The following is a 72,089-nucleotide window of genomic DNA, read 5'->3' on the forward strand; positions in this document are numbered from 1 at the left end:
GACTGGTAGAGGGTACCTCCTTTCCTGTGGTTGGCAGAGATTAAAGACTGGTAAACTTGTAGAACAAGGAATCCAACTCCCAAAATCTTGGATTTGGCATGTCCTAACTGATGTCTACAAGAGAAGCACGAAGGGCGTAATAAAAGAACTCATCATGAGGGAAGGGAATGTGGCTGGAGACCTGGGTTCACACCAGAGTCTGGGTGATCTTGAAGAAAGGATTCATCCTGGCCCAAAGTGCAGCTCAACTCAGACAGACTTCTGACCCAGCTATCTCTATTCACAGACTACTTTGGACAGTTCATGGTTTATGAGGATGAATCCAAAGACTCTAGCCTTGAAAGACTAAAATGGAGCACAATATTTGAGAATCCAGGATTGTCCATCCCAGAGGCACTGAATTACCGGAAGCACCATCCCAGCAGCACATAAGGGCAACAAACTGGTATAAGAACAAGTGGAGCTAGTTGGTAGACAAGATTCTCCAATAGTGTCTATACCAAACAAAAATAGCACCCTCAAACTGTGTAAAAAGCCTGGGACAGGAAGATGGGTTGGGAAGGTGTTCCAGAGGAACTGGTTTCCTTGCTAATTTAATATGCATTTGACTCTGAAAAATAGCCATGATCATTATTTGCAGTTCCAAGCTGTAGGATGGATCATATTAACTTCACTTGAAAATCATATAAAGAAGAGATAGGTCTATTGTGGAAACCTATATAGTAATGTTGATGGCTGGCAAAAAAGCAAGTATGCAGTTTGCATTTTTTTTCAAAGTCATTTCTTTAGGGGCTAAAAAAAAAAGCACAATACATATTGGTTAAAGGGAATTGGACCCTGATATAGATAGAGTGTAGGAAAATACTGAATGCCCTAAAACGAATTCTAATATCCTGATCTGGACAAATCATACCTGAGGCTAATGGTAGAATCAACCCTTAGCAGCAACCTGGGAGAATAATGGAGAACAGGAAGGGGACCAAAAGGTAAGAAATGGGCAAATGCTATTTTAATTTCCAGAAAGAAGAAAAAGGCATATCTGAAACCATATGATTTCAATCTCAGGCAAGTAACATGAATAGATTATTTAAAGACCAATGTGATTGCTATGAGCTTTGATAGGCTCACTGAGAACAAGCCATTTTAGATTAACCTCATTTCCTTTTTTGGAATGGTTGTTAGACTAGTAGCTCAGAGAAATGTGGTTGATGCAGAAAATGTTGATATCGGAAAAACATTTGGCAAAATCCTGATAAAATATGGGCAATGTGGGTGAATGGAGATAGAGATGGGTGGATTGATGTATGACTGAATCAGTTAACTCATTTGGTTTATTAGTGATGTGTCTGTCACAGGGCTCAGACCTGGGAATTGCCTTGCTTTTTTAATAATATGAATTAAAACATAAATTATATATTTATTAAAATTTCAGATGATGAGCAGACTATCAGAATCCAAAATTATCTCAAGTTGAACTGCAGGACAAACTAACAAGATGGAGGTAAAAGAAATTTTCAATTTTCTCAATAATCAGGTTTTAATTCCTTTCTTTCCCCTAAAAACAGTCAGAGCTAAGGCTAACAATCTGAAACTGTTTTGTAAATTTAGTAAATCATTTCCAAATTATTCATGTAGGGATACATTGCTCAGTGTACAACAGAACATAATAGGAAATGACATTCTTTTGAAAAGGTTAATTTCATCCTAAATCTCTCCTAATTCAGTGCATTTCATTTCTTGGTAATTCATAAAAGCTAAAAGAACTGTGTATTTTCTTTTTCTTAATCCTTTCAGAAAAGATCCTTTAAGGAAAATTTTTGTGCTAAACCAAATGGATAATTTGTTTCCCAAATGGATAGTTTAGAGAATGCTATTCCATGGAGCTTAATATGTATGGCAAGAAAAAAGTGTTCCACAGCCATTAGAAATGACAAATACCCACCATTTGCTTCAACGTGGATGGAACTGGAGGGTATGATGCTGAGTGAAATAAGTCAATCGGAGAAGGACAAACATTATATGGTCTCTTTCATTTGGGGAATATAAATAATAGTGAAAGGGAATAGAAGGGAAGGGAGAAGAAATGGGTAGGAAATATCAGAAAGGGAGACAGAACATAAAGACTCCTAACTCTGGGAAACGAACTAGGGGTGGTGGAAGGGGGGGGGGTGAATGGGTGACGGGCACTGAGGGGGGGCACTTGACGGGACGGGCACTGAGGGGGGCACTTGACGGGATGAGCACTGGGTGTTATTCTGTTGGCAAATTGAACACCAATAAAAAATAAATTTATTATTAAAAAAAAAAAAGTGTTCCACAGGCCGAAAATTGGGAAACCTTGGGTCAAATTTGGCTGTCGGGGGTTTCATTTCTACAGGGTTTTTCAAAGCTTCAAATGTGGTGAACTATGCTAAATAAAAAGGAAAGTTCCACTAGAGGTCACAGCAGGAGTCCAACCTAATCCCCTGGTTTGTCTTTCTGGTGACCAGCCCCATCCTGAAGCCATCTAGGGGCCACCAGGATCGCCTCGTTAGCATAACAAAACAATCCTAGCGATGGGTGAATTCCAAGAGTTTTTGAAGCTCTGAGACAGGAAGCAGAGACAAACACTAAATATATTTGTTTATTATACTGTACTCTGTATCCTGTAAATTGATAGTTAAACCTAGACAACCAAATTTCAGGCTTAAATTTTTGGCAAAAATACCACATAGGCAGTGTTTCATGCTTATACCAGGAGGCACACATAATGTTGGGTGGTTAGAATGGGATATTTTGTGGGTTTTTCTGTTTTTTGTTTTTTTTAAATAATTTATTTATTTATTTATTTATTTATTTATTTATTTATTTATTTATCAGAGAGAGATAGCAAGAGAGCACAAGCAAGGAGGGGAGAGGGAGAAGCAGGCTCCCCACTTAGCAGGGAGCCCACTGTGGGGCTTGATCCCTGGACCCTGAGATCATGACCTGAGCCAAAGGCAGGCACTTCACTGACTAAGCCACAGGTGCCTCGAAATGGGACATTTTGAAAAGCCAAAACTAGTTAGCTGCAGAGGAAAGCTTTCTTTCAGCTGACGCACCACAAGTATGTCATCATATTCACCATCCAGGTACCTGCTATGTGTCTCTTACCACTCCAAACTCATTTCCCTTTCCTAGTTACCTCTCGTGGCTACTGTGTTCAGTTCCAAATTGTGTAGCAAGGATAATTCTCTTTTAATTCATACAGGAAAAACAGTGTATCATGAAGGAAGCGATCTGCAGCTTGTCCCCTCAGATTGTGTCCTCTTATTTCTTTGGATTTCTGTATCCAGTCCGTCAGAAAAAGAAATGGATGTCTTGATCAATACCTCTTACTCATACATTGACAATGTAGAGCTTTCCACAGCCTTCCAGACTAAGTGGAGGTGCAAGAACGAGCTGTGGGGTGTCCCTGAATGTGGGTGGGCACCAGCAGCATGAAGGCAGCCTGAAGACCCGAAGGACCTCAGGAACTCAAGTGCCCCTGAGAAACATGGCAACACTTGTTTTGCAAGGAAAAAGTCCCAAGCTCACCCTCCCATAAATGCTTAATCCATGGGCCCTGAGAATCCCTTATATTTCAGAGATTGGAGGAAATCAAGTCTGAGACTGTGCTGTTGAGGATGGAGAATGACTGCACTCCAAACGAGGATGTCATTCAGGGGCTTTGAACAACAGTAAGTGGAGTATATGAGACGAAAGTAAAATTCCTTTTCATTTTCCTCTAATGTAGGCAAGCTGTATGACCACCTGCATGATAAATCATAATCCCTTTGCCCAGACAAGGAGTGAGGATGCAGGCGAGGTCAGCAGCAAATGTCATGGGAAGTAGATGGGAGCCACTGAAGCAGGAGGAGCCCTCTGAAGGGACAAGGCATTGAAATTCATCTGGAGGACAGCCTCTACAGCCATTAAGAGGGAAGCCAGGTATAAACACAGGGCTGTGAAAAGCAGAGTTTGTCATTGTATGTCTAATTTATTTCAAGAGTTCAGGGGTTTGTTGTCTTACATCCTCTTCTTACACAGGTAGTAATTACCTGAAATTCCTTTAAAGAGGAATCATCCCATCAGAAGACTTCTGATAGTCACTGTCCTGCACATAGTCCGTGACAGAGGCTTTGCTACTATAGGCCTGGCTGGAGCTGTGGTGACCAGGCAGTAACCTTGGTGGTTGTAATCCAAGGGGGCAGAACTCTTGGGACCTGGTACCTCCAGATATCCTGGCCACACCCCACACCTTCTCCTCTCTTTTCTTTGCTCCCTTCCCTCTCCACACCAGGGGTGGCTTGGGAGGGAGCAACCCAGAGCTGAACTCATCTTCACACCTCCCTTCTCCCATGGTGGCCTCTGGGAAGCTGGGCAACCCAGTGTCACTGCCGAGCCTGGCAGTGAACTGGTACCATCCAGATCGCAGGGCTCAGATGTCTGTCCCAGACAGTGAAGCAAGCCCCTCACACTGGTGTCAGGATTATGCCATGAGGAAGAGGAGAAGATCCTTTGGTAGGTCTTCAGAGTGGCCACACAATAATAAAGTCTGGTGTTCCTGGCCATGATAGTACAATTCCTTTCTCTTTTTGTTTGTTTATTTAACAAAAATATTTTTTTTTGTCAGAGCAGTTTTAATTATTTTATTTTATTTAAACTCAATTTATTAACATGTAATGTATTATTAGTTTCAGAGGTAGAGTTCAGTGATTCATCAGTCTTGTTTAACACCCATTATGTGCCCTCCTAAGGCCTGTCACCCAGACATCCAGGTACCCCATCCCTCCACACCCCCACCAGCAACCTTCAGTTGGTTTTCTATGATTAAGAGTCTCTTATGATTTGTCTCCTTTTCTGATTTTGTCTTGTTTTACTTTTTCCTTTCTTTCCTTATGATCCTCTGTTTTGTTTCTTAAATTCCACAAACAACTGAGATCATATGATAACTGTCTTTCTCTGAATGACTTATTTCATTTAGCATAATATCCTCTAGTTCCAACCACATTGTCATAAGTGACAAGATTTCTTTCTTTCTTTTTTTTTTTTATTTTATAGCTGTGTAGTATTGCACTGTATGTATACCACATCTTCTTTATCCATTCCTCTGTCAATGGACATCTGGGTTCTTTCCAGTTTGACAATTGTGGACAAATACCTAGTAGTGCAATTGCTGGGTCATAGGGTAGCTCTATTTTCAACTTCTTGAGGAACCTCCACACAGTTTTCCAGAGTGGCTGCACCAGCTCACATTCCCACTAACAGTGCAAGAGGGTTCCCGTTTCTCCACATCCTCACCAACTTCTGTCATTTCCTGACTTGTTCATTTTCCCCATTCTCACTGGTATGAGGTGGTATCTCATTGTGGTTTTGATTTATATTTCTCTGATGGCAAGTGATGAGCATTTTTTCATATGTCCTTTGGCCATTTGTAGGTCTTCTTCAGAGAATTATCTGTTCATGTCTTCAATTACTATACTATTGCTTTCAACAGAGAATACCATCCTCTGCTGTAGGGCTAGTCCTGGAGTAGCAGTCTTTGCTCCTCTAGTCTCGTCGCTCATTCCCAGTATACCCCTACAGTCTTTGGTCAAGCCTTCCTCCTGTGCATCTGTGTGCATGTGTGAGTGTGTGCCACACACTCTACTAAAATACTCAGCCTCCTGGACTCCCTTCCCAGACTTCCAGGATGTCATGTGACCCATGAGAAGTAGACATCCCTGGGTTGGGCTTCCCTTCCTGAATACAATGTCAGGAGGAAATAGCTCTTGTTGGTCAGTCTGCCCCACCTTGTCCCTACCTAGTGGGGGCAACGATCCCATGACCTTGAGGATAAAAACTACACACTAAAGACAGTGACATGGCAAACAGAAGGAAACCAGCCCCTGGGATCACCTTTGATCATATTTGGGATCAACCAATCAGCTGCCTATCCATCACCACCATCTGACTTCTGGTGATAAAAGGAAAATGAATCCCTTGGTTGTCACAGTTGAACATATTTCTACCTCACAGTCCCCTGACATGATGGCTAACGTGTATGCTGGCATCAGGTCCTTGGCTGTCACTGAGAGATACACCTAGGAACTCTTCTGTAACTGCTGCTAGTGATTTTATTGCACAATATAACTGGTCTCTGTGTCTAGTCTTGCCCCCTCCAAACATCCTTCATTCTGTGGTCAGGAATGGCTATTTTAAAATTCAAATTCAATCATACCAAGATCCTGCTAACAATTCTCCAGGGAGTTCCTGCAGCAGAAACAGGTAACTGTCCTCCAAACCTCCAAACCCCATGTGCCCCTTCCAGAATTAAGATACTGCTGCCAAGTGGCTGCCTGGCCAGGGATTATGCTCCACCCTCGACCACCTCCCTGCCTGCCACTTCATTTAGGTGAGCCTCTGGGACTAAGTCTTACCAGTAAATTATGTTAAAATGATATGAATCATTTTCAAGACCTACATGGTTAAGACATACTGGTGTTCTCTCCACTTCTCTTCTCTGTTACCTCTGCTGTCAGCAAGAAGGCCCCAGTGGCAGAAGAGACACCCAGTAGAATCACAACCTGAGGTAAAGTTGCCCAACTACCAGAAATAGTGTCAGACTACTATGAGAGTCATAAAAAAAACCATAGTATGGCCTGAATCACTGAAACCTTGAGAGTTATTCACTACAGCAGCTGACATTACTCTATTAAACTTTATATTAACTAGAGAACAAAATCCTTAACTTGGGCACAAGCCATTTTCTCTACCTTACCTGGAAACTTCCTTATCCACTCTTTGCTTGGCTAATTACTATCATCCCATAGACACCTGGAATGTCACTTCTTTAGAAAAACTTTTCCAGTAACCCATAGATAAGCCTCCCTGTTATAAACCCCTATGCCTTGCTGTTCTTCCACTTTCATGAATCTCATTGCACTTGTCAACATTTGCGCCCAGTGCCAGGCTGTGAACACCAAAGAGGCATTTCTATCCAGCTCACAACTAGCTCCCTAATAGACAGGTACAGTACTAGATAGGTAGTAGGCAATCAATGAATTCCCAATGAACATATGAATGAACGACCTGATATTGTTAGAACAACTTTATTGGCCCTGTTTAGAGAGACTCCTGGGAAGTATCACTCATGTCGCAGGAATTTCTAGCAATTTTTAAAATTTTATTAACAGTGTTATTTTTTTTAAGACTTTATTTATTCTTGAGAGACACAGAGAGGCAGAGACACAGGCAGAGGGAGAAGCAGGCTCCCAGCAGGGAACCAAATGCGGGACTCGATCCCAGATCCTGGGATCATGCTCTGAGCCAAAGACAGATGCTGAACCGCTGAGTCACCCAGGCATCCCTAATAATGTTATTATTACACAATCATCTTTCCCTCTTTACTTTTGCCACTAGGAAACTCACAGACAGAATTACAGCCTACCTTTAAGAATTACATAAGGCCTAAGTATATGCTTTTCTATTTTTTCCCTTGATCTAGCTCCACATAATAATTCAATTCTATCTCTTCTCACCATCCTGAGTTTATTATTCTTTATCTACAGGTTCTTAAAGTACTTCTGTGGACTCTTTAGATGCTTTCTGTACAGAGTGGCACATAAAAATTTTTAAGTTTCTTCTTAATGAGAGGACTGGCCTGTAATCCGTCCATGCTTATGTTAACTTGGGAATAGTTAAAATTTATCTCTTCCTTTATTTTGCTTATAAATATTGAATCTTCCCTAATACAAATTAGCACAAATTTATATTTATATTACTTATGACAAGGTCACTGTGACATATAACAAATGTTAAAAAATATATTCTTTATCAAAATCATAAAATTTAAAGATGACAGAGCTGAAAAGATGTATAGGGGTCATATAGCCTAATTCCCTCACATTATAAATGAGAAAAGCTAAAAGCCAGAGAGGTAAAATGACCCTCCAAAGGCCATACATATGGTTCCAGAGTTGGGGCCCCAACTCAAGTGAGCTTGATCCTAAATCAATGTTCTTTTTGTGGCAGCCCGCAAACCTCCTGTTACTTTAAACCAGGGTATGGAAGAATGAATAAGGGTCCCCAAGATATCCACATCCTAATCCCTGGAACCTGTAAATGTATTTATTTATGTGGCAAAAGAGGCTTTGCAGGTATGATTAAGTTAAGCATCTTGAAATGGGAAGACTATCCTTAGTTATCCAAGGGGCCACTGAATGCAATCACAGTGTCCTTGTAAGAGGAAGGCAGAGGGAGATGTGCTTACAGAAGAGGAGAAGTCAATGTGATAACAGAAGCAGGGATTGAAGTGACAGAGGCCACAAGCCAAGCCTACTGCCTTGGAACCCACAGAAATCTTTAGCCTGGTGATAGTGATTTCGAGCATCTATCCTTGTGCTCTATGAGAAAGTAAAATTATGTTATTATGTGTCACTAATTTGCAGTAATTTGCTACAATATTAAGAGGACACTAATATACAACGGTTGGCAAATGATGGCCCAGGGACCAAATCTGGCCCATTGCCTCCTGTTTATAAATAAAGTTTTATTAGAACAGAGCCTTGCCCATTTCTTTGTGAAATATTAATGATTGCTCTTTGCTACCCTAGCAGAGTTGAGTAGTGTGATGGAGATCACGTGGCTGACAAATCTGAAGCTATTTACAATCTGGCCCTTTACAGAAAAACTTTATTGACCCTGCTTTCAGCTACAAATTATTTCCATCTTTTCTCATATTTTCATTGTCCTTTTAGACTAGAAATAATACATGTTCATTATACAAAATCAAAACATTGCAAAACTATATCACCTAGAAAGTAAATGTCCCCTGATAACTATTACCAAAAGTTTGGGACACGTTTCCTATTTGTTCTTTTTCTCTACATGTATAATAACTTGTACTGTTACAGTCATCTTATCAGTGTTTGTTAAGTCTACAGATATTCATAAATTACAGAGGACTAAAAACTTCAGATCAACAGTTATAGTCACAACATGTTTTAATATATGAGCCAAGGGCATAACTTTGACAGGTTCCAAAGGTCCATACTAGAGAATCAGCATGTGGATTCCAACTCGGAACAAGTTGGGTGTGTGGTTATGGCCAAGCCTTAGCATCTGAGAGGCCCAATCCAGATCCCTTCTTCTGCGTGGCTGCCCCTTAGCCTATCTGTGCATCATTTGCCTCATCTGTAAAATGGAGATGACATACAGAGCACGATCATTAAATATCAACAAGAAATAATAGGGGCTCCTGGGTGGCTCAGTTGGTTAAGTATCTGCCTTTGGCTCAGGTCATGATCTCGGTGTCCTGGGATCAAGCATCACTCCAGGCTCCCTACTCAGCGGGGAGTTCTCTTCTCCCTCTCCTGCTTCCGGCTTGTGCTCTCTCTCTCTCTCTCTCTCTCTCAAATAAATAAAGTCTTTTTTTAAAAAAGAGAAAGAGATAATAATGTGGAGCATTCCACACAGTGCTTGACATACAGATTAAATAAAAAATGTTGTCATAATTTAATAAATTTTGCAATGCCTTGATTTAAAATACCTAAGGAAAAGGATCTTTTAAAAACAATGACACAAGGGTGCATGACTGGCTCAGTCAGTGGGACATGTGATTTTTGATCTTGGGGTTGTAAGTTTGAGCCCCACTTTGGGTGTAGAGATTACTTAAAAATAAAATCTGAAATAAACTAGTTAATTACTTTAAAAAAATTAAAACCAGCTGCACAAAATTTTAAGATTTAGTTTTTTCCAATTATAAAATTATTATTGTAAATAATTTGAACATGAGTAAAACCATAGAAGAGTTAAAATTACCTCTTAATCTCATCACTCTAAAATTACTATGCTTCTTATTTGGTCATATTTCCTTCCAGTCTTTCTTCTGGTCTACATATTTATGCCCATTTATAATAAAAGTGAAATCCGATTAAAGGTAAAGTTTGTGCCTTGCTTTTTTTGTTAAAACCATTTTCCCTCATGTCATAAAGCATTTGGGGAAAATATTTTAATACCCACTCAAGTGTTTTGCATGGATATATTTCAAGCATTTTAATTCCATAAGTATGTCCCAGGCACCTATTACATGTCAGACATTGTTGATGTTGAAAAAGTGAAAGAGGAATTAGATGTTTTGCCTGCCTTCAAGGAGCTTATGATTTGGTATGCACAAAAAAAGTTTTTTTGAAAAGCAAGCACCTCTCATTCATAATACAAGGTAGACTCAGATAAACATGATTTTTAAAAATAACAACACAACGGGCTCCAGGATGAGTACAAAGTAAAGTTTTTCTTCCCTCTTTGAATCTTCAGCTACCTATTTCCTCAATCAGATTTGGGGGGGAAAAGTTACCATCATTTGAGGGGTTACAGAGCTAGCAAGAACATTTTTTGCCATGAAAGGAAAATGTACCCCCAGTAAACACTCCCTGGAAGTATTTTGGAAAATGCGACAAGTCCTTTTAAAGAAGAGGAAACAAGGAGATTGTCATGTCTGTCTCACCTTAAATAATAAAAGCTGGGTCGGCATCCGAAATTGGAAATAAATTCTAGGAAATGTCTCTGAAGTTTCCACAAAGTGATCCAATTAAGATATGAGTGGCAGCCATGAAAAGCTATGGTACTGCCAAGCCACAGGGAAATTGTAGATGTAGAAACACAAGAAATATCTTACTGGATAACCAAATATTTTTTAAAAGAGCCATATAGTATAGACTTAAACTTCCAAGACATCATTGACTATTTTTTTTGACCTCCAGCCAAAGATAACCTAAGACAAGGGAAAACACTGGCTATCCCATGAAAGCCAGACAAGTAAACAGAAATTTGTAATGAATCTTTCTTAGCCTCAGCAAAGGCCAGGCCTAAAATCCATCTTCAGCACATTAGAATGGAATCTCTTAAGTCAACTAACAAGACCCCCCTCCTTGCAGGGGTGCTGACATCGAAGCACTCTGGAATCCCCAGCTCCATGCACCTCCATCTGCTGTCATAAAGCACTTCGTAAACTGGGCCCCAGATATTCCGTACATCTCTGAAAACTACCAGCTCCCTCTGACTCCAGAGAAAAACCAGCTCCCAGCTCAAATAACATCTGGCCCCATATATGGTGAAACCATCAAGGAGGTATCCTTTGAATTGGATCACTCTAGATGATAGGTAATAGCACTAATGGAGGCCAGGAGAAGTATACATTAAACCCACTCCACAAGTCTCCTTTTAAGCAAGAACATCAATTTTTAAAGCGAGCACTCAGAAAGTCAAACTTCTGATTCCTTCCTATTCTTGAATGGTCACACTGAAGACCAAGATAAGCAGGATAACCTGGGAATGTAGGAAAATCCCTGCAAAAAAGGACACTCAAGTTGGTTCTATAATAAAATCTCATTCTTAAAATACAACATTTTTTATATCATTTCAGTTGTACTCTTAAGCTTGTCCCATCAGTTAGAACATTTTGACATCATGACACGTTTGAGTGCCTTTTGAGCAGAATTAAATTCTTTCTGGAATGTGATCAATCAAGCAATACTATGAAGGACTTACTGTGAGTACACCCTTATACCATTTACCATGTACATAGGGAAATGGGACAAAGAATCTCTATCCTCAAGTTTAAGTTTATGAGAAAAACACAAATGTTACTGTAGCAGACATAGCTAATTGCCAACCCAATATCCATCAAGACTGCCATTTCCAGTCTTCTAACAGATGTTGATTATGGCCAGGTATAAACCCTACAATATATTCCCATAACTTCAAGGAGAATGGTCCAAGTACCAGTCTCAGAAAAAGGACCTGATGTGTCTAACTCAATAATGGCAGTCCCATTTTCCTTTGTATGTTTGGCCAATGAGATGGCTAAACAAAGTTTGTTGAGTGACTTCTGAGAAAGATACCCTTGCTTAAAAAAAAAAAAAAAAAAAAAAAAAAGACCCAAGAAGAAATGGATCTTCATCCTCCAGGAGACTTTTCTTTCTTGATATGATACCTTCAGCAGGAGCAGCCCTCTTGCAACCATGAAGTATAGCCATGAATATGAAAATTTAGTATCTGAGGACAAAGCTGAGATGTTCTGAGAAAAGAGATGGAAAGAACCCAAGACCTTGAGGAAGTCATTAAGCTGCTAATGTAACCCATTCTGGGACTATATTCTCTCCAAACTTCTCATAACATGAGATAATACATTTTTCTTAAAGAATAAGCCATCCCATGTTGAATCTCCTACTACAGACAGCTGAAAGCCTCCTGGGTGATAGAGATACATAAGCAAAGATGCTTCTTTAAAGAACTGGCAAAGTGTACAACGGAATAAGAATTCTGGAAAGAGCATTTTGGCCATAAAGGAGAACATAGGCAGAGATGTGTGACTCAGCTCTTGATACTCCAAGTGTTTTCTAGGACATTACAAGAAAGTACTCTCCCTGTTTTTAGTTCCAGATCACCAGTGAGTTAGGTCAAGCATCCTATCTAGAAAAATACATCTTTAGGGGTGCCTGGCACTCTCAGTCCATAAAGTATGCAACTCCAGATCACAAGGGTGTGAGTTCACACCCAAAATTAGGTGTAGAGATTACTTAAAAATAAAAAATATTTTTAAAAAGAAAGATATATCTTTAGAAAAAGAAATTTTATAACAAGTAAACTGAGAAATATTTCAACTTACCCCAGTTAGAAGAATATGTAATTAAGGAAGTAGGTTAAGTAAGTTGAGTAACCTCTTGAGATTCTTCTGATAAAATGGAACCCAGTAAATGAATTTTAAGCAGTGTTTTATATTTTAATTATTTTCCTCTTTTAAAACATTAGTTATACACTATAGATGTCCCAATCTTACATGTATCATTCAATCAGTTTTGAAAAATACTTACAGAGACACAGAACATTTCCTTTGCCCCCAAAATGTTTCTTCATGCTCCTTCTAACTTACATTATTTTTACAATTTGTGCTTTCTATATCCTTTCCAATAAATTTTTGCTTAGCTTAAGGTCATGAAGATATCGTTCTAGGTTTTCTTCTGGTAGTTTTATTGTTCTAAATATTACATTTAGGTATTGCATCCATCTCAATTGATTGGCTGTTCTACATAAAGGAAGGGTTGAGATTCATTATACACACACTATATATACATACACACAATTGGATATTCATATATGTATTAATATCTCATTGTTCTAGTACCATTTATTCAAGAGATTTTCCTTTCCTCATTAAATTGCTTTGACACTTTATCAAAAAGTATTTATTCATATATTTGTGGTTTATTTCTGGATGCTTTATTCTGTCCCATTGATCTACATGTCCAGCTTGTCATCAGTACCACACTAATCTGATTAACAGTATTGAAGTCAAGTAGCATGTGTCTACCAACTTGGGGTTTTTTTTCAAGATTTTTTTAGGCTACTCTTGGTCCTTTGTTTTTCCAAATAAATCTTATAATTCTTATTAATTTCTGAATAAAAGTCTTCAAGCAATATATTAAAGGTGATAGAACAAGGCTTTGCTATGAAAAAGATGAAAAAAACCTTTGAGATGAGATGAATATCCTGATAGCAAGTATGTGGGTGGGAATGAGGGAAGCAAATAACATTTGTGTAGAGGACAATTAGAAGCTTTTTTTAAATTAGAGATTCATCCATTGCATATAACACCCAGTGCTCATTACATCAAATGCCCTCCTTAATGTCCATCACCCAATTACCCCATCATCCCCTACCCACCTCCCCTCTATCAACCCTCAGTCTGTTCCTAGAGTTCAGCATCTCTTATGGTTTGCCTCTCTGTTTTCATCTTATTTTATTTTCCTTCCCTTCTCCTATATTCATCTTAAATTCCACGTGAGTGAAATCATACAGTATTTGTCTTTCTCTGACTTATTTCACTTAGCATAATACCCTCTAGTTCCATCCGCATCATTGCAAATGGCAAGATTTTGTTCTTTTTGATTGCTGAGTTATATTCCATTATATATATGAACACATATATATTTATGTGTATATATACATATATATACATATGTGTATATGTGTATATATATATATACACACACACACACATATTTTCTTCTTTATCCATTCATCTGTTGTTGACATCTGGGCTCTTTCCATAGTTTGGCTATTGTGGACATTACTGCTATATACATTGGGGTGCATGTGCCCCCTTTGAGACACTATGTTTGTATCCTTTGGATATATACCTAGTAGTTCAATTGCTGGGTCATAGGGTAGTTCTATTTTCAACTTTTTGCGGACCCTCCACACTGTTTTCCAGAGTGGCTGCACCAGCTTGCATTCCCACCAACGTTGTAAAAGGGTTCCCCCTTCTCCACATCCTCTCCAACACCTGTTTCCTGAGTTGTTAATTTTTACCATTCTAACTGGTATGAGGTGGTATCTCATTGTGGTTTTGATTTGTATTTCCCTGATGCCAAGTGACATTGAGCATATTTTCATGTTGTCTATTGGCTATTTGTATGCCTAGAAGTTTTTCTTGATTAAAAACTTGGACCATGAGCCAGAATGGAGACTGCTATAGACTGAACCATGCCTCGTTCAAAAATTCATACGTTGAAGTCCCTAACCCCCAGTGTGATGGTATTTACAGATAAGGTCTTTGGGAGATAATTAGGTTTAGATGAGGTCATGGGGGTAGAATCCTCATGATGGGATCAGTGCCCTCATAAGGAGAGATACCAGAAAGCTTGCTTCTTCTCTCTGCCATGTGAGGACATAGTGAGGAGATAATTGCCATAAGCCGTGAAGAGAATCCTCATCAGAGACCCAAATCAGCCAACACCCTGGGCTTGGACTTCCAGCCTGCAGGAAGTGAGACGTGCAAGACATAAATTCCTGTTGTTTAAAGCCCCCAGTCTGTGGGATTTCATTATTACAGTCTGGGCCTACTGGCACAGAGACCGGGGGAAATTATCATGGTCCTGAAAGTTGCCATTTTATTTTGAGTCAAGGGGCCATTAGAACTTACAAATGGCAGGTTGATTGCATGCATTTATAGTTATTCCTTTCCAACTCCCCCCCCCCCCAAATGACAGCAAAGGTAAATATTTGCTAAGAGAATAGGAGCGGAGATATGTCAATCAATTTTTTTTAAGGTGGAAAGCAGATGAGGGATAACAGACCTCCACAGAGTAGAGGACGTAGAGGAAGCTGAAACCAAGAGCCTGCATCAGACACCAGGGAGAAGCTAGCGATTCGTTGTGTGGAGCCCAGAAAGGACAGGGAACTAGAAGCAGTGGTGCCTATTAACATGCAGGGCTGGAGCAGGAGCGGTGAGCCCTGGGCACCCGTCCCTGCAACCACAGAAGAGCAGCTCTGTGAAATAGGAATCTAATGCAAACCACGGATGTGATTTCAAATTTTCCAGTAGCCACATTAAGAGAGGTAAAGTGAATTTTAATAATACATTTTACTTAACCCAGTATGTTATTATTCCAATATGTAATCAATATCTTTTAAAATTTGTAATGAGATATTTTACTTTTTTATATATAACATCTTCAAAGCCTGGTATATATTTTACCCTCAGAGCACATTTCCGTGCTGACCAGCAACATTTCAAGTGCTCCATGGCCACACATAGCAAAGGGTTACTGCATTAGACAGCATGGGTCTCTACAGCAACAGAACCAAAAAGGCCCTGAGCACAAAGACACAGGCACAAGTAGGAGACCATGGTCCACAGCTGAACTGAACAGGAGTTTTAAGTAAAAGCCTGAAGTCCAGCTTCCTCTCACCTGAAAACCAGAATACTGGCATCAGTCTCTTCTCTGGCCTCCAATTCAAGAGACTGGGTCCTAGTTAGGGCCTTAGGAGAAACAAAAGCAATTTAGAGGGCTACATCAAAACTTCAGGAATCACAAACTTGAGAGAACTATAGAATAAGTTGCATTCATAAAGCAATACCAGGATACTGTAAAAATCAATAAGAAAGACATTTTGAGAATTAGAAAATATGGTAGCGAAGTAAAAATGTTGTGGAAGGTTGGATAAATAAAGAGAAAGGAATTATTCAGAGGAGAGTAACGATAAAGAGATGGACACTAGAAAAGATAAAGGATCAGAGGATCAACCCAGGAGGTTCAACACCCAAAGGAGCCCAAGAACAAGACTAGAAAAAGCACTGGCAGGATGTTCACAAGGAAACACTACGAGAAAAGTTTCCCAGGAGAGGTTGCTCTTTTTGTTACAAGCCTCATGGTACTATTTGGCTCCCACAAGTATGTGCATATGTTACTTTGATAAAAATTTAAAATCATTTGAAAAATGAAATGTTGTAAAAAGGAAAAGGGGGACAATTAATTCTTCTCTTTGGATGAGCGTGACAGGATAATGAACTGCCCTTGATAAACACGTGTCTGTTGCTAGTACCTGGTAAATATTAAACAATCAGAAACGACAGAAGTATCAGAGAGGGGGCCTCTTCCCCACCCCACACCTGGTTTTATAGCACTGTTTTAAGGCAATAACTACAACAAAAGTCTCTAAGCTTCAAATTGCATAAAATCTTGGAAGCCTGGCTGGCTCAGTCAGTAAAGTATGTGACTATTGATCTCAGGGCTGTGAGTTTAAGCCCCATATTGGGCCCGGACATAGAGCTACTGTAAAAAAAAATTTTTTTTGCAGAAAATCTCATTTGGGCTGTAAGACATTTTCATTTCAATTCAGAACCTGTGTTCTACACATTTCTTTGGTACTTGTCCTCATCTTATCAGAGAAAACTCAGATGAAAGGAAGGACAGACTATTCCTTAGAATCCTCTGCAAGAGTCTCTGTAGAGCGTGTCCACACCTTGACAGGCAGGGCCTGTCCCCAATGCTGACTGTGCCAAGGCTGCCAAGAATGAGGAAGGGAAAGTGACAGCAAAGTTCCTGGGCATTCAGGGGGCCTCATGAGGACAAAAACTCTGGGGGAGGTTAGAAGCAGCCACAAATGCTCCCAAAAGGTCCCATCTTTGAGAACCAGCCACATCAGAATATGGGAAGTCAGTTGTCAAAGTACAAATGCCTGGCCCACCCTTAACCTGCGGGATTGGCACTTCTGGAGATGAAGCTCAGGAACCTACAATTTAAAAAGGACCCTTATCCACCCACGGCTACCTTCATTAATTCCTATGCATGCCAAACAAAATGAGAGAAACAGCATGGAACTGTGAGAACCCAGCGTGGAAAAACCTAGCTTCAGAACCTGAAGCTTATATTAACCTCAAACCGTGTCACCAGGAGATCCTTCTGGTGGGCCTCTTGAGGAAAACATTTCAGATGAGATTTACAGGCCAGAGCAATCATCTTACTTGATGGAGCAGAAGAACTTGGCATGGCAATCTGGGTCCTGATATCCAGATACTTCCCAAGCGAACACTCATCAATAGCACCTATAACCTTGAGTCTAAAAAAAAGAAAAAAGAAAAAGACAGGTTGTCACTAGGACATGCCTTGCCCTTCACCTTCAACTCAGGAACTTTTATCCCATTTCCTTGTTTAGTGACCTTGCACATACTGCCAGGAGAGGAAGTATTTATTCTATCCATTTATCTAAACCATCTCTGCTGAAAAAATAGGCTCATCGTATGCTTGAGACCTTCATATTATGACGGTGGGTGGTATGGCCACATGTGTGAGGATGTGTGCGTGTTATGCAAATACCTCTCACACGCAGCACTTCAGGGCTGGAGCTGTGCCAAGGGCAGATATTAATGAGACATTTGATTAAGATCAAGCCCTGCCCACTCATTTGAAGTGTGTGTTAGCAAAACATCCAGAAAAGGGGCCTGAGTGCCAGTTCTCCAAGAACATGTGGGGGGTATCCCGGTCTGTGTGTGTGCTGGCCAGGAGGCAAACATTCACATTTCCAGCTGCTGGGAACCAGATGAGAGAGTGGCCCGTGTCACACCACTGCTGCGGGTGAGGGAACAGGCCTCTGGAAGAAAACATTTCAGATAAGATCTACAGACCAGAGCAATGCTCCCGGGAAGTTCAAAGGCCTGCATAGAGAATGCGGCTCCCTCCAAAGGCAAATTGGCCTTTGCTTCCCTGGGGCATTCTGGTTGGGGCTTACAGCTCTGCCTGGAGAACCGAGACTGAGAGGAATTATAAAAACGACCAGAATGAGGCTGTCCATGGGTCTCCTCGCCAGACAAAGCTGCCTGTGTCTAGTGGCTCTGACTACCTTCTTGCCTCCAGGAAGCAGGATACACCACAGCCTCTCAAACTCGGGCCTTAATTAATCCCTCCGTGTCTTTAATGCTCGGAGTGTGAGCACCAAGCACGGGTGCAGGCAGAAAATCTTACACTTAGAACATATGAGGACTCTAATCACGCACAGGGACATCTTGAGCAGTAAACATGAGCCAAGTCCACCTTTGGCATAGTTTGTTAATAAGCTCTCACATTCTGCTCGGGAGAAATTCTATCTGGGAAAGATAGGTCATACGATGAGAGATATATGGGACATTTGGAGGGAGGGGACAGGTAAATGTTTGCAAGATAGAAAGAGGAGTACAGTCTAGCTGCAATTATAATTTTTCATCAAGGATATCAGTGTATCAAGGTTAGGTTGATGATGGCAGTGACAGTGGCACCACCACTATTTTCTGAGTACTTCATATGAGCCAAGCCCCCTAAGTACTTTACCCTCTCTTTCTAAAAAAAAAAAAAAAAAAAAATGGTTTTGAGGAAAACTTTGGGAAGACTTTTATGCCCAAAACAATGCAATGAAGGAGCTCTGGATACTTCTAAGGAGTGAGAATGATGTAGGGAATTTTACAGGCCCTGTCTTCCTGTAAATATTGAGTCAGATTGCTCCAGGGCCTAAACCTCACTCTTGGAAATAATATAAACCCTGTGGAGTACTCAGATTAGCCAGGGAAACATCTTCTGCCCATGGGCCCAAGAGTCCTGAGACATCACAACAGCTTCCAGGGGGGTGTTCCATGTGGAGACCCCAGCAGGACCACCACAGCAGGCACATTTCAGCCCAGTGACACACGACAGGAGAGGGTGTGTGCTGTTTCTCAATGTCGTTTGTGACACTGACCGACTATCTTCACTGTGCAGATTCCCCCTCCTCTTATTTTTTTTTAATTTTGCACGGATTTCTTTTTATAGAACATCTATTTAAATATTATAGAAGTGTTCCATGGACCATTCTAGAGGAAACCACCCGCTGGTCTGAGTGCTGCTGGTGGTAACAAATATGAGACAGGCTCTCCCTTCAGGACCTCACTTCCATTTCTGAGGCAGGATTGAATCACATCACATACTTAGAGAACAAAATAGAGTTTCTTCTAACCTATCAGCTGCTTTCTGCAAATTGAAAAACAGAGCTGCCCTTTATACCAAGCAGCAAATCAGCTGCTTTACTGCTCCAGGTATACTGCAGGAGAGCAAAGAGCATGGATGGGATTTTTGTCTCATTCCATCATCCTCTTGGCAAGGTGCCCTTGTGCAGTGAACAACTTATACAACCTTATAAGAAAATAAGACCCAATAAGCTCAATGTAATCAAATTTCAGTTTATTACCCATAGCTGAAAAGAGGACAACTGGGCTATAATTATCAAAGAATATTCCACACCTAAATGTCTAAATCTGCCAAGCCTCACTTCACCCATTCCTTATATTTTGCTTCCTTTCTTACTTTACTGTATCAATTATCTGTGCTTTGTCTTAAGGTGCAATTTTGTTCCCTCTCACTGACTCAGGGACTTTACCCCTTCCCTTAACTCGCCCCTTATAGCATCACCAGCTTCCTCTCTCTATTAAATGATTCAATCAATAAACCAAAGCTGGGCTTTCAGCTTAATAAACAAATGTTAATCTCATCTTTTCTAACTACTGCCCCAATTCTCTCCACTCCACTTCTCAGCAAATTCCCCCAAAACTTGTCTCTATTCATTATTCCCAAACCCCCTCATCTTATTGTCTTCCCTTTTGCAAGCGTGGCACAGGCCACAACCAGCCCCTCACCTATGACATGGTGGAAGCCTGCACTTCCTCCATCTTCTATCCTTGGCCTTTGTGCTTCAGTCACAGCCCAGATAGCAAGAGTTCCAGTGTCTCACATGACTATGAGAAGCTCTCACTTTGGGACACAATGAGACTCCCTGAGTCTTTTCTCTTTGTCTTCAAGGTCCTTATTCCTCCTTTTCTTCCTTTTTTTTTTTTTTCTTTTTTTTTTTTTCCTCCTTTTCTTCCTTTATATTTAAATATCTCACCACCAGTCTTTCCATGTCTTAAATGCCTTTCAGCAATTTTGAGTTTGAGGTATAGAAGCCCTTGAGGTCATGGTTTCCATATACACCTGCCCAGGCAGCCAGTGTGAATGAGTGAGACTGCTGGAAGAAAAAGATCAGAGATAAAGAAGATTGATACTGGGCTTAGAGTTGGGGGTGCAATAGGGAGTGGTGGGACCACAGTCAATGGCAAGGGGATAGCCACAGTCCTATCTGAAAGGAACAGCTACTGACTGGTTAAGGCCAACTGTTGCTCTGCTAGACTATAAGGCTTAATGTTGCCCCAAAATTGGATTTTTCAAGAGAAGTCATAAATCTGGCTTTTTATGTGAAATCTCTGAGTATTTAAATATTGGCTACAAATTCAGATTGTCTACCCAAAGCTGTGTGGACCAACTGGCCAGAAGCCCATCAAAATATGTATGGGGACCAGAGCTGGCCTCCCCGCCTTCCCTTTGTAACCTTGGTCTGATGGTTACATACTGAGTTCAACCTCCTTTTGACTATGTTTTTCAAGTTCCCCATGATTTCATTATTTCCTCCTCATTCTCTTAAGCTTGGTTCTTGGAAATTAGAATCAGGAGATAGATGGACAGAAAACAATGTTTTATCCCACACAGCAAACCTAGAGCTTTGTTACTGATTCACACTATAATTGTGAGTCAAGATTTGTTGCCCTTTTTCTTTCTTTAGCTTGTTTCTGTTCTCAATCAGAGCACAAAGCATAAAGTTCCAGGGTGACCTACCAGATGACAGAACCACCCAATGGAAATCAGTCCCATTGTTTGTGAGTTGAAAAGCCCCAAGCATAAGTCTGACTAGAAAATGAAAAGGCAAATGAGACAAGCTCTGGGCAGAAAAGAACCAGGGCCTAGCAGTTCTTTCCTCATTTAACATGAGTATTGCCAGTGAAAATTGCTTTTATGTTTATTTCTAAGAATGATGGTTGTTCAAGCATGAGTTGAGTCTGGGGACCATGTACTGTGCAGCAAGGCCATCCTCACATGAATTCACTTAAATTTCAAGGGCCTGAAAATTAAGAAAATTCTAATGTTAACCAGTAAAGCTAGCAAAAGACCTCTCCATTAGCCCTTTAGGATAAGAAAATTAGCCTGCCCTAAAGTACAATATTCCTTAGGAAAAGGCCATGATACTCATGTACCTTAGCATTTAGTAGGTTTCGAGCCATTCCTGACAGTCTTATTGCAGGGGAGAAGTTTCACTAGGACTTGAGAGGGACATTTACTTGAGAGCTAAAGTGGTTGAATGTCTGCCTTTGACTCAGGTCGTGATCCTGTGGTCCTAGGATGGAGTCCGGCATCAAGCTCTCTGGAGGGAGACTGCTTCTCCTTCTCCTATCTCTGCCTCTCTCTGTGTCTCTCATGAATGAATAGATTAAATCTTAAAAAAAAAAAAAAGAAAAAGGCATTTCAGAAAGCATTCATGCTCACTGATACCCACTCTGCTTCTCATACTCCCTCACAGCTAAATTGATTACATGACTAGTTTGGGCCAATGAAATAGCGCTTCTGGCTGAAGTGGTTAAGCATCTGGTCCTACTTTTATCCTCTCTCTTCTGCTCACATGACTGCAAGCATTTGCTCAGACAGCAAAGTCACACAATGATTCCAGAGTCACTGCTTTGGAGGACAGCTGCCATGGATCTCATGGCCTGAAGAAGAAATAAACTAGTATTAAGTCACTGGAATTTGAGGATAATTGTTATAGCAGGTATCATTAATTTCTCTGACTAATACAAAGAGAAGATGGAAAGACTATAGAAAATTTACCCCTTAAGCTTTCCCAGTGCCCATTATGTTGAGTTACAGGAAAAGGAAGCTATTTATTATTCTACTCGTACAGGAAAAAGTGCAACTTACAACAATCACTCCCCAGGTCCTGAGACAATGTCCACCTTTTCTCTGGAATTGTGTTAGCCAGACTTGTAGGTTTTTGAGACCCCTCTCCAATATGGCTCTCCACTGAAACACTTGCATGATCCCCACAGTTTCCTTTTAACATTGTTAGAACACTCCATGCAGTTCTGCTGAGGAAAGCACAGCTCACATCAAGGTTGCCTGCAAGCTCAGGCAATGAAAAGCTGTTTTGAAAGAAAAGTGTCTCTCCAAAGCCCAGGTGTAACAAAAGAAGATTCACGCCTGACTGCAAGAAAACTATGCTGTCTGCCATAGGTGATGGAAGAAGGAAAGAGAAGCTGTGACTTTGGTCCTTCTGCTTGTTTTGTTCAACTGGCTTGACATAGTTTTAGCACTAGCTTCAATTCCAGAGAAGCTGCTTCAAAATAATGAATTTAGTTTTCAGACTCCAGTTATGGAAGGTGAACCCCTAAACTTCTGATCATCCAGATATAAATAGAGACCCTTAACCCAGTTAAACAGATAATTAAGAGAAAGAGCCGTAGCCTCAGTAGAAAAAGGTCCAACTTTGCCCATGAAGAGAAAGAAACAAAAAACAAAAAGAGGAAGAGGGACAAGAGCAAAAAGAAGAGATGGATGCCCTTCCTTCCTTATTTGACACAAATACAGAGAGACATGTAGGTTGGGCAATGCTGGAATCCAGTATCCCATTATTTGTAGAGAGTTCTTCTGGCGTTTCTGACTCATATTCTCCCTCAGTCTGTCAGAATTTGTGGATTAACTTGTTACCCTCAGCTCACCAAATCAGATAGGTAAAAAGAACTCTACTTTCTGCTAATTTAGCACCAAGCCAGTAGGTTTGGTTAACTTCAGTCTTTCTTGGGCCAGAAGGAGCAGGAGCCATGGCTGCCGGGGTAGGGAACACACCAGCACCTATCAGCTCCAACACATTTCCTCACTCATATAACGCTGCTCCAGATTTGACATCTTACGGGGAGAATCCAGCCACCCCTGCTTGAACAGCAAGCCCACTGCCTGGCTGGGGAGAGTGGGGCACCTGATTGACACTCTACCAACTCGGGTGAGCTAATTCCCTGGAATGCACAGAATGGGGATGAGGTAATTTCCTGGAAAGGAAATGGGGTGCTATTAGTATGAATGGGGAACAGCAAAAACAACAAATGTTCACCCCACCTCCTCCCTAAGTTAATATATTTGATTTTAACCCAAGGCTCCTGGAGACAGATTGAAATCCATGGAAAAGCAGGAAAGGGTCCCTTGGCCTGATCATAAAGGAGAGAGCACCATCCCATAAAATATCCCAACACTGGAAACTTACAAGGTAAGTATATTTCCTCCTGGGAAATTATTAGTCTCCTATTTCACAAACTAGGAAAGGCAGGCAGGGAAGAGAGAAACCCTGCCCCACATCATCAGCTAAGCAGAAAGCCTGCCATGCACCAAGGAACTCAGGCATCTCTCCACGCTGAAGGGAGAGTTCATGAGTTTCTCTCCAGAGCGCCTCACTACCATTGGAAACATTTTTCAAAGCACATATCCTCCTGGAGGTGGGTGTGCAGCTGTAGGACAGGCCTGTAGGTTGACTGTTACCACAGGAGTTTGAGGGGTGCGTAACCCCTCACACTGAAAGATTTCAGAGGTGAAAATATTTTCCTGAAAATACAGCGTCTATGTGCAGTAGGTGTCAATATAACTGACCTTCTGTTTTAAGTTGGAGCTGGGAATGGATTTTTTACAGGAAAAAGGAAATGCATGGGTGTGGAGCTGCCAGCAGCAAAGGAAGTTTCCAGGAGACCTGTCTTGGCACAATTTATAGACACAAGTCTCAGAAGGGCTGTAGTGGGGCTGTGGAGAGGGTGTGATTTGTTGGTGGTGGAGCCTGGCACCTGGCACCCGTCCACGCTGACTTAACTCAGCGTGCACATGTATGGCCCCTACGCACAGCAGTATCTGGGCAGTTAGAATGAAAAGAGCAGAAAGAAAATGCACTCATCTAGAGGGGAAATAAAAAATGGAACCCAGAAAGGAGCAAACATAGTGATTGTGGGGAAGGGGAGCTTGAGGAAATGACTGGAGGGTCATAAGCCTCCCATGGCCTGCCTTAGACTTGACTTAAAGCAGAGAATTTAAACTCGCCCTTCCATCCCAAAAGACACATTGGACAGATGCTGCAAAGGTCTTCTGAAGAGAAGGCAAGTCCTTCTTAGCCATTAAGTTGGGTCCACTGGGAATGAACAAACGAACAAAAGGGACAGAACCAAATAACTTGGTGCCCATCACCAACCCCAAGGCTTCCCCGCAGAACAACAGAGACCAGAAAGAAACGGCCTGTAGCTCTTCAGCGAGAGCCAATTAGGCAGTAAGGCATGACAGTCAACACACGTCCTGGGGGAGCAGCCACGCAGTGTTTACAGAGCCTGGCAGCCAGTGCCAGAGCTAACAACCCACACGCACAGCCCATCTGGGCAAGCTTGAAAAAGTAAACTCGTTTCCTCTGGGTCTCGATGGCTGCAGCTCAAAACATTCTGCACAGCCACATTTGCTTCCCTCCTCTCAGATTCCTTCCAGAAAACCCACACATCTGTATACACACTTTAAAATAAATATGCATAAAAGCAGAATCCAAGCTAAGGATGGGTGGTGGGAAGGGTCTGCGAGATTCTTCTCTGGGTGGACCGTGGTGCCCCAAAGCTGGTCTCCTCCCACAGGAGAGCCGCCCTGGACAGGTTCTAATTGTAGCATTTTCGAGAAGTGTGAGAACTCGTTAGGATATCATACCTGCTTTGTGGTTCTCCATTCAACACAAACACAATTTTGAGGTCTGCAGCACAAATTTTCTCCCCCCAAAGACATCTGCAAACTTCTGAACTTGGCTCAGAGGGTGAAAAAGCCTGAGTTTCTTTTCAAGTTCATTGGAAACCCTCCAACCCAAGACCTGTCCCCACCCCTCAACTTTACCAAGGGTTTTCCTTCCCACTAAGACAGCGAAAACCAAAGACTGCTTCTGCTCTTTGTGAGCTTATTCTTGTCCATTGTCCAAATCCAGTCTCAGAGCGACCCCACAGATCACAGGGATGGAAAATGGAGCCTGAGTTCTGGAAGGCTGAGGATGAGTAGGCTGCCCCTTTGTCACATTGTGGACCCAAGAGTGCACTTGGGGGCAAGGGAAAGAATGAGGTTTGAAGTCAAGGTAATTCAGGGTGTGGCTGAACAATGACGAAGGTGCTACTGTTTGGCCAACGAGCCAGAGGAAGTGGAGAATAATAGTGCATCTGCCAGGAAGTCAGCATATGGCTGTGTCACCTGGAGGCTCTGGTGCACCTGTCCACTTAACTTCCCCTTTTACTCAGGTTCCTATAAAATGGCCAAGGTCTTAGCTGTCAAACTGATGAGGCTCAAGGTTGTAGTAATGGGCATACTGGTAAGAATGCCAGGAGCTGGCACTATGCCCCTAAAACATCAGCCTCCCCAGGCTGGCAGCTGCCAAAGGCCCTCCTCCGCCTGGCAGACACCTTCTGCCATCTGTCAAGGTCCAGCTTGCACGTCACTCCTCCTTAAAGCTCCACCCATCCAAGCAGATCTAGTTGCCCCTTGTCTGGCCCCTAAAGCTGTGGCCTCCTAAGTTTTTAGATTGTGTGCTCCCAAGAAATGGTTTGAAAATCCATACACCCTCTCTCAGTTTTAAAATGACATTGAAAAAAAAAACTTTTACTGGAAGTTTAAATAGTTCCAGAGGATGTCATTTCCTTAGTGCTGTAAATATTAGCATTTTATGTTATTTTTTTAAAAGATTATTTATTTATTTATTCATGAGAGGCACAGAGAGAGAGAGGCACAGACACAGGCAGAGGGAAAAGCAGGCTCCATTCCATGCAGAGAGCCTGACGTGGGACTCGATCCCGGGTCTCCAGGACCTTCCAGGACCACACCCTGGGCTGAAGGCAGCACCAAACCCCTGAGCCACCTGGCCTGCCCAATATTAGCATTTTAAAACAAAATTATTAGATTGCTCTTTAAATATTGCCAATGGAATCTAAGTCCCAGAACAATTCTATACTCTGAAACTTTATCGATTTTAAAAATACATGAAAATCTTCTCTTTCTTTAGTTTATTTATTATTGGTTTTTAAGTAATCTCTGTGTCCAGCATGGGGCTCAAACTCATGACCCCAAGATCAAGAGTTGCATGCTCTTCTGACTGAGCAGCCAGGTACCCCCACGAAAAGTTTTCTCTATCAACTTATTGGTCCATTTTCTCCTTGAATTCACATTTCCATTCTATTTACTCTTTGTACACTTTAGCAATTGTCGTAACTTTCATGTTGGAAAGTTTTTTTCACAACTGATTGTCATGCCATTCTTTTCTGCAGCAAAAAATGTAAATACATTGAAATTTTAATTTCGTTATCACTGTAAGTCTGTAAGTTTTAAGCAGCTTTTTCTAGACCAACTTATAACTTCAATAATTAGCAGAGGGGTGCCTAGGTGGCTCAGTTGGTTAAACATCTGACTTTTTATTTCGGCTCAGGTCATGATCTCAGGGTTGTGGGATTGAGCTCCATCCACATCAGGCTCTGTGCTTAGTGCAGAGTCTGCTTGTCCCCCTCTCTCTGCCCCTCCCCTCACTCATGCTCTCTCTAATTAATTAACTAATTAAAAAACTTTCATAATTATCAGAACACAATTAATCAAGAGAATATAAACATATTCTAGATTTTCATAAATAAGAATATGAGTATGAATTTTCATAAATTAAGAATAAGGGTAGATTTTATTAAAAATTCACCTCTTAAAAAAAATAAATAAATAATAAAAATTCACCTCTTAAGGAATTTAAATGGCACCTTTTTTTCAATTAGATGCATTGAAATTATGGGTGAAAATTATTATCTGCTAAGATGAGATAGGATCCAGAGTCACTTCTACTCCTACTTAGCATCTCTGGAGAGAAACCTCTGAGAAATCTAGTTCTCCTAAAAATAAGATATGAGTAAAAGAAGTTTTATGATGCCAAAATTCCATAACAATCTCTAAAGTTAGTAGTGACCTATCAGCTGGCAAACTAGTTTGATCCTCCTTCAATTTTGTTGAAAGAAAAGAATTAGAAACCATGAGAGCTGAAAATATATTTGTTACCCAGTCATTAGTCATTTGCTTTCTTAGTTCTGGGAAATACACCAAAAAGGCTGTACCTAAACTTCTCAGATGACTGCTAATTATACCTGCTACTCATTTACTTAGAGACCCCTAGTTTAAACTGAAAAGGTTGAGAAAATTAAAATACTTGTTATTTCAATACAACTTTGCCAAAACAATATTTTTTTTTACTTTTTAAATTGAAAGATAATTCACATATTATAAAATTCATCCCTTTAAAGTGCATAATTTAGTGGGTTTTAGTATCTTCACAAAATCATGCAGTCTTTACCACTATCTAATTCCAGAACATTTTCATCACCCCAATTAAGAACTTCTGCATTTGTGAGTACTATTCCTCATCCTCCCTCTGCCACCTTCAGCCAAATCAATTTTTAATAAAATTACTTTATTTCATCACATGCTTTATTTTAATCAAAGCTTGGATTTTCAGATTTAGCTGATTTGGTTCAGGGAAATGTCTGCTATAATAACCCGTTTGGCAAAGCAGTCCACACTGTCAAGCCAAGCAGCCAAACCAGATTTAGTTTCAGGTAGAAAAAAATAAATTTCAATTTCAAATACATGTATTAATACCCAATCATAGCCAACCATCTTACTTCTGAATTCAAATTCTGAGACGAGAGGTCAATGCTTAGGCAAGGAAGTGGTAGACCAATTGTTCACCTGAGAAATCAAGAAAGAATAGCAACATATTGTGAATTAACTGTCTTGACGAAGTAGACCTTGGTTATTGCTTGTTAGTGCCCTCTTTGCTTCTTGTTTGAGAATCTTTCTTTAGGAGATACATATTTTTTGACATTATTTTGAGGATGGAATAGGAGAGGTTATTGAAGAGTAATTTTTTTTTTTAAAGATTTTATTTGTTTATTCATGACAGAGAGAGAGAGAGAGGTGCAGAGACACAGGCAGAGGGAGAAGCAGGCTCCATGCAGGGAGCCCGACGTGGGACTCAATCCCAGGTCTCCAGGATCACACCCTGGGCTGAAGGTGGTGCTAAACTGCTGAGTCACCCAGGCTGCCCTGAAGAGTAATCTTTATCACTCCCACTGTCTCCCTCTACAAAACCTGTGAATTCACAGACCCAAGCCTTCCTTTCTGAGCACCACATTTCACCCTTAGCAGAATTGCATACAATAAGGTGAAAGTGAGGTAGGCATAGGGATGCTCCATGAAGATCCCCTGCAAAGAAACCTTGGCTGCCTAACTGTGGGAAGTGAGCCAGCAAATGGCCTCCAACTGTTAACTCCTTCAGAGCTGGCCCAGCTTCCAGAATGCCAGCCTGGTGTGCCTTTCCTGCCTAGCAAGGACCACTCCAGGGGCCAGTGCTTACTCTAGAGCTCCCCAAGGATTGCCAAGCCTTTGTCAGGCCTACCTCTCAGTTTGACATCTTCTACTCAACTCTGCTTCTTCCCCTCTCCCTTAGCTGGTGTTGATCCCTAAAAATATCTGGCACCCCAAACTCTGTTTCAGCTTCTGCTTCTGGAGAACTCAGCCTGTAACAGAAAGACACTAGGTTCTCTGCAGGTCAGTGGTGTCCAGTTACAGAAGTTTTGCCAACACCAATATGTTGAATCATAATTTTATTGCCCCAAAGACTTTTACACCCCTGTGTAAGACCACACGGAGGGACTCATAGTGAGTGAGAGTCCGTACCTTTCTTGGGCCATGTGAATCAGGAGTTGAGGAAGGTGATGGGCTAACTCCATCACATCCATCACACCCATTTTTCAGTCGATGTGGAATCTGAGCATCTGGCATTGATTCCCTTAAAACCAGCTCAGCCCACATACACCCTGGGAGGTCTTTGGATTCACACTCCAATTCAAAACTCCTGCCTGTACAAGTTGTCTGCCCTCATAATCACACACTGTATTTTAATTGATGTATGTGAACACCTTTCTTCTCCATCTCATGGAGAGCTTACTGGAAAGGACTGAGCTTTATTCCCTTATTCATTCATTCCTGTAGGCAATCCCTAACTTTTTTTTTTTTTAACAAACATGTCCTGAGTACTCACTGTGCACGGAGGTAGGTGAGTGACACCTGACATCTACCTGATGTAGATGTTGCTGTCCCAAGAAGTTCACGGTTTTATAAGAGAAGCAGGAAAGAGTGAGGGGAGTGGAAAGAAGCCAATGACCTAGAGGCAGTGAGAACCAAAGCAGACCTAGACTCAGTCACATTGAAAAAGGAAAATGATTTTTATTACTTGACTCCTTTGAAATCTCAATGTTTCCTTAGACAGAGTAACCACTGTCAGCACTGTCAGCTGCTTATCAAATAGAATTGCATTTAGCTGAAGCAAACAATGGAGAAGTATTGGAGCACCAAGAATGTCCCCCTTTAGTTTGGGTATTTTCAAGCATAGATTTTAGTAAATAGTTTATTTACAGAGTTAGTATAATATAGCCTAATTCTTTTTTAAAGATTTTATTTATTTATTCATGAGAGACCCAGAGAGAGAGAGAGAGAGAGAGAGAGAGGCAGAGACATAGGCAGAGGGAGAAGCAGGCTCCATGCAGGGAGCCTGATGTGGAACTCGATCCCAGAACTCCAGGATCACACCCTGAGCTGAAGGCAGACGTTCAACCACTCAGCCACCCAGGTGTCCCAATACAGCCTAATTTAAATTTAAATTTATCTCAGACTCCTGGTAGTCAATGGTACTTTTCTCCTTTGCCAATTTTCACTTCAAATCTCAAAGTACTCGTAAAGAAAGGTAATATTAAATAACAACAATAAGAGCTAATGCTTATTGAGAGTTTACTATGTTCACTCAGCTAAGTGCTTTTAACTTTCATCATTACTTACACCTTGAAATAATCCTATGACTTACATGCCATTATTGTCTTGACTTTCACAGATGAGGAATCCAGGCTTGGAGAGTTCAAGGAGCTGCTTGAGGGTGCTCTGCCAGCAGCTTAAAGGGAGCAGAGACTCTAACCCCCGCCTGGCTGTATGCCTCTCCTTACCCTACCTGAGATGCTGAGGACTGAGAGTCCTTCTCTGGCTCTTCAAAGCACCACAGTCCATGCTGCCCCAACAGAATGAAAGGTACAAGCCAGTGTCACCCGCAAAATCTCAGGCTAAAAAAGAACCTCATCTATAGGCAGGTGACTAAAAGTAAAATCTTCAGTAACCACTTAAGCTGTAGCTCTCTCTGGACAAACTCATTTCTAAAATAGCAGAAAATGTCCCCCACAGTCCACTTCTTCTCTGTGACTTTTTAATGTTGGAGGCAGAAGGCTCTTCTCTCAATGACATACATATGCTGAAGGCTGGCACTGCTACATCTCCAGCCTGAGCCTCACCCCTAAACTCCAGTTGTATGTATCCACCAGCTCCTTTTGGCATTACTACTTGGGTGTTAAAAAGGCTTCTCAAAAAAAAATAATAATAAATAAAAAAAAAATAAAAAAAAAGGTTTCTCACACTTAAAATGTCCAAAAGAGGGTTCCAAGAGTCCCCCCCTGAAAAACCCTGTCCTTCCCCAGACTTAGCACATGGCAACTTCATCTTTCTATTCTCTGGGGAAATTTAGGTTTATCTTGACTTCTTCTTTTTTTTTTTAATATTTATTTATTTATTTGAGAAAAGCAGGACAAGGAGCAGAGGAAGAGGGAGAGAGAGAGAATTTCAAGCAGACTCCCAGCTGAGCACAGAGCCCAACAACTGAGCCTCAGTCTTACAACCTTAAGATCATGAACTGAACCAAAATCAGGAGTTGGATGCTTAACCAACTGTGCCACCCAAGCACCCCCAGTTTATCTTGACTTCTGCTTTCCTTGTACCCTACACAAAATCCATCAAGTCTATCAGAACTCAGTCATCGTCATCTCCCCTTCAATTATTGTCCTGGCTCCTGGTCTATATTTCTGTCCTTGCTTCCTTGTGTCTATTCTCAATACCAGCCAGTGATTGCAGAGCATATAACTCCACTGGTCAAACCCTTATGACTTCCCATTTCACTGAAAGGAAAAGCCAGACTCCTCTCCATTGGCCACTGGGCCCTGAACAGTGAGATCGGTGACCCACTCTGCTTCCATAGCTCTCACTCCACAGTCCCAGCAACATGACCTCCTTTCTGTTCCCTCTGCCTGGAATGTTCTCCCCCAAGTGCCTGCCTGGCTCACCCCTCACTGTCTTCACATCTTTACCTCATGGCACCCCTTTGGCAACACCTGTCCAACCACTGCTCAGAAATGCAACTCCTGCTCTTTCTGTCCCTCTTCCCTGTCCCTCTTTCCTGCTCTTATTCTTCTTCATGGGACTTACCACCATGTGACATTCCACACGTTTACCTAATAATCCTATATCCTCTGCCATTTGAACAGAGAGTTCTTGTGTGCCTTGGGCGCTGCTCTCATACAGTAGATACTGAAGATATTGGAGCTAAGTAAGTAGTCACATTGCAGGAGAGCTGAGAGGGGCTACCCGACTCCAGTGAGAGTTATTCTCCACGGTCCAAGATTTAGGCTTTGTTCCCTTAAAGCCAGCAAACTGTAAACCAATGCTTTGTGTTTATTGAGTTTGCCCTTCCCTGAGAGGTGGGCAAGTCAGTTCCTTGCCTTCAAAGGCCCACTGGAATCACAACTGCTAGTCGAGATACCACCTTTCAAGTAGCTCTTTCTCTGTCTCTGTCTCTGTCTCTGTCTCTCTCTCTCTCACACACACACACACACACATACACACACACTGCGGAAAGCCAAATAAAACTGCCATCCTGTATTCTTGATTTCCCTCTTGATAATCTATCCAACTCCTATGTCAAAGGAAACCACTCCCAAGGAAGCCCTCTGCCTGACCCCCCCCCCCCATGCACAGGTGGCCACTAGTGAAGCTAAGAGACAGCCAGTCTTCAGTGACTTCCCCTCCTCACACAGCCCATCTCACTCACTCCACTCCTAAACTCTGCCAATAGGAGAAAAAAAGAACCGCCAAGCAAAGCTATTTATTTCAGTCTTCCCACTTGGCAAGACCCCTCCAATCACAAACTTCCTCTTTTCCTTCAACAGCTCTCCCATCTGAGCTGTGGGTACAGATATTTTCCTCTTCCTGGTGTAATCCTGTCACCCTGGCACCTTTTTGTGGTACAGCTTTCAGGGGCCAACCCACTGAGCACATTGCTTTCACTTCTCTCTCTTTTTAAACATCTCCAAATATCAGGAGGTCTCTAACACTTCCTATTTAGGTTGGTGGCTGTCACGGGTAGAATGTTTGGGGTTTCTATATGAAAGGTGTTTAGTCTGGCACCATCACAAATGGCACGCCAACAATTTCAATTCTAAAACCAGTTCTCCCCTTTTGGGTGGCAATGAGATCCATGAATTTAGACACTACAAGAGATGCCAGACAGCTTCCATTGCTCCCTTCCCATTAACTCTAGATAGAGAACAATAAATACCTCCCCTGTCAAATGAGTATTTCCCCCTCAAGTAAACACTGACCGGCTGGATAGAGAGGGAAGTACCTCTCAGAGCTAAGGCCTGACCAGTAAAGGAGGGAAGAGAAGATATTTGCCAATGACCAATGTTAAGACATGATCCCCAGGGAAGACTCCAGGGGCCCCTGAATCACCCACTGACCTGGCAGGGATTTTTTTTTTCCTCTTCTGAAACTCATCTTTGATAGCATCCAAAAGTTGTGAACCAACCTCAGTGCCCTTGAAAGAGGAAGCTAAGAATGGGAAAGTGTCCCTGTTCTGTAAATTAGCTTGTTTCCAGAATAAGGGTCTCCTTTCAAAAAAGGAGAGGTAGCTACCAAGACAGCAAAAGTAACCTGACCAAAGCCAGAAATGGGCAGCAATGCCATGGTGTAAACTAAAATCCAGTGGCCCAGAACCTCAATTCCAATCTTAGGGCTTCAAAACAGCCTGCTCCCTGAGTTGTCTTTCAGCTCAATTATAACACAGAACAGGAGCCACGTAAAAAATTTTTTTAAAAAGCTTTTTAATCTTGAAAAGACTTTGCAGGGCATAAATTAAAGGGCTATGATAAAAATGTATGTGGTGAAGGAAGCAATTTAAGTGGTTGTTGAAAATTCCTGTCTGTATGATTCTGAGAGTCATCTCTCAGGTGGAGCCTTGCTGGACACTGGATTCCCTTCAGTTTAGAGCAGTGGCAAATCTAGCCTTTTTTGCCTTTGAATTATAATCCATTTACATATAATGTTAATGTGCTAGCAGTGGTAATATCCTGAAACTTGCAATGCCTTTGATCTGATCCCCAGATCAAGCTGCAAAGCCTACACACAGAACTCAAGGAAGGGTTGGAAAGCAGGAAGGTCAGTTCTGGGGCTGGAGAAATGCATTCATTACAAGGCAGGTGACACCTCTGAATCAGAATCCCAGATCCAAAGCAAGAAGTCAGAGAGAGTGTGTCTACTGGCTGGGAGACTTTGTTTTCAGAACCGTAGAAAATGCTGGTGAAGGCATTTTGTGAGCTCAATAGCACTCTTTGAAATCCAGTTGTTCTTATTTTGGGCTGTGAGAAAAGAAATCTTCTGGAGGCTTCAACCCTTGGAGTGTAAGTTGCCAAGGCCCCATTTCAAAGACAACCGTCTCAAATAAACATATTGCCAGCTGTGTGACCTTGCTACTAGCAAAGCAAGCTGATAAGGAGGCAGGCTGCCCCCACCCATGAAGTTCTCCTTTTAAAAAGCCCTGGGTGTTGGGACACCTGGGTGGCTCAGCGGTTGAGGGTCTGCCTTCAGCTCAGAGTGATCCTGGAGTCCCAGGATGGAGTCCCACATCAGGGTCCCTGCATGGAGCCTGCTTCTCCCTCTGCCTATGTCTCTGCCTCTCTTTCTCTGTGTCTCTCATGAATAAATAAATTAAATCTTTAAAAAATTAAAATTAAGAAAATAAAAAGCCCTGGGTGACCTAATAAGTGACCATTTGAGTGACCCCACTCTTCCCTTCCCATGAGTTAATTTCACTCTTGTGTTCTAAATTCACCAATAAAGAAAGAACCTGTAAACCCTAGGTGCCCAACCCTCAGCCCCAGTAGCTGCTGAATCCCAGCTCTGCTCGCATGCACTGTCTATCTCTCCCAACCCCACCCAAACCTCACTGCCCTGGAGACATGCTATGTACCCCCCAGGACTTCCAGGCATTCCTAGCTGATAGCATCACTGTGTATGAGCAGAGACCAACTGGAAACAACCCTTCGTGACATCTGCTTGGGTTCATTCTGCCAAGAAGAGCTTTCACCACCATGACCACACCCTTCAAAGTCCATCTCTATTTGCTGTCCTTCATGAAGGGGTTTTAAGCACCCCAAACACTTATCTTTTTCTGGATCCTCGAAAGCCCTTTGTATATCTTCAATAGCATCCACATTCCGTCTCACATCAGTCATTTGGGATAAGGATATGTTTTTGAGGTATGCTGCTCAGTGATTGTGGATTTGGAGCAAATCAAACCCAGTGTTCTCTGAGAACCTTCTAGTATGTTAGGAACTTCCACTTTCAAAGGTACTCAATTAATACAGAAGGAGTAGCATATGTCCTGGGACAATATGCCTAAAGCAGATTAGGGGGCTGGGGTGTCTACTAAGTTCCCTCCACATTGATGGCTGGAGCTGAAAAACATTTTCTGGAACTTCTAGAAATTCTAGAATTCCAATTGGAATTCCATTCCAATTACTTTTAAAACTCCATCATGGGGGCACCTGGCTGGCTCATTTGGTAGAGCATGCAACTGTTGATCTTGGGGTCATGAGTTCAAGCCCATTGGGCATAGAGCTTACTTAAAACATAAAAACAAACAACTCTGGCATGATCACTCCCATGGAAATTTAGGGTGCTGGGCACTTTCAAATTATAATCCCACATATCCATCAAGAAGTACTTGTTAATTTGCTTAGTTTTTGGTTTTGGTTTTGTTTTGAATTTCTGAAAAACTAGAGAATCAGAAAACTTACGAACAGCTAAGTTTGCTTAATGGCAACCCTCTTTAAACAGTAATTTTCCGAGGCTGTCAATCTCACAATTAGAGAATCTACTAAAAACATGCCCTTGTAATAGGGGTCTTTTGTTTGTGCCAGCCCAATATCTATTATACCTTCTTCTGATAATGGTGCCCATCCCAGTTCTCCTTAGGATTATCCCCGAGTCCACCTTTTGGCTCATATATGTTTATCAGGATGCAAGGTCAAACACATGACCATAGCATGACTAACATATTCCAATCTTCTGGACACAATAATTTTCTTAGGGGTGGGAAAATGATATGCCTAAGTCATTCACTTTAGAATAATATGGGAATATGCTAAGCAAATAGAAAACATATCCTTTTTCTCCCAAGGTTGCTTAACTGTTAGAATATAAATCTCAATCTACTGAAGTCCATCTTTGCTGTCATTTGAATGAAACCAGCTCAAAAGGAAGCAGCCTAAGAGGTGGAGAAAAAAGAAAAATTGATTCTTCATGAAAATCAGTTTGAGCACCTAGGTTTAGTCATGCCTGAAGTTCTAGACTTTTAGGTTAGATAAACCAATAAATTCCCTTTTGCTTATGTCTTACTGTGATTAGGTTGATGTCACTTGTGACTGTGAGTCCTGACTAATACAGTGTAAATGATGATATAATAAGAGTAGCTACCATCTATTGAGCACCTAATATATGCCAGGCAGATGAAACATATATTCTCTCTAAGCTTTATAGCCATGGACAATGGCCATTATAAGACTGATTTTCCTGGCAAGGAAATTGAGGCTCAGAGAAGTGAATAGTTTGTCCAAGATCACACCATTCATGGGCTGCAGAAATGAGATTTGAACTCAGGTTTTCCTGCCTCCAGAATCCATATTCTTTTCCCTACACTAGCTGTCTCATCAGGGATAGGACAACTGCTATATACTGGCAACAAGGAGTAAAGATTGTTCTCAGGCATGACTGGCTTGTCAATAACTATATCAAAATAAAATATAGTTATTTTTAATCAAACTGTCCCTATGGTCTTCCAAATCCTCTTCAAATTCACCAGTCATGTCCATGTTTCACCAAATGTTTTGCTGTGTTGTGTGACTTTAATACCCAACAAGGAAGTCTGGCCTCTCTTGCCATTCCAGCAGGAAGGAAGGAAGGAAAGGTACATGAGATCCAGGCCCCTCACACTCTGTTAGACTTCATGGTTTAGACTCTTGGATTATTAAAACTGCAGCTCCATTACACAGTCAAGGGAGAGGTGAAAATTATACTCTGACACCAGGTCAACTTGCCAACTCCAGGGTCCCATCCAGACACTGGAGCTGGCCTCAGAAGGAGACAGCTTCCACTTCAGCAGGTATCTGGCTGCCCAAACCTTAGGGATGTATGAGTCAATCCCACTAAGGACTGTCATCTTCAGTGTGGAGATTATCTGGGATTATCAAAGATTAAGGGGAGGGGAAAAAGAGGAGTACCTGTTTAATCCTGTGGCTAATGAATTGAGAAGGAATTCTCTGTTAAAATGAATCTGCCTGCTTTACAGACTACAAGTCCTTTTTTCTTTGGCCTGAAGCAAAGTCAGACTCTTGTGCCAGCAATGGGAGCACTTGCATAAATCCTGGTTGCCAGTGTCCCAGACTGTGCTCATCCTTTCCTCAAGAACACTCTTTACTACCTCGTCAGATCCAGATGTGTCTGGAAAGAAAGACCCTTTAAGCCTTCACCATTTAGTCTTCCTGTAGCAAAACTGATCAAAGACACTTAAAAAAGGAGGGAATGAACGGAGTAAAAGGCCTATGAGACAGCGAGGGGCCACCAACCCCGAGGGAAAGATTTCCCTCCTTTACTAAGGCTGCTGCCTTAGTAAACCAAACCCTAAAGGCAAAGGAACTTGGCAGAGCCTCGGCCTGTTTTGCTTCAAGTTCAAAGACTGAAGTTATAGAACCGCAGCAAGGAGCCTCCAAGTCTCAGTTATTCAGGGGATGGTCACTGCAGGGTCGTTGAAATGGCACCCTGCCATGGGCAGGGGTCATAACAACCAGCTGCCTTCTCTTTTTTAACTATCATTTTTAATTTAGTGCTCAATTGCAAAATTAATGCACAAATCCACTTTACTTTTAAAAATTAAAACGTGTGATTAATTCTGAGATCCACCACTCCAATCTCACCCTTTGAGGTAGCCAAAGTTAGGAATAACTTTCTAGATCCATGTAGACATGTATGCGTGTGTACATATATGCTCTCAGAAACTTTACAGTATTTTCTTTGTAGATTATGTGTCTTCACATAAATGGTAGGCTACCCTTCTATTATTTGTCTTTTTTGCTCAGAGAAGCATCCTGGGGATGCATCCACGTTGAAAGCCACTTACACCTTTTTGAAGCAGAGCCAAGTGTAATGAAATTGAGCTGCATTAGCTCATCCACTCACTTTGTTCCTGCTCTTTCTTTCTCACTCAGGCCACATCAACATTCCTTCATCATAATTACTTATGCCGCCTTGGGTTCCAGTTAAATCTAGGTAAAAGGACATGCCTACAGTGGGCCCTGAGTGTCCTTCAGCACCTCCCGCATCTGTGGGAACCCAGTCGCTTCTCTGCCAGGCATCCTGAGGAGAAGGTGGGCTCAGGGAGACCACAGCCACTCCATGAGTCTTCTCTCCCAACGGCCCATTCTTACTATGGAAGATTCCCGGGAGCTGGGCCTTCTCATGAAAGGCAGCCCAAAACAGTGAAAATGATATGTATTTTTAAAATGGCAGATTTAGGTGTGGATGCTTTCCTGAGCCCTTTACTTACTAGCTCTGCGTTCTTGGGCACCTTATTGAGCTTCCTTAAGCCCCAGTTTCCATGTCTGGAAAATGAAGTTAATTCTAGCTGTCTTGTGGGATGCCTCCTTATATCAGCAGCTGAAAAGAGTAAGCAGCTCTTTTGATGATGTCATAAGCTGATGTATCTGCAGTGAAACTCAAGTTACCAGGCATTTTCTAGCCCTGAGACAGGGAACTTCGCAGCCAGTGCCACAGACACTCCAAGGATATAGGAACTCTCCCTGAGAGTTCACCTAATTGGCAATAGGACCACCCAACAAACCCAAGCTACCACCAGAGAAATCCATTACCCGTGCAGCACCCACCACCCATGGCTTTCCAACCAGCCACACTATGGCCTAATGACTTTGGCCTTTGGTATCACAGGTTTGTATTCCTTTCCTAAAGCATCACTGGCTTGGGCTTTCTGTGTTTCGCCTCTCTTTGCCTCAAATATCCCTTTGCCCCTTACTCAGACATTTAGAAGAAAGAAGCTCAAGGTGGAATGAAATATGCACTCAGACCTACCAGTTCAGAAAACAGCCTGAGTTTGGATAAGAAAGAAGGAAGGAAGGAAGGAAGGAAGGAAGGAAGGAAGGAAGGAAGGAAGGAAGGAAGGAAGATGGAAGGAAGGAAGGAAGGAAGGAAGGAAGGAAGGAAGGAAGGAAGGAAGAAAGAAAGAAAGAAAGAAAGAAAGAAAGAAAGAAAGAAAGAAAGAAAGAAAGAAAGAAAGAAAGACGTCTTCCCAAATTTAGATTAAAAAAAAAATCAGCGGTAGATCCAGGTTTGGGGCTGAGGGCGTGGCAATACAGCAGAGTGCTTAAGTTGCTGGCTTTGGAGACAGAGCTGAGTGACCTCCAACACAAGTTTTGGGCAGGGTTTCCTCCCATCTCCCACCTCTGCATGTCAGTGCTGGGATTTATACATAGTACTTGATAATTAAGATCTATTAGTCTTCTTCTCTAGCCATCCCTGACTCTTCAATAACATGCTTACCCATGAGCTGGCTGGACAACCAATTTCTTCAACCTCATCCCTTTCAAACACTTTGATTGGAGGGCAGCCCGGGTGGCTCGGTGGTTTAGCACCGCCTTCAGCCCAGGGCGTGATCTTGGAGACCCAGGATCGAGTCCCATGTTGGGTTCCCTGCATGGAGCCTGCTTCTCTCCCTGCCTGTGTCTCTGCCTCTCTCTCTCTCTCTCTCTCTTTCTCTCTCTCTCTGTCTCTGTGTCTCATGAATAAATAAATAAAATCTTAAAAAAAAAACACTTTAATTTGAGTCAAAGGAAGAAAATAAACAAAATGACATCCAGCCTCAGGTTGTCATGTCCAAAATGAGAAGCACTGCCTCTGAACCAAGATATAATTCCACCAAAAAATGATATTTTGCAAATTGTATGAGCATTTCGGAGTTAAACAGAGATCACAAGAGTGTGTCCTTGTTTCTGAAATATCCAGAATCAATGTAAGAAATGGTCTTACTGTCCCAGTACTGCTAGTATCTTCTCTTTTTTACTGGGAATTCTAGTTACAGCTTACTCCAGGACAAACCCACTACATGCATTTAATCCTCTGCACAACCTCTGAGATAGAAATACTGTTCTCCAAGATAGAGAATTGGGTGCCAACTGAGTGGTCAGAGTTCAAGCTCTGAGCCTCCATTTTGGGACTCCTTTCTTCACCAAGTTTCCATCTCTGCCTCTTCAGAGAATGTGTGCCCCACTGCCTCACAGCACTGAGACAACTTCATGACTGGAAATAGAGCTGGGCCGCTCCCGTGGAGTGAACAGACTGGAACTTAGCACCCAAAGGCTTGGTTTATAATCCGTATCCAGCCCTTCAAATCATCTCAGCCTCTATTTCTTAATTTGTGAAGTGGGCAAAACCATACCTCACTGGGCCAAATGGCACAATGCATGTAAATTACAAATCACTCCACAAATATAACACAATGCATGTAAATTGTCAACAGTCCACAAACATAAAAGCTGCCAAATCCTTGGCAAGAAGTGAGATGAAAACTGGGCATCATAAATTATCTCATCGAACATTTACAGAATCCACCAGACCCACTAAATCAGAGGCTCTGAGAGCGAGGCTCAGCATGTGCCCGTGAATAAGACCCACAAAGTGATTCTCGTGCACATTCAGGTTCAAGAGGCACTAATTCACAGGTGTCACAGCCTAGCATACTTAATATTAGTCACAACCAAGTATATTATTATATATTATACCTCATAGGGGTGCAGAAGAGTCTTTAGATTAAACTTAACTCAGGGTGAGGATGGGCCTGTGACCAGGGCAGTTGGGAATCACTCACCATGAGGAGCAGAGGTCTGAGTTTAGCTTGAGAGAACAACAGTAGGGACAAATTAGTGGTGGAGACCGGAGGCAGAGAGGCATGGGCTGGTGAGGGAGCCATCGCCTGGCAGTGGGAGGTCTCGATTGCTAGGATAACCGCAACTGGCCCCCCAGCAGATTATATGTGGCTGAGTGTTGTTGCAAGTATCATGCAAGGTACTATATGTAAAGCATATGGCAGGTGTTCAGTTAGCTCCTGTGACCTTCACTGTGATTCCCAGTGCAGCCTCCACACTCCAGCATAGGCTTTGTCCATGCATATCTGTATGAGTCAACTTCTCCCCGTCATCGTGTGTACCCGTGTTGAGAAAGAGGTCGGGAAAGGTCATTTGCATGTTTTAAAACAGGCCCTTTGATCGTTCATGGAAACGCCTATCATCAATAGGAACCTCAGAGGGAAATTGGGGTCCTGCTTTATGCCCTCCAGGCTTCTGCTAACAGTGACCCCATCATCAAAGAGATGGTGGTAAACCAACTACAAACCAAACCAAACTGGTTTCTGAGGAGAAGTGATTCAGAGTGTATAGCAGCTTATAAAAAAAAAAAAAAAACATTTGATAATGAGTGTAGAAAATGCCAGTAAATGAGAGGAGTCCCCTCCATTATGATGGCCTCAGAGTTGCTCAAACCTAATTTTGCAACAGCAAGGACGAAATAAAAGCATTGAGAGCCAGTTGTCCTCAGCTCAGAGATAGGATAATCTTGGAGAAACATTTTACGGTGTATCGCTTGAAGAAAAGTGCATTAGTCTCTCCTGAAAAAACATTTGGTTGACCTTGAAAATAAAAGCATTCATGAGAAGTATGAGCAGAAGTTTTCATTCTTCCCTAAGCCCTTGCTTCAGAGGGACAAAAAATCCCACCCTCCACTGCAAGGCCACAATGCCAAGTTGCCAAGCAACTGATCTTTTTATGGTAGATCGCCACGGAGACTGATGTAAACAAAATCATAAATCCCATTACCTTGCTAAATACTGGGTCTGGGTTAGAAAGGGAGCAAAACAAGCTGCTTTTCAGGTTAAAAGAGATCATATGAAATGATGAGTGGTGAGATTTTAGAGTAAATTGTCATGGGTGAGACTGTAATTAATGTAGCTCTTTTTTCCTTCAATAGACAACAGTCCTTACTTCTCCAGATCAAAGAAAGGAGTCATAGTTGGAAGAGTCATTTCCACCTGAAAAATCAATCCCACCACCCCCAGGGCCTAGGCCTGGCCATAGAAGAACCAGTAGGTCCCTGGTGTTTCTTCCCAGATGGCCTCCAAGTGGACCTTCTCTGCCACCCACTCAGATCTGCAGTCATTGGTAACACGAGTCCTTGAAGGAGGCTCTAGAAACTACACTGGATACTTTGTACGTTTTCAGACAAAGGGAGAGACAAATGGCCTTTATGGAGTGTGACTCTATGGCAGACACGGTGACGATGACTGGTTGGTGGGATCTCGTTCATTCTTACGACCCTCCTGAGAGGTCGACAGTGCTGCTCCCACTGAATCCACAGGAGGCTGGGGGCCCAAAGGATGAGGACATTTTATCCAAGGTCGCACAGTTCATGACCAGAAGAACAGAAATTCTAACTCTCCAGTTGAATGAAAGACTCCATGTGGCCCCCCACCAGCTTGGACCTGAGGCCCTCTGCGTGGAGAGTTTTCTGCTTCAAACTGGGCAACAAATTCCACATCGAAAACCACAGCTCATGACACGGTTCCCATTAGACTGACACGGAGCTGTTCTGGGTGTGCTGGCTAATGTCTAACAACAGGCTCTCTGGAGGGACAGTGTGAGCCCTGGTCACCATGGTGTAAATAAGTCCCACCATGGTCAGTTTCAATAAGAGATACACACCATGGGTTCTCCTGAGCCATACAAGCCTACTCTAGCACATGCCAGCTCTCTTCAAGATATCAATACCCCGGGCCAACCCCAGACCAGTCAAACCAAAATTCCTGGGGATGGGGCCCAAATTTTAGGATTTATAACAAGTAAGGCCAGGGATTCAGAAGCACCAGACCAGAAGCTTCACATTCAGAGCCCAGTTGGCCTTTTTGGTTTTGTTCTTTTAAGAAGGTGCTGGGGTCCTGAAATAATCATCCCTCAGCTGATAGCAAGCCAGCCAAGGGCTCAGCAGCCCCACCACCTCTGTTCCCTCAGTGCGATTCAGCATGAGTCCATCTGCCTTTGACCCAGTTCTAGGAATGCAGTAATTCTAGCACAGGACCACAAGCCCAAATGACTATAGGATCCCCCCAAGCCAAGGAAACAAACCAAACCAGGTAGGTGGAGATGTAGAAACCTGGAACACATAAGCCCCATCTGAAGGGGGCGGCAGCTGTCAGGGCAACTCATTGGCATGAGGCAAAGATGCTGGCCATCATCATCGGCTACATATCCCAACTTTTCCAGGCAAGATACATGTGAATTTTTATGTGAACTCTTCTGGTTTTGGCAACTAATTCAAATTCAAAAAATTACAGGCCAAACAAAATCATCCCATGGGCCAAATCCAATCCAAGAGTCCTCTTCTACAACCCCTGCATCTGCATCCTTAGGCTGAGCCTCCCACCCCTTTGGCTTCCAAAAGATAGGCACTCCCCTTCAGTACTCTCAGCAATGACACCATAGGCCTGCAGGGTGGCACCGGTCTTCATGTGCCTCTCTCACCCCTGCTCCTTGGGTTCCTCACTCATCCAGAGATGTAACCCAGAGCAGCAGTGAGCAAAGGGAAATAGCATGCTTGGCTGTCCTGAAACAGACCTCAAGATAAGGATTCCCATGCTAGTGTTTTACTTGGGAGGTCACTCCAAGAAACACTGGTTGGGAAATGGGAAGGCAGTAAAAGGTTCACCTAAGCCAGCTACTCCAGAAGTCCATTCTCTAGGGAACCCTGGAGACAGCACAGAGCATCCAGAGCTCTCCCAACCAAGAGGCAAGGAGCTAAGGCATTAATCTAGTGCCCTGTCTGTCACTAGTCAGAGCTGCTTCTGGAATGTCAACTTCACAGCACTTCTGGCTGGCCTTGAGCTCAGGCCAAACATCTCCCATGACCAGAAAAAGCCTTCATTGGTGCCTGTTAAGAGCAGCTTCAGTGCACGGAGAGGAAAACCAAAGGGATGCGGGTAGGGCTGGCCATCATCTCCTCTAAGACGAAACCAATACATCAGTACTGGAATCAGAAAGCTAGGTGAGGAGCTCAGTGCGGGGAATAGAGAATAAGAAAGTGACCTTGATGTAGAACAAGGAGCCTGGGCATGCTAGAAGGGATAAGATCAGCGGGGTCAGGGTCAACACCTGCTGCAGCCTCCCCATGTGCTGGTATGTGGGGTACAGCCTGTCTCCTGCCCCTGCCCTTCCCTCGGCCCCTGGGATGGGCTTCCAAGTGAGAAGAATTCTGAATTCTCAGAATTCAGCACCTGAGAGAGGAATCTTAAAAAAAAAAAAAAAAAAGGAAGGCACTGGAAAAGTTGTCAAGCACCCAGATAAACCCTTGGATCCTCTCTCTGCTTTTTTTTTTCTCCCTTTGGACACTCCAGCGCCCGCACACAGAATGCTCCAGCTGAGGCAAAGGCCAAGATGGCCAGAGACAACCTCAAATTGTGTAGCAAGCAGCAGTTACCCCTAAGAGGACCTAAGGACCTGTGCTAGTGCAGATCTGAGCGGCAAAGGCCGAGACAGGATGAAACCTGCACGGATTTCACGAGGGGAAGTGCCTGGAGAAAGCACCGAGGCGGAGGCACTGGGGGAGCCCACAGAGGCAGTGCAGGGGGTCCAGAGAGGAGGAGGTGGGGAGAGCAGGAGTGGGGGCTTCCCAAGGAGGGCAGGCCAGGCCCTGGGGGTCCTCCAGCCACTGGGGGGGGGGGGTGCTTTCACAGGAGGGGTGAGGCCCTGGGTGGCCCACGATTTAGGGGGATGAAAGCCCAAGTTACTCACACTGTTAAGGGAAAGAGGAAAAGATAATTTGTTGTAGAAATATGAACAATTATTATCTCTAAGCTCTGGGATAATTAGTCATTTTTCCTTAAACTTTGCTGTATTTGTTAACTCTCCTGTAGTAAGAATTACTTTTATAACAGGTGGTTGAAGGTGGAGTAACTTGGATTGCCTTCGTCAAGGCAGCGCACCCACCCACCCCAGCCGTGGCCTGCTGACTGCTTACAGCCTTCCTCCCACCCTGGATGCCAGGCCCTGGCCTGAGTGTTCCCCCTCCATCTACCTCCCCACGACTGACAAGGAAGCAGAAAAGGGGGGCCTCTGCCTCAGTGGGGCCTGGGCTGCGGTGTGGTTCCAACCCCAGAGCCCCCTGGGGTCCTGCTCCTTCCTTAGCTCTCCCTCTGCTGAGAGCGCCAGCACAACACATCCCTTGCACAAGAAGCTTTGGCTTGGGCTCCGTTTCTAGGAAACTCCAACTAAGGTAATGATTTGTTTCCATCCCCACATAGACTCTCTTGAGGCATTACTCTCGTAAGCCTTACAGCCTTTGGTCTGCTGTACCATTTATTTGTCCTGTGAAGCAGTTGTTTTCATTTTCAAATTCCCATGCTTGTTTCTTGAACTAAAAGTTGACTTTATCTCAGGAGTGGCAAAATCCAAAAACCAGAAGGTAGCGAATGATGATATATAAGGTCCACCTGGTAGGCTCTGAGGTTAGCCCGAGAGTGACGGCCTCATCTCCACAAGGGGCACCGCCAGCCGCTGCCACACTGGAGCGTGGACTGGGATGCCCAGGCCTTCTTGGAGTGTTAGGACACTCCAAAATTCAGATATTTATATGAAACCACCCAATTTTCAAATGTTGGCTCAGAGTGTTCTAAAAAACCTGTATAGGCCAAGCAAAACACGTCTGTGACTGAGTTTGGCCTGAGAGCTGTCAATTCAAGTCCTTTGTTTTCCTGAAGAAGTTGGGAAAAAGAAAAAAAAAAAAAATCCCCTCTACTGTGTACCTCGCCATGCTTGCCAAAAGGGGGGGCATTTCTTTGCCATTGTCTCCTGTCCTTGTCCTAAAATTGACAGAGACCCCTGACAGGAAACACCAGGAGACTCTAAGCCACATGTGATGAGACTCCATCTGAGTTTCTGAAGCAGCCTTCGGGCATTCGCTGACCTCCAGAAGGCTTACTGTCTTCCCATCTGCACCGAGATGCTCCACCTAAGTTGTTCTGAGAGATGAGAAACATACTCGTTCCTATCTCCTGATTAGAAGCTCAGGAAATACTAAAGGTTCCCACACACTCTCCTCAAAATGCTTTTTCAGATCAAACTTTCCAACCCTGGTCTTAAACCAAGGCTCTTTCATGAAGGAGGCCCCACTGCCTTCCAGAGGCTCTCAAGGACCACACACTCCCCCAAGGCAGCCACCACCTCCACTCTGTGCCTGATGAATACTCCCCCAAAGTAGTCAAGATTGACTTCAGTGAAGGGATTTTACCACTTCCTTAGGACCCAGTGGTAACATATAATCAGCTTTCCTGCGAGAGCATTTTCCTTTGATCAATTTCACCCCATTATATGTTGTTATATCCCTCAGAGTTCAGAGACCACCCAGGACCCTTCCAGTTGTTTGGGCTAGTTTTTATATTACTCCAACTTTGACCAAATATTGTTGCTATAAAAACAATCTAAGTCTATTCATCCCCTTGACTTGTTTCATTTTCTGTTGTCCCATGCTGAGGTGGCCTCCAGGAGGTCCTTCACTGATTCAGTCAGCAAACACAGAGCCAGGCACTGAGCTAGGCTCTTGTGGCCTCTTCCAATCCTGGGCGCATCTTCCCCAACTGCCCCAGGACTTCAAAATGCCCAGGACTCTTGGAGGCTCAGATTAGGAGGACAACCCTCCATCCCTCTAAGTTGGAGTCATAGTGCAGGGAAAACACTCTCCAAGCCTCCATGAGTTCAGGCAAGATGAGATCAGGAGGTAGCCTTGGAAGACCCTAGGACTCAGCATGGGGCATCCCAGTGTCAAGGGTGACATCATCTGGCTCCTGAGGAGGTTGGAGAATTAGGTGAGATGAAGCAGAGGAAGCACTGGGCGTGGACCCTGGCACATGGTAAGTGTGGTGTCACACCAGACTTGACACTAACAGAGGTGGTCTGGAATGCCTGGATCCATGCCGAGGACAGAGTGTGACAGGGTGGTATTCACAAGAATACCCTTCCCCTGAGCTTCTAGCTCATTCACTCATTTTACAGGTATTTATTGTACACCTTCTGCATTGAGAATATGATTTTGAGTAAAGACTTGAAAGAAGAAGAAGAGATGGCTACACCAAGCCCCGAGGAAGGAAAGTTGTTTACAGCAGCACAAAGAACAAGTGCAAAAAAGTGGCATGTTTCATGAAAAGCAAGGAGCCCAGGAGCGCCTGGGTAGCTCAGTTAGTTAAGTGTTCAACTCTTGAATTCAGCTCAAGTCTTGCTCTCATGTCATGGGTCATGAGATGGAGCCCTGTGTTGGGCTCCATGCTCAGTGTGGAATCTGCTTGAGATTCTCTCTCCTTCGGCTCCACCCACTCTCTTTCTCTCTCTCAAATAAATAAAATGAAAGAAGGAAAGAAGGAAAGAAAGAAAAGAAAAGAAAAGAGAAAGAAAGAAAAGAAAGAAAGAAAGAAAGAAAGAAAGAAAGAAAGAAAGAAAGAGAAAGAAGAAAGAAAGAAAGAAAGAAAGAAAGAAAGAAAGAAAGAAAGAAAGAAAGAAAGAAAGAAAGAAAGAAAGAAAAGCAAGCAGGAGCAGGTTAGAGGGGATGTGGGGCCTTGTATACGTCAGAGCAGGAACTCTGTCTTTTGCTATGAGTGAAATGAGAAGTGGAGGCATGACCTCTCTGGCTTCCATCCTAACAGAAACATTCTGGCCACTACACTGAGAATAAACTAAAGGTTCCAGAGTTTAAGCAGAAAGATGGTTAGTGATTAATGGTGGCCGAGACCAGTGAAGTAGCCTTGGTTGCAGCAAGAAATGGTCACATTCTGAATATATATTGAACAGAGTCCACATGATTTGCTAACAGGTTGAACATAAGGAATGAAAGAATGGAGAAGTCAAAATGACTCTTTGGTTTTGGCCTGACGAATCATAAGGATGAAATTTTTATTCACCAAGATGGAAGGGGAAGCAGGGATTATTTTGGCAGGTGAACATCAGTTCATTGTGGGACATGCTTAGTGGGTGATAACTATTCTACTTCTCAGTAAAGCCTTCCAATTAACAGCTGTGTAGGATTGGAGTTCTGAGGACAGCCCTGCCTGGAAATTGATATATTTCAATTTATCTAGTTTAAGATGGGATCAACAGCCATGGAACTGAGGGGGATCACCCAGAGAGTGGATACAGAGAGAAAATAGAGGCCAAGGCACAGAGGCCAAACATTGTCATAGGGTGGCTTTAAGAGGTCATTCAAATATCAGTTTACAAAAGAAGTAATCCTATCTAACAAATCCATAGCCAGAGGGTGAGAACAATCAACAGAAACAGCCCCATATACACATACACATAAACCATTCACACATCCCCTAGAAGGTAGTCGTGAGAAATGTAGTCCTAAAGGATATATACACAATGTTCCTTTTCTTCTCTCAGTATTTATTTCATGTTTTTACCTCAGCTGTGAACTTCGCCCTGTTCATGACTGCGACATTTCACTCCCTCCACTCCTTTTTTATATGGCAAACTTTTTTTATATGGCACTGTTGAACCCTAAAAGTTATCCATAACTTCTGTACTATCAGACCTCATCATCTACGTTGCTGCACGAACAGCTCTATTCTAGGGTTGCTTGGGTCACCTGGAGACTCCTCAAAGCAACGTAGCAAAGCTGTGGTGTGGACATCCTTGCTTTCTTGAGTTGTGTTAACAGAACAAAAAACATGAATCTCATCTCTAATGGACTCTGTGATCATTAATTTTATGAGTCAACTTGCCTGGGTTAAAGGATGCCCAGGTAGCTACCAAACATGATGTCTAGGTGTGTCTGTGAAGGTGTTTCTAGAATAGATGAGTATTTGAATCCATAGATGGAGTGAAGAAGATGGCCATTGCCATTGTAGACAGGCATGACCCATTCACTGGGGGCCCAGACAGATGAAAGGTTGAGGAAGGGTGAATCTGCTCTCTGCCCAAGCTGAGACATCAACTATTCTCCTGACTTGGGACATTGGTGCTCCTGGTCCTCTGGCCTTCAGATCCAGACTAGAATTACACCACTGGCTTTCCAGAGCCTCCAACTTGCAGACGGCCACAATAGCAAGTCTCAGCCTTTATAATCACCCAAACAAATTCCCAATAATAAGCCTCCTTCTTATTGGTTCTGTATCTTATTTGTTGTTTCCCTCAAAAACTCTGATAGACCCTACCCATTAGCTTTTACAGTATCGTTGCAAAACAAAACACCCCAAACAGGTAGCTATAACAGTAAGGATTTATTATGCCTTCTAGCTCACATGGCAGCAGTCACCCCAGCTTTGTGCTGAGTCTGACTCCAGGCCACAGGTTTGATTTGGATCTGCCCCTCATATTTCCTTGTCTTCTGTGACAAACAAGCTATCCAGAGCACATTATCATGGTGACAAAAAAAGCACAAGAGGACAGACCTAATCACACAAGTGCATTTCCAGTTTTCATTTTGTTTGTATTATGTCCGCTAGTATCCCACCAGCCATGCAAGTCACATAGGCAAACCGAACATCACTGGAGCAGGAAAATATTCACTATGTCCAGTTAAAAGGAAAAGGACATAAACAGCAGGAGGGGCAAAAAATTGGGAACCTTTTCTTCTACTCTACTCTTTATAGCAGTGCCTCAAGGGTGACAGGTATTCCACAGTCAAGTGCATATACCTACTCATAGATTTGGTCCTGTAAATGGGCAGTAACCACAAGATAGAATATGGCCTTGGAACGGTTTTTGGGGAGCAGAGCTGCTGCCTTGAACCTGACTTGCGAGCACACCAAGAACATTTGTGACGTTGAATAAAGAATTATGATTCCGGATGAGAAAGCAGGGTCACAGATGTCGATGAGTTTCTTACAGGGAAGTTGGAATTCTGCAGTGTGCCGCCATAGGAGGGGAAAAACGACATAAGGAAACCACCCAACACTCCTCTTCTGGCTCTTAATATAATTTTTCCCACCCGGATTTTACAAATCAGGGCCATAATGAAATGGGCCCTGGACACTTCACACCCAAGTGTTTGCTGACTTGACCTCCTAAACCACAGGATTAGCAAGATCCATTTACTCTGGCTACTTCTGCAAATTCTTCCGATTTCATAATTCAATCAAATAGAGGAGTAAATGGAATGAAAGGCTGCTCATGGGAAAGCCAAATGCGGAGGGAAAACAAAAATAAAAGGAATCAAAGACTAAAATTTTATGTATATCTTGAATTGGTTTGGCAACAGGCCAAACAGAAAAAATTCCTTCCCCTCTTTAGCTGGCATATTTCCACATCACAAAAGCATTGTGCGGATCTGGTTTGGCTGCAGCTTCTTCTCACAGACGCACAAGCCGAAGGCAAAGCCTGGATGCGAAATGCAAGTTTCAGACAGAGGTGTGTAGGAAAGCTGGTTGGAGGCTCCCAGGAAGCCACGAGGCAATAATTCAAGGAAAAACAATGCTGTTTATATAGGGTCTCCTCAAGCGTCATGGTTAAGAGCATGTGCTTTTGAGTTAAGGAAACCTGAGTTCAAATCCTAAAACCAGTCCTCAGGAGCTATGAGGATTGGGCACATTACTTAATCTCTCTGATCCCCCGTTTTATCATCTGAACAATGTAGAAAATAATGGAAACTGCTTCCAAGGGTTGCTGTAAGTATGAAAGGAAATGGTGTGTGGACAGCATTTACACAATCCCTGCGTACCTGGAGGTTATTATTTCTAGTAAGTTCTGAAGGAAAATTTGTGCATTTCCAAGTATTGCTGTGCAAGAATCCCTCTAATTTCCTGTCTCCCATGCTTTTATTGGAACTAAAAACAAAATATGGATCATCTTCACAAACACTGAAGATATACAAGGGCTACACCCACCTACCTATGGAAATCTATCCAAATCTACCCAGAGAGAGTACCCCTGAGGCTGTGAGCAGCGGCACACCTGTAGCCAGGTGGGCTAGACACCAAGAAAGCTTCTGCCCTGTGCCACCCATATATCAGAGGACGACTCTAGCCCTTCTCTGACCACCCTTCCGCTCCCCATCCTCCACACAGAGTGAGGAGGCCACAGTCTCGGGACAGGCCTAGCTGGAGCCCAGGTCTTCCTTTCAAAAGGAAGGAAACTTTCCATAACTGGGATCCACTTTCTCTGCTCAAAGAGCTTCCAAGTCTGCTTCCAGGGCCGGTGGGCCTCTTGCCCTGATCTACCTTCCATGATGGCTTGACTTCCAGGATCTACATGTTAAGCCCAAGAGAGACAGGCCACAAACGTGGACAGACCTGTGACTGCCCCCCCCCCCCCCCGGTAGAGTCTGTGCTAGTGATGCTCCTTGAGTTCCAAGGCTAGATCATAAATGGGGACAGGACATCTATGGGCTCCCTCTTGGGGACATGCTTCTTGGGAGCCCCAAGCCTCTCTCCAAGAAGTCCCACAGCTCTGACGTGGATGTGTGAGAAAACCCCCGTGGAGGGACCATGGAGACACAGAGACACCTGAGCAAAGGACCCGGCCTCATGGAACCACCATGTGACCTGGGAGAGGGTGGCACAGATCGGAGCCAATGCCAAAACCACAGGAGTCCACAGTCAGATTTTCTGTATTTGCAGAGACTAAGTTCAAAGACAGGCTCTGGGGACACCTGGGTGGCTCAGTGGTTGAGCACCTTCGGTCCAGGGTGTGATCCTGGAGACCTGAGATCGAGTCCCACATTGGGCTCCCTGCATGGAGCCCGCTTCTCCCTCTGCCTGTGTCTCTGCCTCTCTTCCTCTCTCTCTCTCTCTCTCTCTCTCTCTCTGTGCCTCTATGAGTAAATACATAGAATCTTAAAAAAAAAAAAAGAAAGAAAGAAAGAAAGAAAGAAAGAAAGAAAGAAAGAAAGAAAGAAAGGTGGCACGTTAATTCCTTTATATGTAGGTTTATACGATGAGCCATAGGTAAGTCTTGCCCAATGCAGGGGTATTTACATTTTCTGGAAATGAAAAAGTCAACACAAAATCTTCCTATACTTATTCACATGGTAACCATTTCCTGAGCACCGGGCATTGTCCTGTGAAGAAAATAGATAAGGACTCCTGCCCTCGTGTCACTTACATTCTTGTTAGGGGAGACAGCCGGTATATAAGGGTAAGTTATTTGAAAGAGCTTTCTTGAGATAGAATGCACATACCAGAAAACATGTCCATTTAAAGTATACAATTCAATAGTTTGTATTGTACTCAGAATTGTACAGTTTGTACAATTTGTATTGTACTCAGTTTTCTTTGCCGCAGAAAGAAACCACAAAGATGTGAGCAGCCGGTCCCCGCTCCTCTTGTGCCCTCACCTCAGCCCCTGGCAGCTACTAATCTGCTTTCTATGGCCTATGCATTTGCCTATTCTGACTATTCCAGATAAATGGAAGCATGTAACATGGGACCTTTTGTGACTGGCCTCTTCCACTTAACCTAATGTATTTAAGGTCTATCCATGTGGTAATATGTATCATTCATTCCTTTTTGTAGCCAAATAATATTTCACTGTATGGATACACCACATTTTGTTTACACATTCATGAGCTTATGTTTATTTGGGTTGTTTACCCCTTTAGAGTGTCATGAAGAGTGCTGCTATGAGCACTCAGAGAAGTATTTGTTTGGGCACTGATTTTCAATCCTTTTAGGTATTATTTCCAGTTGAAAAATTAGTAATCCTGTATTTCATTTTTTGAAGAACCACCAAATGGTTTTCCAAAGTCACTGCACCAATTTCCATTTCCACAAGCAGTGCACGAGGGTTCCTATTTCTCCACACCCTCACCAGCACTTTCTTACCATCCTTTTCTATTATAATCATCTCGACGGGTAAGAAGTAGTATCTCACTGGGACTTCCCTGTAGGGAGCCTGAGGCAGGACTCAATCCCAAGACCCTGGGATCATGACCTGAGCCAAAAGCAGATGCTCAACCACTGAGCCACCCGAGCACCCCATTTGTCTGCCCTTTTTGAGAAATGGCTCTTCAATCCCCTGTGCATTGTTGGATTAGGTTGTCTTTTTGTTGTTGAGTTATACGAGTTCTATATCTATTCTGGATACTTATCAGACATACAATTTGAAAATATTTTCTTCAGTTGTGTGGGTTGTCTTTTCATTTTCTGGATGGTATCATTTGCAGTACAAACTTTTTTCAATTTTGATGAAATGCAATTCATCTATCTTTCTTTTGCTACTTACGCTTTTAGTGTCATGTATAAGAAAGCTCTGCTAACCCAAGGCCACAAAGATTCACAGCTCAGTTTTTTCTAAGAGGGTCATAGCTTTAGTGTTCACATGTAGGTAGGTCTATGATGAATGTTAAGCTAACTTTTTGTATATTGTATAAGGTAAGTGTCCAAGTTCAGTCTTTTGCCTGTGGACAACCAGCTGTCCCAGTACCACTTGTTGAAAAGAATTTTCTCTCATCATTTGATTGTTTTGGTGCCTTGTTGAAATCAATGGAGCATAAATATTGGGCTTTATTTATGGACTCTCCATTCTATCCCATTGATCTATATGTCCATCCTTATATCAATAACACAGTGTCTTGATTACTATTGCCCTAAGTTTTGAAATTTAGAAGTGTGAGTCCTCCAGGTTTTTTTTTCAAGAGATATTGGCTCTTCTAGGTCTCTTGAATTTCAATATAAGTTTAGAATCAGCTCTACAAAAAAATTTTTTTCAGTTAAAATTTAGATAGAGATTGCCTTGAACTTATAAATCAATTTGGGGAGTATTGCCATCTTAACAGTATGAAGTCTTCCAACACATGAACACAACCTGTCTCTCCATTTAATTCTTTGAGTTATGTTTTCTGGTTTTCAGTGTACCTGTCTTGCACTTCTTTATTAAATTCATTCCCAAGTATTCTATTAGTTTTGATACCATATAAGTGGAATTGTTTTTTAATTTCATTTTTGGATTGTTCAATACAATAACTTTTTGTATTGATCTTGTATCCTACAACCTCACTGAACTCGTTTGTTTTAATAGTTTTTTAGTGGATTTCTTAGGATTTTCTGTATATCATATCATTTGCAAATAGAGATTTGCAAAATAAACTCTTCCTTTATTATCTAGATGCCTTTTATTTCTTTTTATTGCCTAACTATAGCAAACATAATTTTTATTTTATTTAGGATTCATTTATTTATTTTAGAGAGAGACAGCATGAATGGGAAGGGCAGAGGGAGAGAGAATCTCAAACAGACTCCACCCTGAGCAGGATGTGGACTTGGCATGATCCTGAGATCACAACCCAAACCAAAACCAAGGGTCAGACACTCAACCAACTGTACCACCCAGGCACCCCAATTTTTAAAAAATAAATGATACAGTATGTTAGAAGGTGACGCAATGGAGAAAAGAAAAGGCATATCCAGGTAAGGAGATTGGAGGTCTTGGGGGTTAAAGTTGTGATCTTTAATTGCTCCTCAGTGAGGAGGTGACTCCTGAAGAAAGACCTCAAGGAAGTGATGGAGTTACACTTGTTGAACATCCAAGCAGTGGGAATAGCTAAGGCAAGGAGTCAAGACAAGAATGTGACAGGCGGGTCCTCCAGGAACAGCCAGAGCCACTGTGGCTGGAGGAGAATAGCAAAGAAATCCCAAGTAGAATCTTGGGATTAGAGAGGCTAGAGTGGAAGAGTGGCTTCACCTGATTTAGGCTTTGAAAAGGACTGCTGAGGTTGCTGTGCAGAGAATATTCCAAAGGAGGTAAGGGAAATAGTAGGGAGACTAGCCGGGGACTAGTGCAGTAATCTTAGAGAAAGGTGACAGTGCTTGGACCAGGGCTGCACCCATGGTGGTATTGAGATTGCATTCTAGACATATTTTAAAGATAGAGTTGGTGAGATTTATTGACAGTGTAAAAAAGAGGAACCTAGATGAGCCCAAAGTGTTTGGCCTAAGCAATTGAAAGGCTAGAATTGCCATCAACTTAATGGGGACAGCTATAGATGGAGCAGAAAACACCAAGAGCCACTTGAGGCACTGAATTTGAAATGTCAGTTCTAGTTCCAAGTAGAGACCTCAAGTAGAGAATCAGATAAACAAGTCTAGATTCAAGAGAGAAGCCTGGGTTTGAAATGTAAATTGAGAATTTTTACCATCTGCATGACATTTGAAGCCACACAATGGAACATGAGCCCCAAAGAAGAGGGTGCATAAAGTGATGAGGCCCGAAGTCTCAGATGTGGAGTCTTCTAGTGTCCACAGGTTGGGAAGAAGAGACTGAACCAGGAAATGAGGCTGAGTCAGAGCTACCAGTGAGGTAAGACAGAAACCAGGACAGCGTAGTGACCCAAAGACAAGGGAAGAAAATATGTGAAGGAAGAACAAGTGATCAACTGTGTCAACCACTTCTACAAGTCAAGAAAGATAAGGGGCAAAAGATGATCGCTGGCAAATTGCCCAAGGAGGGAGCTTATTATTTTAGACACCACAACATGGAAAAGGCTTTTTTTTCTATATTCTTTATTGTTGGGGAAGGGCACAGGTGAGCAGGGCTAAGGGACAGGTAAGGGCCATAGAGAAGCATGCTGCCAGATAGCACCTGATTCTTTAGGGTCCATTTAGTTATTTATTACTGCATAGCAGATAACCCCAAGCTTAGTGGATTGAAACAACTTCTCATCTCCAAGTTTTTAAAGGTCACAAATCTGGGTATGGCTCAGGTGGATCCAAGGTATTAGTAAGAATGGTGGTCTTGGGGCACCTGAGTGGCTCAGTCAGTTGAGGTCTGACTCTTGATTTTGGCTCTAGTCATGATCTCAGGGTTGAGTGATCAGGTCCCACATCAAGCTCTGCACTATGGAGTCTGCTTGAGATTCTTTCCTCTCCCTCTGTCCCCTCAACTCACTAGCACATTCTCTCTCTTTCTCTCTTTCCAAAAAAAAGAAAAAAGAAAAATAAGAAAAGAAAAGAAAGAAAAGAAAAGAAGAAAAAGAAAGAAAAGAAAAGAAAGAAAAGAAAAGAAAAAAGAAAAGAAAGAAAAGAAAAGAAAAGAAAAGAAAAGAAAAGAAAAGAAAAGAAAAGAAAAGAAAAGAAAAGAAAAGAAAAAACTGTGGTCTTATCTGAAGCCTCACCTGAGCTCGATCACATGGTGGTTGGCAGAACTCAGTTCCCCAATGGCTGCTGCCCAGAGACAGAGAGTCAACAAGATGGAAGTCAAGCTTTTTGGTTCTTAATCACAAAAGTGACATCTCAGCACTTTTTTTTTTTTTTTGCATGTTTGTTTGTGTGGGGTTTTTTCTGTTTGTTTTCTTTTTTTACATTCCAGCATTTTTGCTGTATTCCCTACAATAGAAGCAAGTCATTAGGTCCAGCCTATACTCAAAGGATTACAGGGGCATAACTACCAAGAGGCAGGAATCATTATGGGACAGGACAGAAGCTGCCCACCACAAGCAGGTCCAATGCTACCAAATGGATGGGGACAAAGCTAATGCCACATCGACTGGCATTTCATTAGTCCATATCAACAATGAAAAGTAAGTTAATTGATACTAGTCATGAACACCATAAATAAATGGGAAATCGTTAGAGCACAGTCTTCTTCTACCGAATGACAACATTCAGTACCAGCACATCACCTTGTGTATGATTTGCATACATGAATGACACATTTTGCAATGTGATAATTCTCCAAAAAATGGGATGGCAAATTATAGGAGAAGAGCCAGGGTGGGTCAGCCCTGTGATTCCAATTCTATGATGTCAAATTTGGGTTCTGTCACTTATCACCTACGTAATGTGGGGCAAGTCATTCAACCTCTCTGCGTCACGGGGGCTGCATATATAGAATGCAGGTATTAATGTCCATCCCCCAGACTACTATGTTGGTTAAATGTGATACTATATGTAAAGATACTAAACACAGTCCTTGGACATCTGGTCTATCATAATAAGTGCTTAATCAAAGAAAGCTATTATTAACACTGCTATTTTAATGAACATGAACTATAATAACTGAAGGAATTTGTGTGGAATGACATGATTCAATAAACTAATGCATAAAAGGTCCTATGCAGATGCACAGTATACAGCTGGCCCATAGCAAGTGTTCCATAAGTAGACATTATCATTATTAGTTTTATGCTGAAAATTATAATTACTGAAGAAATTCGCATGTGTGCATCTGTTTACTTTCAAGTCCCACTCATTCTTTTTTTTAAAAAAAGACTTATTTATTTATTCATGAGAGACACAGAGAGAGAGGCAGAGACACAGGCAGAGGGAGAAGCAGGCTCCATGCAGGGAGCCCAATGCGGGACCCTATCCCAGAACTCCAGGACCATGCCCTGAGCCACACACACCCAACTGCTGAGCCACCCAGGCGTCCCCCGACCCATTCTTCAACAACAGTCCTCAGCACAAAGAGTTCCTCAGTACTACTCTTCATGGTGTCCTCCCTGACTGACCATAACCAGTTTCAGTACCTTCTGTAGTACTTCACCTGTCATCTACCTGACTGTGCAGAATTTACCATGCTTTGTGCCTGCTTGGTGCTATCCTCAGGCCTTTTCCTGGCATGCCTCATGTCCCCTCATTTGACTGTGGCACTTCAAGAGCTGGGCCATGTTTTTCTCCCTCCATACCACTCCAGGCCCTAGCACTCTGCTCTGTGCCCAGTCCTAAGCTGCCCAATCCACATGCTGTGCAGCCCCAGACACAGTGGCTTGGGGAGCACAGCCTGCTACTCCAGCAGGTTGGCCAGAGGGTGGACAGCAAGGTGGGTGGAGGGCTCCAAGGGGGGCAAGAGGGAGAGAAAGGAACAGAAGCATAGCATCAGAAGGGCAAAGGCAAGCTCTGGGCCACATTGGATCTTACAGAGAGTGGCAGGCCCTGGGTAAGAGCTACTCCTACATCAAAGCCACCCCACATGGCCATGCAATGGAATGATGGAAATTCGAACATGGCTTTGTCCCAGTCAGCCTACTCCATAAGGTATGGTCATTCCACGGTGGGAAGAGCATTTGGGAATGAATCTGGGCCGAAGGATAGAGAAGATTCTTGAATTATACAGTATAGCTCTGTCAGGACCTGTGTGGTTTAGGGAGTTAACTTAACCTCTCTGAGCTTCTCATTGTCATAACAACGAATACTTACCAAGAAATACTGGTGTACCAAGCCCTGTTCTCTGATATTCATGATAAGCCAAATAGATAAGTATCTATTTTCATGATGAGGAAATTGAGGCCAGCAGAGATGAGAAACTTAGCCAGGTTCATGTAGCTCAGAAGTGGTACAGGCAGGATTTGAATCCGTGGCACATACCCATTACCATTCTAATGCATTACTCTGGGTTATCCAGAGAAACAGAATCAATGGGATATATAAAAAGAGATTTATGGGATCCCTGGGTGGAGCAGCGGTTTAGCACCTGCCTTTGGCCCAGGGCACGATCCTGGAGACCCGGGATTGAATCCCACATAGGGCTTCTGGTGCATGGAGCCTGCTTCTCCCTCTGCCTGTGTCTCCGCCTCTCTCTCTCTCTCTCTCTCAATGTGTGACTATCATAAATAAATAAAAAATTTAAAAAATAAAATTAAAAAAAAATAAAAAGAGATTTATTATAAGGAGTCAGGGCACACAATTAATGGAGGCTGACAAGTCCCAAGATCTGCGAGGTGAGGGAGCAAGCTAGAGACTAGGAGATCCCAGGCTGGTTCCAGGTTGGTTCCAGGCTAAAAGCCAATAAGCTCAAGATGCAGGGAGAGCCAATGTCTCCAGTTAAGTCTGAAGGTTGGAAAAAGTTGATGTCCCAGTTTTGAAAGCTCTCAGGGAGAAAGAATTCTCTCTTACTCAGGGGAAGGTCAGCTCTTTTGTTTTAGTCAGGCCTTCAACTGATTGGATGAGGCCCACTCATATTAGGGAAAATGACCCACTTTATCCAGTTTTAATTTAAATGTTGATCTCACCCAAAACCACCTGCACAGACACACCCAGAATAGTGTTTGGTTATATATCTGGGCAGCCCATGAGCCAATTAGGTTGACACATAAAATTAATCATCATGTCTCACAAGTATTACTTACAAATTAAATGAGACAATATATGCAAAAGTTAAAAAAAAAAAAAAAGGCCTGGCAAACAGTGATCCATAAATGGTAGCTAGAAAAGAAAAGAGAGGAAGCATAAAAAGAGGTGAGTGGCTTGTGAATAGTGGGTTTGGGGTTCAGGGTTTGGCATGTATTTTAATAGAAACTTCACTTGACTCATTTGTTGGTAAGCATGCAGCTTGGGGAGTCCTCCTAGATGGGCAAATCCATGCAGGGGATATTAGACTTCCAGTGTTTGGTACAAGAAGGCCATGAGTGAAAGGTCATCCATTCATTCAAACTCAGTTTCAATGGGCATTTATTAAGTGCTTGCTGCCTGCCAGGTGATGTGCTGGAATCTCATCATCTGTTCACCTCCTGCAACCCTCACTGTCCCGTGTTGCCATCACTCCCATGTGGAAGACAGAGCCTGGGGCATGGAGAGCTGGCATGCCTTACACATGATCTATGAGCTAAAAAGTAATAGTTTCAGAATAGTTGAATTCAGATCTGCAAAACACATACCCTCATTTCTAGACCACAGACGTCTACCTTGTTTCCAAGGATTTGGTGAGCGTGCTCCAAATCAGGGATAAGGGGTCTTGTGCTAAGACTTTTCACAAACTCACTTTGGTGAAGACAAAATAAATATACTTGGACTCAAGTTTTAGGAAACTTGAGTTGAGCTTAGTTGAGCAGAGGGAAAGTGTCAGCTATTTCACTAAAAAATGTTTTTCTTATTCTATTCCATCTATGTATTGTCCAAAGTCAGGAGGAATGAAAAACCCTCAGGGAAGTTCCGTCCCCTTCCTGAGTACTTGCTCAACTCCAGGAGTAGGTGGACGTGTGGGAGAAGTTTATTGTCACACCAGCTGCTATTAATGGTCACTGCACTGCCTTGCTCCCCATGGAAGTGCTCTGTGGGAGAGAAGAAAACCTGAACTCAGACCTCCCCATGAGGTGGCCCACAGCAAGAGTCAGGATGCCGCTCTGCAGAGGAGGACCCACGGATAGGGAGGAGGAGATGGGCAGGAGGGCAGGAGGTGGACACAGGGGATCCCGCAGGTGAGTCAAACCACAGGCCTTTTAAAAAAGATGGACCTTTGAAGGGAAGGGAGTACAGATGGCCTGACCTATGACCGTGGCCTCCCTCTGTTTCCTGTGCCAGGAAGCAGCCTCGGTGGTAGGTCTGGGGGCCCTCAGAAATGCATCAAAAGAGGCAAGGCTGGCTTTAAACATTTGGAAACTAAGATAAGAATCAGAGGCAAACAGCCGACTGCTTTTCTCTTCCTCTGGGGTCAGTTCCATTTTCAGAGCCCTCCTGGGCCCAGTGAAAGACCTTTAACTGCCTCCAGAGAGGCCAAGAGCAGGAGGGCAAATGGTCTGGCAGAGGGCAGGAACTGCCTCCAGAAGGCCTGGGCTGTCTCTTGTTCCTGTCACACAGCACAGGGGGTTAACGGTCCTACCGACTTGGGGAGGATTCTCCAAGAATAATGAAAATCATTCTGTTCAGCCCTTCTTCAGCCACAAACTGGCAGAACCTACAACATGGTTTTCATGAGCTTTAGGAATCCAGCTTCCTAATTTTTTCCAATTCCAAATATAAAACAAACCAAAAAAGCATTAAAATAATTTGAACTTCAAAGACTGTAATTCCTAGGGGCAACAACGAAATTAAATAAGAATCAGTCTCTCTCTCTCTCTGTCTCAATCTCTCTCTCTCTCTCCTTTTCCTCTCTTCTTTAAGGAGAGGAAAATAAAAGCTAAAAGGACATAGGGCCCATGCAAGTCCAGGAAATGCTTGCATAAAGCTTCTTTAGCTTCTAACTAGCATTTGTAACTGGGGATTAGCAGAGCGGCCTCTTGTAATTACTGTTGTTGCCCCATTTGTGGGCTATCTCCGTGAGGCCAGTAAATCTTGAAATTACAGGCTGACCACCCTGGAGAACTGAGACGGAGTCAGCCACATCTCTCAAAGGCACTGCCCTGGGCGATTCCCACCCCCCTGAGATGACTTGCCTGCCAGGGAGAGGGCCCCGCCTGGGAGGGACTCCCAGACCTCACAGTGGCTTGGAAGTAAATAAAACCAGGGTGGGTGGCCCAGGACACCCTGTACCCCACGTGAGTAGAACGGGGTGGGGTGGCAGCTGGCTCCCACAATCTCCGTCCCACCTCCATCACCCTGCCCTCGCTTGGACTCCCAGTTATGGGGCTCCAGCGTGGAAAGAAAAAAGGATGGACCTTCCCCTGGTAAGGGGGAGGTGGAAAGGACTTGAAAGGGAGACTTTGTCTCTTGAGATACCATCCTCTCTACCGAGGAACGCAATACCTGCAGTGGACGTCTAAGCTAATGCCACCTGCCACTTTGTATAAGTGGAACTCAAGGTTTGACTTCAGGTGGAACCAGATCTTGACCATGGCTTTTAAATGAGAAGTTATAACGGATCTTCGTAACATGTGCCTCTTCTAGACCTCTAAAAAAATAATTGAAGTATTCAAAATCAAATAGCCAAGACCTATTGAGTGTTGCTCAGGATGCTGTTCTGGGCTATTTTGGAAATGAGACTCTTAGCTCACCTTACACCTTCACAAGGACAAAGAAGACACCAGGAATGACACTTACACTTTCTGTCTGCAGGTCCCTTCAAAGATGGCTCTTCTTGTCAGATAGTCTGAGACCTTACACACCGCATTCGAATACACTAAGATGGGATCAGGGCTAAAGTGTTAACGGGCCTCCCAATGCCACGAGCTCATAGTAATCCAGTGCAAGCTCATGGCCCTACCCCCCTTACACGAGGCATTTCTTCTTTCTTTCTTTTACTTATTTGACAGAGAGATCATAAGCAGGAAGAGCCAGAGAGGGAGAAGCAGGGAACCTGATGTGGGGCTCGATCCCAGGACCCTGGGACCATGATCTGAGCTGAAGGCAGACACTTAATCCACTGAGCCACTCAGGCACCCTTACACAAATGCATTACATTCAGCATTTTTTTTTTTATTTTTTTTTTACAGGGAGAGAGCAAGACAGTGTAAGCAGGGGGAATGGCAGGCAGAGGGAGAGGGAGAAGTAGGCTCCCCCCTGAGCAGGGAGCCAGACCTGAGGCTTGATCCCAGGACCCAGGAATCACCACCTGAGGGGAGGCAGCCACTCAATCCACTGAGCCACCCAGGTGCCCCTTATTCAGCATTTCAAATTTGGCTATAGATACCTACAAAATCTGCTTTATTACTGCCTTTTTCAATTCTGCCATTTACAAAAGCACAGCAGCATATTATTTTGTGGTTAATTAGAATAAATAACACATTTAGGTATACGTCAAAATAATATCCCCCAAGCCATTTAGCACTTCGCAGTGGCCTGCTGTCCAGACATTGTGTCCTATCTACTCTGCCAGCCCCTCCACCGGTGGTCACCCCAGTTGTCCACATACTATCTTCAGCATCTCCAGAACAGGTACCGCCGCTGGGCTGGGAATAGCCTTGTGTGGCTCTGGTAGGGCTGGGCCTTTGCCTTCTTCTGAAGAGAATGACCCAAAGCGTCAGGTTACTTGCCCAAAGCCGCAGAATAAAAAAGAAAAAATAAATAAAAACACTTTCTTCCCACTGCCCTTTCTGCTGTCCTCAGAGCATCGGAGGTCTGAGGAGCCCCCATCCGGATCCGGATCCTGCTGCATGTCCATTGCAGAGAGATCCATCAACCAACCTGGTTGCCGCACAACATAAATCTATTTTCTATTCACAGACAAGAGGAAGTTCTAAATTATGATTCTTACACAAAGTTTTATTCTAAAAAAAAAAATGACAGAAGATGAAAAAAAGAGGGAAAGCGAGAAGAAACAGGGCAAGAGGACGACGGAGAAAGAAGCAGGAAGGGAGGAAGAATCCCAGGGCAAGCCACGCGAAGCTAGTTCGCAAAGAGGCTGCGTTTTCGCTGCTTCGGGCGCTGCTGGGAGGGGCAGGGCGGCAGCCCGAGGATTCCGCACCGCGCAGTCCTCACTTCGGGATGGTTTACGGCGGGAGCCCGGCTCCCCGCTGCACCCCGCTCCCCGCAGCTCCCAGCTGTCCTCCGCAGCTCCCGGCTCCCTGCAGCTTCCCGCTCGACGCAGGTCCTGGCTCCCCGCAGCGCCCCGCTCTCCCCCGCAGCGCCCCGCTCTCCTCCGCAGCGCCCCGCTCCCCGCAGCGCCCCGCTCCTCGCAGCGCCCATCTCTCCCCCGCAGCACCCAGCTCTACGCAGCACCCGGCTCCCCGCAGCGCCCAACTCTCCAAGCAGCGCCTGCCCCTCCCCGCCGCAGCGCAGACTTCAAAGTGCAGGCCAGACATTAACATATTGATCCCTCCTCTCCTAACCTCCCCCAACCTCCCGGAGCCTCTGAGGGTGGCAGTCTTCAGTGGGGAAACTGAGGAAGAGAAAGGAGCCAAGGGAGAAAGTGGGAATACCTCCGCCAAGACCCATAGCTAACTTCGCGCCCCACTGTTCCAAGAGACAGCTCTCTCTGGGGCCAGGTATACGGGAAGTCCCAGGTGACTAGTAAAATCCAGTCTTTTCCAGGTCCCTTCCATTCAGGACCCGCTGTCTCCGTGGCCCCCTCTGACACTGACCCTCACAAAATTCCTAAGGACTGGCAACATCCTGGCATGCCCTCCCGCAGACCCCCAAATATTTGCTTCCGTTCAATGCTCGAATTCTCTCTCCACCTCCTACAGAGAAAAGGCTGCTGGAAACCCAGACGCCCCGCGGAGGGGACTGGTGCCAAGTCGTCTGGGGCCCCCTCCCCAGGGAAGCAGGAAGCACAGCCAGCCTTGTCACCATGCCCTAAAGTAGGATGGATGGCCCCGGTAAACCGATCCTCGCTAATGTAACCATAGGTGCTATTTCATATAAATACATCCACCCAGACATTTCCCATCAGCGCAGGGCCTTTCCCCGAGGCCGCCTCGCCCGCCTCTACCCCCTCCGCAGCCTCCCACCGCCCGGGTTAATGACAGGCTCGGGGTGGGGACGGGAGTGTGTTAAGTGTCTTTGCAATGGCAAATAAGGGGCCCCCAAAGCCTTCTCTTTCATCATTTATCATTTTCTATAATGTACCTATCACATCCCCTGCTCCTCTCGTCTTTGCCAAACTAAACAGCCTTAGTCCTGCTAATCTCTCTTCAGATGGAGACCAGGGCCATAAATCTAGTCGCTGTGCCGGGAAGGCCTTCCTTCCCTGACCAAGCCTTGGGCGCTTGGCGCAGCACATATTAGAACACACAGTAGATAATGGCAGAACGGCTGTCATCGGTGCATTAGAAAATACAGATGTTGTTGCAATAATGTGCCTGTTGTGAAGATTCAGCTGTAAATGAGCCAGCCTGCTAGAGGGATAGAGGCCATTTAATTGGCTTATCAACCTCACCCTCTCTCTTCTTTGTCCTTTGTTTCCACTGGCACATTACATTTGAATGAAATTTGGGGTGGAAATAGGAAAAAGAAGACTGGGCACTGGCTTTGTGAGGATCACATGAAATTAAATCCCATCAGCTTCTTCAATTAATTTTAAAAGGTAATGACTTCAGTTAAACATGTTGTCTGGGTGTATATTTTTAAGTAACTGGATATCTTCTCAAGCGCCCTGATCTAATTTAACACTTCCCACACACCCATGACGTTTTGGGGCATGCTGCCCATTCACCTTTTTCTCCCAGTCATCCAGGCCTTGACAAGGGATGTCGTGAACTTATTAATGTCTTTTTCAACAAATACTAAATTTTCCTGGTGTTCTGCTTTCAGAAAGGGAAAGGTAGGGGGGCCTTTTAATACATCTTTAAAGATGAGCAACAGTGGGCCAAATCTCGCAGAACACATTTCAGGGATGCTAACATAAGGTCTAGAAGGAAGGCATCCTTGAGTTCCCAAGGAAACCACACTCTCTCCTTTCCTCTTTTTCATCTCTCAATCCTCTTCAAAAAAGAAGAGTAGTTCCAAGAGATAGAAGATACCAGAAAGAAGAAATACTAAGACCTTAATTACTTTTCATGCTTTAAATGTCTGCCTGGAGCAAAGAGCTGAGTTTAAGACCTAGAAGGAATCTCTTATGCGCCGCTATTGGCGCCCAAGAAGCAAATCACCTGGCTCAGCTCTCCCCACACAGGGCTGAACTGGAATTGAGAAACCCCACTCTTCCTCCAGTTGCATCCCATCTGGCTCTCAGCAAGGACAACAAATAGCCTAGTAATGACCTCAATCCCAAATTACCTGGTGACTCATGCTTCCCCAAAAGGTCAAGGTAAGAACCTGCCCACTACCAGAAAACCTTCGATTCCAAGAATGAGCATGGACCACTTTACTGAGCCAGCAATTTTATCTGATAGTAAACAATTGAAAATATTAGTGTGAACCTTGATCAAGCACATTTTTAAAAAGAGCACATTTATTTTGTGTTAAATGCAAAATTCACATAAACCTTTATGGAGAGAAGGAACAATGAAACGAATTTTGAACTTGCCACTTTAGAAGTCCCACAGCCTTTAGCTACATTCCCTCCTCTGCGAATCAAGTTTGAGAAGCATCTTAGTGGGCCATAGCCCATTTCCCAAGAACACAGAGCCAGGAAGGAGTGGAGTTTAAAGAAGGAAATTAATGCTAATATTGCAAAGGTCTGAGTGAGGAGTAGCTAAGCAACACAGGAAGCAGCTCAGAGGACCACAGAACCCAAGATTGGAGTCCCAGTGTTACAAGAACCATCCTCGTGAAGTTCAGTAGCAACAAGATAAATAGTAGGAATCTTTCTTGTCATAGTCTTTCTTATCATAGACCAGGGAACCTTCCTCTATCTCTTAGCTTGAGTTCCCCTAGAAAACAAGAATTCATGTGCAAGTAAGTTTTCTTGGTAGGGAATCCTAGGAAATACCAGTTGGGAGTGGGGAAATGAGACGCGGTAGGATAGACCATCAACTAGGGATGCATAATCGAGCAAGTTACCACTTTGGACAATTGGAGCTTGTTGTCTCTGGGGAATTCTGGAAGATACCATAGAACACATGATCCCAAGGTAACCTATTGACAGGCAAGTGCACTGGGGTACTTTATACATCAACTCCCGAGAGTCACTGCTTGGGAGCTGTGGGGGGAGACGAGTGGTCATGAATTTCCTGCACTTGGACGTGCTTGAGTAGAGCTCACTCCAGTAGACAAAGAAAGCCCTGATGCAATGAGATGCAGAGGCTGGCAGTTCCAAATCAGCATATGCTGATAAGGGTAAGGGTGAGGGTGTATGGGCAAGGTGCATGCAGCAGCTGCTAATACCTTCTGCATGGAGGGGTCTGGTCCTTTTTGCTGATGATTGAGCATCAGACGCGGTGGCTGATCTCAAACTTTAGATAAAATGATGTACTACCACTACTAAAAGCTTTTGTATCGGGCAGTGTAGATGCTTTCTATTTGTTTCTCCCAACAAACCTATATGTAGGTACTATGATTGCAGAGAAGGCAACTGAGCATCACAATTTGAGTAGCTTCTACAGAGTCCTGCCGCTGGCAAAGCTGGGATCTCAGCCTAAAGTCTGTGGTCACAACCTCTGCCTATGTGGCCAGTATAGAATGCCTGCCCAGTCACACCCCCTTCTGCAGGTTACTGCCTCACCCATGGCCCTGCCAGGAGGCACAGTGAGATTTTTGTAACATGTGACTGAGCCTTCCCACCTTGCCCATCACTTGTGGTCCTTCAGACAGCCGCAGCCAGTCTACAGCTGAAGCTAAGTTCATCTGAAGTCTTCTTCACTCACCTTCATGGTGCCTGGTCTGGGATGGCTGGAACAGCTTGAGACTGGCTGGGCATCTCTCACTTTTCCTCCATGTGGCCTTTTCATATGGCTAGCTTGGGCTTCCTCACAGCAAGGTCGTCTTGCAGAAACTAGACCTCTTCCATGGTTTCTGGTTTCTCCCAGAGTGGGTGTTCCAAGAAAGTCAGACACAAGCTGCAAGGCAGCACTTTCACTGTATTCTACTTCTCAAAAGTCACCAGCCTGCCCAGATCCAAGGGATTGAAGAATAACTTCCATCTCTCAATGAGGGAATGTATGCATACAGGAAGAGAACAAATTGATGGATGATAGCCATCTTGGAGACAAACTATCACACAGCCACTAGCTCTTAACTTCAAGCACTTGCAACTCTATTTGAAGACATTCTCTGACTGGAAGTATATTCTGTCTGCCTGTGGCAGATAGTATCCCAGAGAAGTAACACTCCCAGGAACAGTTCTTAACTACAGCTCAATGCTCCAGCTTCTTCATACTTGACTGTGTTAAATCAGAGGTAGAATCTATATAGTTCCTAGAGTGATTGCGCCCCAGTCACCCACAGAAGAAACCTGTTTCTCACCATGCCCACAGTGGCTGCCTTACCTTCACCAACTTACTTACCCATTCTTCCTCTTAGGCCTCCTGAGATCTTATCTTCTCTTCAACACAAAACAAAGCAAAACAAAACAAAAAACTTCACCAAAAAACTATTAGAACTAATACATGAATTCCATAAAGTTGCAGGAGACAAAATTTATATACAGAAATCTGCTGCATTTCTATACACTAATAATGAAGTAGGAGAAAGAGAAATGAAGAAAACAATCCCATTTAAAATTGCACCAAAAAGAATAGACTATCTAGGAATGAATTAAACCAAGGAAGTGAAAGACTTCTACTCTGAAAAGTACAACATAGATGAAAGAAATTAAGGATGAGACAAACAAATGGAAAGATACTCCATTCTCATGGATTGGAAGAACCAATATTGTTAAAATGTCTCTACTATCCAAATCAATCTACAGGTTCAATGCAATCCCTATCAAAATACCAACAGTACTTTTCACAGAATTAGAACAAATAATCCAAAAATTTTTATGAAATTACAAAAGACCCTGAATAGCCAAAGCAACCCTGAGGAAGAACAAAGCCAGAGATATCACAATCCCAGGTTTCAACATGTGCTACAAAGCTATTATAATAAAAGCAGCAAGGTACTGGCCCAAATTTAGACACATAAATCAATGGAACTGGATAGAAAGTCCAGAATAAACCCACATTTATATGGTCAATTAATCTATGACAAAGGGGGCAAGAATATACAATGAAGAAAAGACAGTCTCTTCAATACGTAATGCTGGAAAAACTAAACAGCTACATGAAAAAGAATGAAACTGGATGACTTTCTCACACCATACAGAAAAATAAACTCAAAATGGATTAAAGCCCTAAATGTGAGACCTGAAAAACAATTAAACTCCCAAAAGGAAACATAGGCAGCAATCTCTTGGATGTGAACCATAAACATTTTCCTGGATACATCTCCCTGAGGCAAAAGAAACAAAAACAGAAATAAACAAATGGGACCACACCAAAATAAAAACCTTTTACACAGCAAAGGAAACCATCAACAAAAGAAAAAGGCAACCTGATGAATGGGACAATATATTTGCAAATGACATATCTGATAAGGGGTTAGTATCCAAAATATATAAAGAACTTCTACAACTCAACACTAAAAAACTCCCACAAATAATCCAATTAAAATGGGGAGAGGACCTGTTAATGAATAGATATTTTTCCAAAGAAAACATTTAGATGGCCAACAGACACATGAAGAGATGTTCAACATCACTCATCATCAGGGAAATGCAAATCAAAACCACAATGGAGCTTTCACCTTATACCAGTAGAATGGCTAGTAACAAAAAGATAAGAGATAACAAGTGTTGGCAAGGAGGGGGAGAAAAGGAAGACCTTGTACACTATCGGTGGGAATCTAAACTGGTGTAGCCCTGTGGGAAACAGTATGGAGACACTCAAAAAATTAATAGAAAATACCAAACAATCCAGTGATTCCTCTACTGGGTATTTACCTAAAGAAAACAAAAACAATAATTTGGAGAGATATATGCATCACCACACTTATTGCAGCATTATTTAAAATAGCTAACTTAAATATCCATCAGTAGATAAATGGATAAAGAGAACGTGGTCTAGATACACAATGGATTATTACTCAGCCATAAAAAAGAATAAGATCTTGCTATTGCAGCAACATGGAGGGATGTAGAGGATATTATGTTAAGTAAAATAAGATGGGCAGAGAAATACCATCAAAATTTATCAAAAAAAAAAAACTTTTGAGCGTGAAACTGAGCACTATGAATAATTAAGCCAGGACAGCAGGCATAAACAAGGATGCCCCAGGCAAGATATGAAATAGTTGGAAATGCGCTGGTCTTAGGACTAGAAGACCTGCATCTAAATCCAGCTCTATGCCTTCCCACCTGACAGAACTTGAGCAGATCTCTTTATCTCCATTAGCTCAATTTCCTCTTGCGTAAAATGGGGGTGATTCCATCCCATTCACAAGGTTGTTGAACAAAGCACTCTGGAGGCTTTTGTTCACCAAGTGTGTGGCAGTGTTCTGATTTGTCGACTCGGAGGTAAATCTGGACAACCTCAATGCAGAAAAGAGCTTAGACCTGATACATGATTTCTGGAAAAGTTATGGAAAAAATTGCCCCTGTGTTTCCATTCTGTTGACTTCATCTTGAAGCACGTCCTATTTCAGACCACCAAGACCCTCCTTTTACTCAACATGAAGGCAGCTTTGTGACCCTTAAACTTTTAGCACCTTTCTCATTGGGGAGAAAGAACAGCTCCACATTTAAGTGAAAACGCATGCATATTCCTTGACTCTCTGCCTGACACCACTCAGTTTCACCAAGAACAGGCATAGGAGTAGCTTGTGTTCAGCGCTTGGACACCTCCATGGCCAGCTTGAGGGGTAACATGGAAAAACTTATAGGGGCATGAGGAGAATAATATGGGGGTTTTTCAGCTGTAAAAGAAGACCACACACATGGTCCCATATGGATTGTGCCCTGGACCCTCTTCAAAAACATGGAAGTTGCATGCTTTGCAGCCATGCGTAGGCCTGGTTTAATTAACTGTAGGCCACAAACGGGCTGGCAAACACAACGCCAAAACGCTGTCTATTTCTGTGGTAGAAATTTCCCATTGCTCTGTGGTCCCTGATAAGATAGTACACGTGGAGACTACAACCTGAATGCTTGGCAGATGGTTCCATCTGTTTTTCCATCATTTTGAATTTAGTAGGAAAACCCCAATATGTGTTTTGACACAAGCATGCTTTTTTCCTTCCCCGAATTTTGAAATGGCTGTGTTTGGAAGCTAATTAAATCCATATGCTTCTGATTCATTTACACTTAACTCATCAAAATGTTGTTTTGTAATAGCCATTTGAAGTCCAAGGCGCCTCTCTTGAGCCTTTTTTTCTGAAAACCAGGAAGCTATGGTTTGTCAGCCAACAGCAGGGTTCTCATACCAAAAGGTTCAAATATGGTTCAAGACAAGATCCTACACCCAGGAGATTCTAGTGGTTAGGAATTGTCCTAACGCATCATTGTCAAGTGTGGGGTGTGATTGAATCTGCTGTTACTATCCAAAGACACTCACTGTTCAGAATGGTAGAAAACAATTTGTGAGAGAAAAAATTATGTTAGAATCACTGGACCCAATAGGGGACTTTAATTTAAATGGCAATTGAGTGGGTTTTTTTCTTTTTAATTTTTTTTTTAAAGATTTTATTTATTCTTGAGACTCACACACACACACACAGAGAGAGAGGCAGAGACACAGGCAGAGGGAGAAGCAGGCTCCATGCAGGGAGCCCGACTCGATCCCAGGTCTCCAGGATCACGCCCTGGGCCGAAGGTGGCACTAAACCACTGAGCCACCCAGGCTGCCCATTTTTTCCATTTTTTTTTAAAGTTTTCATTAGGCATAACTGAGATTTATAACTGGAGGCTCCGTGCCAACCCTTATCCAGAATAGGTAGCCTCTCTGCCATCCATTTTTTGCTATCAGATCTTACTTATGCTTCTTTAAAAAATTATCCATAACATGAACTTAAAGCAAAATCATAACTCCTATTCTTTCAATGTCATAGCTGAGCATTATCTAAGCAGCCCACCTGAGAGTCACCTGATTTCTAGAGTTGGTCATCTTTGTTTGACTCAGTATTTACTACTGGTTATGGCTTTAGACTCTGTAACATGAGATATTAAGTTGAAGAGTTGAAAATTATTTTTGTCCACTAAAAAAGCAGATTGTTTCTATCCAGGAGCAACGATGTCTCCAAAGGTTGCAGTTTTGTAGTGCTGAAGGACATTAACCAGTTTCGCAGATAACCTGGCAACATGATTTCAGCATTTTTTTCTTTGACTATATACGCCAGTCTTTCCTATCCTCGCGTCTTTCCTATCCTCGCTCTAAGCTGTTTTACTATCTGCTTGGTTCCCTCATTTACACTTAAATAAATCTTTTTTTTTTTTTTAAATAAATCTTTGATTATGCAATCACGCAGTATGTGTTTAAGAGTCCTTTAACTTCTTGAAAACTATACTTTGAAATTGCATAATCCTGGAGCCTGGCTTATCTCACCAACCTTTCCTTCTACTGCTCTGTTTGATAACTATGTAAAGCTAATTCAAAGAGTTGAAAATGGCAGAGATGCAGCACTAGAAAAGGCCCAAAAACTCAACCAAGGAGGGAAAGGGAAGGGTTTTGAACACTGAATGAGTTAATGTAGCACCACCCTGCAGCCACGGAACAGCTTGGCAGACAGGCATCAGCTCACTTTCCAGGTGAGAACAGTGAGGTAGGGAGTGGTTCAGCAACTGGCCCAGAGTCACACAACTTGGAGGTGGTGACACCCAGATTTGAAAAGTGAGCTGGCAATTCCTGACCCACGTATGCATGTCCCTACGCCCTCCTCTCTGCTCTACAGTTGCAGGCTTGAGGAAGGGAAGCTGTGGAAAATCACAGAAGTGGAGAGAAGAGGCAGCCCCACCAGCCAGGATGGAGAGAGCAAGGCAGGCACGGCTGCTCCACAGAGAAGTAAGCCAGTGCGTCTTCACGCTGATGGAAGTACCGCCAGAGTTCCCTGGGATAGGTCAGTGGCTCAGAAAAAATGCTTTAAAAAAAAGGGGAGGGGGGGTCGCCCGTGTGGCTCAGTCTGTTAAGTGTCTGCCTTCCCCTTAGGTCATGATCTCACGATCCTGGGATCAAGCCCCCTGCCTGGCTCCCTGCTCAGTGGGCAGGCTGCTTCTCCCTCCCCACCACTTTGTGCTCTTATTCTCTCTCTCTCTCTCAAATAAATAAATAAAATCTTTTAAAAAATTAATTAATTAAAACAAACAAATAAATAATTTTTTAAGAAAGGTCTTACAAACCTAAATGCCAACCTAGATTCTTTTTTTTTTTTTTTTTAACATTACCTGAATAAGAGCGAGCACAAAACCAGGGACAGAGGGACGGAGAGAGGGAAATACGTATTCCGCTCTCCTCCTGATTCCACATGGAGGAACACCTCTTCTTAGCTTAGCATTCGGAGTCCCTCCCTGGGCAGGGGCCGGGGAGCATTTTGATGGGCTGAGAGGAACTGGGCATGCTGGTGCTGCCCAAGCTGAGGCAGGCTGTGCCTGC

The 72,089-nt window shown here is 43.1% G+C and overlaps 2 long non-coding RNA genes across 4 annotated transcripts in view; one reads left to right on the forward strand and one right to left on the reverse strand.

The window, feature by feature from the left end:
• Positions 1 to 12,696: 12,696 nt before the first annotated feature.
• LOC140638079 (uncharacterized) lies at positions 12,697 to 27,950 on the reverse strand. 3 transcript variants are annotated; one of them, XR_012035262.1, is made up of 4 exons: positions 27,884 to 27,950; positions 17,291 to 17,385; positions 15,735 to 15,805; positions 12,697 to 14,799 (listed from the first exon to the last, which is right to left on the reverse strand). It is a non-coding gene; the product is annotated as an uncharacterized lncRNA (long non-coding RNA). The 3 variants fall into 3 exon arrangements; XR_012035260.1 differs by lacking the exon at positions 27,884 to 27,950 and adding an exon at positions 19,964 to 20,563; XR_012035261.1 differs by lacking the exon at positions 27,884 to 27,950 and adding an exon at positions 19,964 to 20,563 and having other exon boundaries at positions 17,202 to 17,385.
• A 43,411-nt stretch (positions 27,951 to 71,361) lies between these two features.
• LOC140619387 (uncharacterized) overlaps positions 71,362 to 72,089 on the forward strand; it is a 4,449-nt gene continuing 3,721 nt past the window's right edge. Inside the window, exon 1 of the long non-coding RNA XR_012019318.1 lies at positions 71,362 to 71,556. This is a non-coding gene — a long non-coding RNA (uncharacterized lncRNA). The remainder of the gene's footprint in view (positions 71,557 to 72,089) is intronic.

The sequence above is a fragment of the Canis lupus genome, chromosome 1 (genome assembly GCF_048164855.1).
Source record: "Canis lupus baileyi chromosome 1, mCanLup2.hap1, whole genome shotgun sequence".
Classification (NCBI taxonomy): Eukaryota; Metazoa; Chordata; class Mammalia; order Carnivora; family Canidae; genus Canis; species Canis lupus.